We start from the raw sequence: 72,089 nt of genomic DNA, 5'->3' as shown, positions 1-72,089 counted from the left end.
TTTTGGCAACTTAGCACAAGTCAAGCAATCAACCTACACATGCAATTCTAAGAGTATAGCAGCGGAATGTAAATCATTGCATATGAAGGTAAAGGGGAGGAGTTTGGAAGGAGCAAACGCAATGTTGACACGGAGATTTTTGGCATGGTTCTGATAGGTGGTGCTATCGTACATCCACGTTGATGGAGACTTCAACCCACGAATGGTAACGGTTGCGCGAGTCCACGGAGGGCTCCACCCACGAAGGGTCCACGAAGAAGCAACCTTGTCTATCCCACCATGGCCATCGCCCAGCAAGGACTTGCCTCACTAGGGTAGATCTTCACGAAGTAGGCGATCTCCTTGCCCGTACAAACTCATTGGTTCAACTCCACAATCTTGACGGAGGCTCCCAAGTGACACCTAACCAATCTAGGAGACACCACTCTCCAAAAGGTAATAGATGGTGTGTTGATGATGAACTCCTTACTCTTGTGCTTCAAATAATAGTCTCCCCAACACTCAACTCTCTCTCATAGGATTGGATTTGGTGGGAAGATGATGTGAGTGGAAAGAAACTTGGGGAAGGCTAGAGATCAAGATTCATATGGTAGGATTGGAATATCTTGGCCTCAACACATGAGTAGGTGGTTCTCTCTTAGAAAATAAATGCTAGAAGTGTATGCATGTTCTGATGGCTTTCCTCATGAATGAGGAGAGGGTGGAGGGGTATATATAGCCTCCACACAAAATCTAACCGTTACACACAATTTACCAAACTCGATGGGACCGAATCAGAAAACTCGGTCAGACCGATTTAGTTCATAATGTGACCGTTAGGCATTTCAGGGGGACCGACATGTCCACTCGGTGGGACCGATTTCATTAGGGTTTGGGCATAACGTAATCTCGGTGAGACCAATTACACAAACTCGGTGGAACCAACTTTGGTAATAAGCTAACCAGAGAGTTGGTCAAGCAAACTCGGTGGGACCGATTCCCTCATATCTGTGAGACCGAAATGTTACGAAAGGGAAATAGGGAGTTTGCATTGCGAACTCGGTGGGACCAATCGCTCATCCGATTTAGACCGAAACATTATGAAGGGAAACAGAGAGTTTGCAATCCCATCTCGGTGAGACCGAGATCCCTATCGGTGAGACCAAAGTGACTAGGGTTTCTGGCAGTGGCTATGTCAAATGAACTCGGTGGCGCCAGATAGATCAAATCGGTGGGGCCGAGTTTGACTTTTGGTTTGGGACATATGTGGATATGAGAAAGTGGTTGAGGGTTTTTGGAGCATATCACTAAGCATTCTGAGCAACCAAGCCATTAAGCAACACCTCATCCCCTTTTAATATTATTGGCTTTCCTATGGACTCAATGTGATCTTGGATCACTTAAAAGTAGAATGTAGAATCTTGAGCTTTTAGAGCTTGAGCTAATCCTTTGTCCTTAGCATTTTGAGGGGTCCACATTCCTAATCCATGTCATGCCAATCATTGAACTTTCCTGAAATATTCATCTTGAAATAGCATTAGTTCAATGAGCTATATGTTGTTAATCATTACCAAAACCACCCACGGATAGTTGCACTTTCACATGCTTTAGCAAATTCCCGGTTCCCATCATCAAAGAGTTGTTGGACGAGCTGCATGGAGCAGCTTAGTTCACCAAGCTCGACCCATGAGCAAGCTACCATCAGATCAGACTCGCAGTGGGTGAAGAATTCAAAATGGCATTTCAAACACACACAGGGAATTATGAATTCAAAGTGTTGTCATTTGGATTGGCGGGTGGACCAGCAACCTTCTTGGGGGCTATGACCAACATGCTTCATCCTTTGCTACAAAACTATGTGCTCGTCTTCTTAGACAACATCCTCATCTTCGGCAAGACTTGGGAAGATCACCTGGACCACTTGCGGTAAGTCCTCCAACTCCTTCGCAGGGATCAGTGGAAAGTGAAGATCACCAAATGTGAGTTTGGGCAACAACAACTTTCGTACATCGGCCATGTGATCAGCGACAAGCGTGTCTCTACAGAACCCAGCAAGGTCCAGGTGGTTCAATCATGGCCCACGCTGCAAGACGCCATGGAGGTCCGCTGTTTCTTGGGGCTAGCAGGCTACTACCGCAGGTTCGTTTGTGGATTTGGTGTCATCGCTCAACCCCTTTTCAATCTCTTGAAAAGGGGGGCTCCATTTGTCTGGACGGACAACACAGCGCAAGAATTCGAGTTGTTGAAGCAGCAGCTCACCTCAGCCCCAATCCTAGCCCTGTCAAATTTCACCAAAGCCTTCATGATTGAGACAGACGCTTGTGACAAAGGCATTGGCGCCATGTTGCAGCAAGATGGCCATCCCATCACCTTTATGAGCAAGAGTTTGAGCCCGTGGTACCAAGGCCTCTCCACATACAAGAAAGAATACCTTGCCATAATAGTTGCAGTGGACCAATCGCGCCCATACCTGAGTTCATCATCTACACAGACAAGAAAAGCTTGATCCACCTCGAGGAGCAGCAATTGACAACATCCTGGCAACAACGAGCATTCACAAAACTCCTTGGCCTGTGTTACATCATCATCTACAAGAAAGGCGCCGAGAACACAGCAGTTGACACCCTTTCATGCTCCAACCCGCTGCAACATCATTCACTGTCACTTCCTGCCAGCCGAGTTAGCTCGAAGATGTTTTGTCCAGTTATAACTGCAACCCACAGGCGCAGAAATTGCTCGAGCAGCTGGCCATCAGGGAGGACCCGAAAGGTCGTTTCACCCTTCAGAACATCGTCCTACGATTCCGCTGGCGCATCTGGCTCGGGGGATCCACTGAACTCCAACAGAAGATCATGGCAGCATTTCATGACAACCCATTGGGGGCACTCTGGATTTCCTGCCACCTTCAAGTGCATTTGCCGCCTGTTCATGTGGCCCAAAAGGAGGATTCAAGTTCTCCACTATGTGCGCTGTTGTCCTACTTGTCAACAAGCCAAGCCCGATAGAGCGGCGTCCCTGAGACTCTTGGAACCATTACCAATTCCTCAACAACCATGGGAGATGATCACCATGGACTTCGTCGATGGGCTCCCACAATCCGGTAAATTCAACTGTCTGTGGGTTGTGGTCGACAAGTGCACCAAGTTTGCCCATTTCCTTCCTCGTATACTGCGTCCAAGGTAGCTCTGCTCTACATGATCCACGGATTCTCAGGAGCTATCATATCAGACCGTGACCCGGTGTTCACCAGCATGTTTTGGCGCGAGCTGTTCAAGTATGCAGGCACTGAATTGCAGATGAGCACATCCAATCATCCACAGATGGATGGACAGACCAAGCGCGTCAACCAATGTATCGAGACGTACCTACGGTGTTTTGTGCATGCCTGCCCGTGCTGATGGAGCTACTGGATCCCCCTCGCCCAATTTTGGTACAATTCTTCTCACCATTCAAGTATTGGCATGTCTCCCTTCTAGGCCATGTTCGGGCACGAGACACGACATTGGGGCATCAATCCACCATGGAGTGTACTATGCCTGCCTTACAAACCTGGCTAGACAAGCACGCTGTGGTCCAGGACCTTCTTTAGCAACATCTTCATCGAGCCCGGCAGTGCATGAAAACCCAGGCGGACAAACGCAGATCGCACCGTGCATTCGAGGTTGGCGACTCTGTGTACTTGAAGCTGCAATCGTACATCCAAACATCAGTTGCATGGCACACCAATCACAAGTTGTCCTTCAAATATTACGGGCCATTCAACATCATCGCCAAGATCAATGAAGTTGCGTACAAACTATACCTCCCGGCGTAGTCTCAAGTGCACCCAGTCTTCCATGTCTCCCAGCTGCACCACTGCCTTATTCCGGGTATGACTTCATCTTTCGAACTCCCAGTTCATATTGATGTTCCTGCAGTCCCTGTCGCAGTGCTTCAAAATTGTTGGCACAAGAAGAATGGTTCCATGGCCGAACAGGTGCTCATCCAGTGGTCGAATCAAGCAAACATTACTGACACTTAAGACAAAGTCACCCTGCAAGCCCGCTTCTCGGTGGCAGAGGCTTGGGGGCAAGCCTCCTCGCAAGGGGAGGGGATGTCAACACCCCTGGTCTCCACGCCCAGGCTGACAAGGAGGACCCACCGACCCGGGGCTCGCCCTCCGCTCCAAGGCCTGCCAGGGACAGGAAGCCCAACTCGCGAGTGACTGGGCTAGCATGGGTGCACTGAAGCCCAACCACCAGGCCACTACTTAGGGCGCTACCACCAGAGGGATCGGGCATCCAGAGGATCAAGGGAACAGCTGCGACTACCCAAACCCTAACCCCCCTTTCTCCTGTTATCCGTCTTTGTACTCGTCTGTTGTAATCAAACCCCACAAATCGGGCTAGTGAGACTGAATCGATCGCCATTACCACCACCACCCCATCTTCCCTCTTACAATCTTGGAGTACAAGGCAAGGTAGAATAAATACTGCGCCATCCTACGTGTACTAAATAACAATGATACTCAACAGGTATCATTGAATCCTTTTCTGTTCAGGGAACTCAATCCATTTTATAAGACCCCAGCTGATTTTTAGATATATTTCTCACCATGTGCACACATGGTGCATTAACATACTTGTGGGTTTCCAATCCTCAAAACCAACCCCACCAACTTTGTCTCTGGTTCAATTCATTTTATTATGAGTAACGACCTGGACGAACGCCATGTATGGAGGAGAACGATTTGGGTGAGTATGACAGACTAGCAGTTGAGTTGAGCTTCTCAGTAGTCCTCTGTTTGACGATACATAGTGTAACGGTTTCTTCATGGGCCTTGCGCCTTCTCAGTGATGCTGGTACAGGTTGTGCGTGCACCACATATTCCTAATTTGTTGTTTGAGTAATTTCTCGGGTGTTAAAGGGAATCTCATAAAGAGCTGCCAAGAAGATAGTTGTGCGCATATCTGACATCTGCATGTCGATATCAACGAACCACAAAACCCGTATGAAAATGACTGGCTTTGTCAATATTTTCGAAAGCAGTCCACACAATTTGTGTCTGGTGTTGCTTGGAGGTTACACTATCAGTGTCTTTGTTCAATGGGACTTGAACTAAATAATTTAGCATCTCAGGCTCAGGTTGTTGCCTTTGTTTGCTCTTCTTTTGATGATTATTGCATGACGACTAGGTAGTGCCACATAGCCTACAAGCACCAGGTGCAGAAAGGGAGTGAATTTTTTTTGAGATTGACTTGTTATTAGATTGGTTTATTTGGAAATTTAATGTAGTTCAATCATGCCACTCATTGGTCGAACTAGACAAATAGCCCCTGTCAGTCCTTCATTTTTCAAACATTTTCCAAGTTTTCTTTAAGACAACACATGGTGCTGCGGGGAATGGTTGGTGCTGACACAACCATAGCTTGATGATACTGTGAGGGGACCGAACCCAAACATATAGAGAACTTCAAGAAGAAAATGAAAAACAGCGCATGGTGCTGTGAGGACTAGTTGGTGCTGACACTGTTTGGAACTGGGACCCTTAAATGGGATGCTCACATCAATGACATGTCCATGCAACCACAAAATTTTAGTTTTATCAAGTCTTTTGCTTATGGAATCATAGCAGACTGTGTGAATTAGCACCTTCCTTAGATCTTCAGTTATGAGAAATCACAAGTTATAAAAGTGAAAGGAGGGAGTATTAGATAGGCAGTCACAATCCTGGAACACTATATGCCAAATGTGATTATCTTTGGCAGCATTCTAGAAAACAAGATTTATCTTTTCAGGATTCTTACGAGCCTGAAATTACCAGGTATCAACAAGCTTGTGACCTCAACTGTTGGGAAATCGACAAACATTCTTTGGTATGACTGTCCAATAGGGGCAGTTTGAGAGGCAGAAATTGCTAAACCAGAAGGGTTGTGTTGTGTGGATAACGGGGTTAAGTGGTTCAGGTATTTACGAGCTGATCAAGTCATCATATTCATACACTAAACTGTGAAGCCTCTAATATCTTTGTAAGATCTCAATGTTATACTTCAGGCAAAAGCACACTAGCATGCACAGTAGGTCGCGAGCTGCACTCCATAGGTCATCTGACCGACATTCTAGACGGTGACAATCTGAGGCACGGGTTGAATCGAGACCTCTATTTCGAAGCAAAGGATTGTGCTGAAAATATACGCAGAGTAGGTATGTTTGGTCTATTGAGAAATATCAATATTGTGATCGTTTTTTGCCTTGCAATTATACCATTTCTAAATTTGTTTATGTCCAATTTTTTAGGAGAAGTAGCAAAACTATTTGTAGATGCAGGTCTGATCTGCATTGCTTGCTTGATATCACCCTATAGAAGTGAACGAAGTGCTTGTCGTAAATTACTGCACAATTCTACATTCATTGAGGTATATTTACACACACTGTACAACTCCTTCGAACCATCTGGTCAATCTTATTATTAAGGTAATCGGCATAGTAATGATGAGATCATAAATAATGCAAATCAATTAGGAGTTTCAGTAGGTAGTAATGATAGTGAAATTTCTAACTCTGTAAATGATATCCTGGATTTGGAAGCGGAACGCGCTTTAGAAATGCTTCGAAACTTAGCAGCGGTTAAACCCATGAATGATTCTGACATCGATGCATTGGGAGTCAGGGTGCTAGATAGATTTTGTGCGGATCTTGCACCATCCCTTCCTAAGACAGAGGAAGAGGATGATACTTTCGAGGCTGAGGTTGTTAGGTCCATGGAGCCCGGTTGTGAGGACAGGGTGGAGGATCAAAACAAACCTAAACGCAAGTGGAAGCGGAAGATTTACCCTGCTTCCGCGGTGTGAAGTGCTAGGATCCGTACCAATAAAAAATTCCATGACGAAATATGAGAGGAATCTTTTGGAATAGCCGAGGTTTGAAAGACTTGGCTAAAAGAAGGTTTCTTGAGGATGCTTCTATCGAGCATAGGTTGGATTTCATTGCTCTCTCGGAAATTGGTAGAGATATTTTTTCTCCACAGTTTCTCGGTACTCTATCGGGGGGGGGGGGCGATTTTGATTGGCATTGCCTCCCTCCGAGAGGAAGATCGGGTGGGATCTTACTTGGAGTTAGATGTGAATCGCTGGAAGTATGAAGCGTAGTGATGGGAGATTTCACTGTTAAGTTTCGGGTTAGATCGAAGGCTGATGGTTTTAATTGAGCATTGGTGGCAGTATATGGTGCCGCACAGCCCGAACTCAAACCAGAGTTCCTGGCAGATCTTGTTTGAATTTTCGGTTCCGAGCAGCTCCCAATCTTGGTTGGGGGCGATTTCAACATTATTAGAAGAAGAGAGGAAAAGAACAATAATGATTTCGATGACAGGTAGTCGTTCATGTTTAATACCATTATTGAAAGCTTGGATCTGAGAGAGATAGAGCTTTCGGGTAGAAAATTCACCTTGGCTAATACCTTGCCAAACCCGACGTTTGAAAAGCTGGATCGAGTCCTCGCGAGCATTGAATGGGAACAGAAATTTCCCTTGGTAACAGTCCAGGCATTGTCGTGTGGAATATCTGATCACACACCTTTACTGGTTGACTCTGGTGAGGCAACCCACATGGGGAACAAAAATTCCTTTTCGTTTGAATTGGCATGGTTTGAAAGAGAAGGCTTCTTGGATCTGATAGCCAGGAAATGGGCTAAGGATGCAGGAGGTAGGACTCCGGTTGAGCGATGGCAGAATAAGATAAGGCACTTGAGAAGTTTCTTGTGTGGGTGGGCTAAGCAACTTAGTGGGATTTATAAGGTTGAAAAGGAAAGGCTCCTTACACTTATTCAGTCCCTAGATTTAAAAGCCGAGTCCACACTTCTAGAGACCACGGAGCTTCATGCTAAAATTTATGCAGAGATGAGATTGAAAGAACTTCTCCTTGAAGAGGAATTGAAGTGGGCACTGCGAGCTAAGGTTCACAAAGTTGTCCAGGGGGACACGAACACTCAATTCTTTCGCATGATCGCTAATGGCAAGCACAGAAAGAAAAGAATCTTTCAGCTTGAGCAAGATGAAGGAACGATTTTAGGACAGGAAAACCTAAAATTATACATAACCGAATACTACAAGCAGCTATTTGGGCCGAGGATGTTCCTCAACTTACTGCAGATGAGAACGATATTTTGACTGCCCCATTTTCGGAGAAAGAGGTGTTTGAAGCTATTTCACATGTGAAGAATAATAAGGCTCTAGGGCCGGATGGATTTCCGGTGGAGTTTTATAAAAAAAGTGCTAGCATATTATTAAGGGGGATTTGATACCAATGTTTCATGAAATATTCTCTGGACAACTTCAGTTGTTTCACTTGAGTTTTGGAACGATAACTTTGCTTCCTAAGAAAACAAGGGCTGTGAGAATTGAGCAGTTCAGGCCCATCTGTCTTCTTAACGTTAGTTTCAAAATTTTCACCAAGGTAGGGACTAATAGGCTCACACAGATTGCGCATTCTGTGGTGCAGCAGTCTCAAACTGCTTTCATGCCGGACAAAAACATCCTAGAAGGAGTTGTGGTCCTTCATGAAATGCTCCATGAAATTCACACGAGAAAACTCGATGGAGTTGTCTTCAAGGTGGATTTCGAGAAAGCGTATGATAAATTCAAATGGCCTTTTCTTCAACAGGCATTGCATATGAAAGGTTTTGGACCAACCTGGCATCGCCAGGTAGAATCTTTCACGCAAAAAGGGAGTGTTGGAATTAAAGTGAATGATGACATAGGTCATTATTTCCAGACACATAAGGGCCTGAGACAAGGTGATCCGATGTCTCCTATATTGTTCAACATTGTAGTCGATATGTTGGCGATTCTAAGAGGAAGGGCTAAGGAGGCTGGTCAGGTAGGTGACTGGTGCATCATCTAGTTGATGGAGGTGTGTCTATCCTACAATTCACTGATGATACTATCATCTTTATGGAACATGACTTGGCAAAAGCGAGAAACATGAAGCTGGTGTTATGCTTATTTGAACAATTGACTGGATTAATGATTAACTTTCATAAAAGCGAGTTGTTCTGCTTTGGAAGGGCCAATAAGGAACAAGAGGCTTATAGGCAATTGTTTGGGTGCGAATTGGGGGCTTTACCTTTTACGTATTTAGGTATACCCATTCATCATCGTAAGCTGACAAACAGAGAATGGAAGTGCATTGAGGATCGATTTGAGAAGAAACTGAGCTGCTGGAAGGGCAAGCTCATGTCATAGAGGCCAGTTAATTCTTATTAATTCGGTTCTCACGAGTATGCCTATGTTTCTCTTGTCGTTTTTCGAGGTTCCGGTTGGAGTTAGAAAAAGGCTGGACTTCTATCGATCCCGATTTTTCTGGCGGAATGATGAACTAAAACGAAAACATAGACTCGCCAAATGGGATATTATTTGTAAACCAAAAGACCAAGGGGGTCTTGGCATTGAAAATATTGAGGTCAAGAACAGATGTCTTCTCAGCAAGTGGCTATCTAAGTTATCTGTTGAGACAGAGGCCACATGGGTGCAGATTCTCCTCAGTAAGTACCTCCACTCCAAAACTTTGTCCCAGGTGACTCGCCTTTTTGGAAAGGGCTAATGAGAGTTAAATCAGTTTTTTTCAATAAGACAAAGTTTATAATCGGAAATGGCACTACCACGCGATTCTGGGAGGATACTTGGCTAGGGGAAACACCCCTTGCGCTTCAACATTCGTCTCTCTATAGAATTGTTCAATGAAGAGACGCTTATGTTGTAACAGTACTTCAGGCCATCCCTCTCAATATCCAATTCAGGAGGACGCTTGTCGGAAATTGTTGGGAAGCTTGGCTCCATTTAGTGAGTAGACTGATATAGGTCCAGCTGTCTCAATAGCCCGATCAGCTGCACTAGAAGCTTACTAGAACTGGAGAGTTCACAGTTAAATCGGTGTATCTCGATGTTATCAATTCTAACTCCATTCCTAGTTCCAAATATGTTTGAAAAGTCAAAGTTCCTTTGAAAGTTAAGGTGTTTATGTGGTTTGTACATAAACAAGTCATTTTAACTAAGGAGAATCTGATAAAGCGTAACTGGACATGACCTACTAGATGCAGTTTTTGTGATCGGGATGAAACTATCAAACACCTTTTTCTTGACTGCCCGTTGGCAAAAGCTCTATGGCGTACGGTACATATAACCTTTAACATTACTCCTCCGAATTCTGTCAGCACATTATTTGGGACGTGGCTTAACGAGATAGAGTCCGAAACATCAGGACACATTCGAGCAGGAGCATGTGCTTTATTGTGGGCAGTCTGGAACTGTAGAAATGATTTGGTTTTTAACAGAACAACAAATATTCATTTTTTGCAGGTTATCTTTCAAGCCACTGTGTTGATCCGTATGTGGTCGCTACTCACTCCGACGGAGGCCAGTGAGCGATTGGTTACTGGATCTATCCGGTGGGAGATGGTAGCACGGGATATTTTCAACCGGTTTGGATGGCGATCATGTAATAGGATAGGCAATTAGTTTTCCTATCTTTCTTATACCAGCCGGTTGTGGCTCTATGTCTACTTTTATTTGGCTCTCTGTAAGCTTTTCTTTGCTTTCGCTGAGACTTTAAGACCTTTGTTAAATCTATTTGATATTCAATTAAGTTGGCCGTATGCATCGTTCTAATGCAGAGGCCGAGGTGACCCCCCTTTTCAATAAAAAGGTAACCGGCATAGAGAAGTGTATTTTTGTAGGTGTTTTTGAATGTCTCACTTGAAGTATGTGAAGCTAGGGATCCAAAAGGCTTGTACAAGCTTGCCCGTGCTGGAAAAATCAAAGGTAAAAGAACCAACAGACTACCCTTTTTGCTTATGTTTCGCAAATCTTACTTTGTAAATCATCCGCAGGGTTCACTGGAATTGATGATCCTTATGGTGACTAAACACGTTTAGCGCTAATCAATCCTTTTTATTCTCTGCTTGATCCCCTTCCTTACATGTATACCCTTCGCAGGAAAGGAACCGTCGCATCGCATCGACCCTCCGCTCCTTCGCTGCCCCGCCGCCCCACGCCGCGCCCCCATCCGCCCCACGCCGCCGTTCGAGCAGGGACGCTGCCGCCGCCGCCTTCCCGGCCACATGTACAACAGGGCCGTCGCCGCCGCCGCCGCCGCCCCATGCCGCGCCCCCATCCGCCCCACGCCGCCGTTCAAGCAGGGACGCTGTCGCCGCCGCCTTCTCGGCCGCTGCCGTCACAGTTCAAACAATCTACCTCCATATCAAGTTCCCTAAACTTCATATGCCTCCCAAGGCTTGGGATATTCCTCAACTTGTGACCCTATTTTTTCTCTTAAAGAGAGATTTTGCTATTCATTCTTGTGACAGTAGGAGCAGTCTCTATTATGGTTCTCACTAATTGGGCAATTTGTTTCTTTCTTGCATAGGATTGTTTGAACCATTCCATTTAGGTGATAATGCCAATGTCGATGACCTGATGCAGGTAAATTTAGTTGCAAGAGCTCAAGTTTTTGTCCTTAGTTGGATCAGTTGGGATCTAATTTATGTGATGGTATTATGAAAATAACAAATGGCGGTTCATATTGCAAGTGGGAAGAGGAGTACGCATTAATTTGATTCTTATAATGCTGGTCTTGCTAGCTTTCAAAGTAGTCTGCTTATATGTTTTTCACAACAAATACTCATGGAGCTGATATATGGTAGTGCTTAATGTGTTCATAATATTGTAGCCTGCCATATGGACTGAGCTCGAGCCTGACTCCAGCGAGCTTTCTTTAGTTGGTTGTGCTACAGTTTTGGATTTGGTTTCAGATTTTTCAACTTGACATATGTATGTAGCCCTCCCTATTTCCTCATTCTCTGATTCTTTGGGTCATTTGGAACTTCTGATAGGTTAATTTATTTGCAGTACAATGTCGATAATGCTCTATGACTAGCAGAAAAACTCTTTTAATGTGCATAGTGCACCTTCTCTCTGAATCTAATATACCTTTTTATTTTCTTACATAGTGTTGCCGCCAACCCTGTTAACGCCGTCGCCATCCTCCGTAACACCCATACAACAATACGCCCAACAACCTAAGTCCCCTCCTACTCCGCCAGGTATATGTGCATTCCTCCCCTCTCTCTATTTATCTTTCACTGAGGTATATGTGCACCCAACGTCCAACAACCTGCACTGTGTCTGAAATAGAAGCTAACAAAAAAGATTAAGCTATCTGCAAGGATTTGAAATATCTGCCAAAAGAACTCCAAGATCTCATTCATACTTCATTCTTTATTGAGTTAACTTCTAACCCAGATAAGTTCAAGAAAAAAAAACTTCTACGCCCAAATTTTCTAAAACAGAGGATGGATTTCCGGTGAATATTTTCAACAAGATAAAAAAAGGGTTTTCCTTTTTATTTTAATTTGCATACAGAACAGTGCACAATATGTTTACTACTACATGTATTGCGTGAAGGAAACTAGGTTATTCTAATAAGGGCGGCCGTGCTATTTAACTCTTGAACAATTTCATTTGTTGTCCACTATAGAAATAAATACTTTACCGATTTAGTCACATTCGCAGAGCTTATGTTGATACAGTTAACAAATTTTGATCCAACATATCTCAACCGTTCGATCGCGTTAATCCAATAACCCTTATGCTGAAATACTTGCTCTCCAAGATGGGGTACGTCTTGCGAAGGGGGGGGGGGGAATGGCCTGATGTTGCCTTCAAATCTGATTGTCAGGCACTGGTGGACATGTGGAACTCAAGAAAACAAAACAGATAAGAGATTATGGGCCTCCTGTGTGAAATTGAGGAGTTGGGCCAGGATTTTTGTTCGGTACTGTCTTTTCTTTGCAGAGCCTAATTTCTATGCACCACTGTGTGCAAAGCTACCCTTGCAAGTTACTGACCCGAGGCTGTGGCGTAATGCCACTCTGGACGATCTTGCCTTTTTTTCAAACTGAGTAATCTTGAGCAATATAGGTGAGTCCTTTGATTGTAAAAGAAAGAACTCCTTCAAATCAGTTGGTGTTAAGATTTTACTTCAGACCATTGGTTCAATGCCATTGATATTTTTATCTGGGATATATCTTTTTCATTTTAGTAGTCATCAAGCTGAGTTCTTGAGTATTTGCAACATGTAATCAAGTTCCAGAAATTTCATGCCATTTCGAGATTTACATAAACATTTTGTTAGTAATCTCATATCGATGGATCTAACTTTATCCTAGAACTTTTCTCATATTTTGGTTATCAATCGCTTACACCATGATATTAATATCTTTTTCTAAGATTAGGTATCAATTGCTCACACCATGATATTAAGACCAAAGGATTGCATCTCCATGTACTAAACACAGCGCAAGGCTATTCTCCAATTGTAACCACAATTTTTTTTATCTTTTACAGCCTATTAAGCACTCGGTATTAAACAATATATCATTGTCTCCATGCAACAACATCATCACAATTAGTCTCTCTTCTAAGAAATAACCTCTGTGAACTCACAACATTGTGTATCCATTTAATCCATATATTTTAGAACACCTTTTATTTTATTTTATACTTATGTGATTTCACTTTCCAACGATTAAGACGTGTGTTGCACGTGCAAACTTACTAGTCTAAAAAGTGGATTCTTATCATTTGATCATCCTCTTCATATGTGACTAATTCTATAAAAAAAATGTGCTCTATATTTGGTACTCCCTCCGTAAATAAATATAAGAGCGTTTAGATCACCAGTACCTAGCAGTGATTTCTATAGGTATGCTCATGAGGATACCAAGAATTGACAGAGCCCTTGTAGTGTAAACAAAGAAAATTGTAGATTAAGATCTTTCATCGCATTTACTCAACCTTAGGATCTTTGAGGGACCACGGTCTGCTTGAAATATTAATGAAATACTCTATAATATGGAGATACCTTGGGAATGAGTAGCATCGGGAAAAAATAATTTCAACCATCAACCCATATAAAAGCACGAAAGGGCGAAGAACCAAATCATCTCAACCATTGAACCATGCTAATCTGATCATTGAAGTTATACCACACCATCAAATCAAACGTGTTTGACAGTGTAATTACCCATCACTGCCATTAGTTATAACATGTTTAGCTCTTATAGAAGGAAAAAAGGACGCCTATAGCAGAACTCCCGATCCCCTCCCCAACGTCACGCCCACCCACGATCTCCCGTTCCTCTCCAAGTCTCAAACCACCCACCCCCACCAGCCCCGCCCGCACCTCCCACAAGGTTTCATGGCCGCCGCCTGGCCCGCCTCTGGCCGGCGCTCTACGGTTACACGCCCCCCAAGGTCCCCACCGCCGCCTCCGGGGAGGAGGGGCACATCGAGAGGCAGAGGGCAGTCCACCGCTGTCGAGGCCCTCGCTTCCCCTCGCTGTTCATCCTCTCCTGGTGCCATCGGCATCTAATTCCTCTGCCTCGCGGCCAAAAATCAATCCCCACCTTTCTCCCATACAATAGAAGGTCGAGAACCTTGAACCGAGGCGAGCAGCCGGCCTGGGTGCCGTCGCTGTCGTCCTCGACGGAGAAAGAGAGCACACAGGCCTTATCCAATCCCCCGCCGTGCCTCCCACGCGCTCCCACGCCGTCTCTTCCCACGCGCTGCATCCCAGGCGCCACACTGGTGGCCTCCCCACGTCTCCACGTGCCCAGCCGGGCCAGCGACATTCCAGCACTCCGATTCGTCTTCCATCCATCTCCATCGGATGCGGCCGCCTAGGCGCACGAATTGCCTTGCCCCGACGCCGCCACCGCCCTGCCGTCTACACACTGCAGTTCGATTCAGAAGAATAATTTATGTGATCTGATTTGATTTGTACAAAGATTTGCTCGAGGCTAACCTGCGTACAGGTAATTTACACTTTGCAAGTTTATTTGAGTATAACTCATCCCTGGCCAGTTTCGTGTGTAATATTTAAGTCAATGACATGTCATGCTTAATTATTTAATGTTCAACCCAGAAGACTACTATTTCTTACTTAAGCGTGAAATACTCCAGAAACTCTGCTAAAAATGAAGGCTCTTCTTTTAAATGATAGCAACCGGCAACTGCCATGGTTCCAAGACCAAGAACTTCCTACTCAACCAATAATGCACTTCTTTCAGTTCATTCTAACTTCTAAGACGTTAACCACCAAGAAAAGGAACTTCTCAAGCTTCTGTTTGAGCCAAGTTAAGCATGGCTGCTTACAGTTAATTGCAGTTTAGGTATTGTTCAATTTTCCAGAGATAGGCAGTAGGATATCTACCATTTTCATACGACGTGCTATGAATATGATTACACTCTACTGACTATAGCAATCTGTTGACACGAGGTTCAGAAAAAAGTGAGAAATTGATGTGTAAGCATTTTTTATTGAGATATAAACTTTCTGGGTAGTTTGCAAGATTTAACCTGGGATTATAGTTTGAATTTTTTAGATATACAACCAGCAATCTGAGATCAATGCTTCTGCACAGACAATCTAGATGGGCCAACAAAATTTCTTTGCAAGCTCATACAGAAGCTTAAAGACATGCCTGCTAATTTGGGATGTTGTGATGTTACATGACTTAAATCTTGCTTGATATATCATAATCATATAATCTGATAAGGTGGTTGACCAAACCCGAAGAATTTTGGAACAGAAAAAGTTGTGCCAGCAAGTAAAATTACTTCAATGCAAGATTTGAGAAGGCATGTCACGAGGTGCTGCAGTGCTTGGTCGCCTACCAGACTTAGAGCCAAAGTTGTTTGAGCGCTTTTTGTTCTCTACGGTTTTCCGAATACGTCAGATTTTTATGTTTTTTTTTGTAGCCTGAACCTTGGAGACAATTTCTTGGGTGTATATAGCTGCACATTTTTCGTGTCCTATGACGGTAACACATGAAAAATTCAGCAAGGTCAAAGCAGCATCTTGGACACATCCAGTGCATACTATTGGCTTCTGAGGGAGATAATATATGTTAGGTTGAATTTTCACCTTCTTATCTGTTTTTTCATATTTTGCTATTCTCCATTAACACTCGGTGTCTATTATTTCAGATTTCCAATTATGGGGCACATGGTCATCCTTACGCATTTACTGATGCCGCATGGCCGCAAGTTTGCACAAGTGAGTTTGGATTAGTAGTTGTTGGATTGCTATTATTAGAACTCATCTTATAGATTTTCGGTTAAATTTGGTTGTGTAGTGGATAGCTAATATTGTCATATTGATATGTTGCACATTATTCAAGCCCATTGATATATTGCACATTATTCGAGCCATTGATATATTGCAGCCATATTTCCTACTTCTCGGTGAATCTGGGTTTCAATTGATATCTTAGTCGCAAGAGTTCAAGTCCAGCGAGATATGTACTTCAATTGATGGTTGTCATAGCATGCAGAGCCACTAAGCATCTTTTTTTTTAGATAAAGCCACTAAGACTTTTCGAACTGTTCTAGGACGACTAAGACTTTTACTATGAAGACATGTTTTTATTTTAGGCCTTATACTGTTTTATCGACATCAGCTTTTTGCTTCAAGGTTTCTTTTAGATAATCATCTTTGGTCCTGGTAACCTCTTTGAGCTTATCATCCTTCAGCTTGCTATTACATGGAAAATATATTGCACAAAAAACCAAAGGCTTAAGAAATCAGAGCAATGATATATAAACCAGAGCATCCCAATGTTGATATTACTTGGATTCTTATTTGTCTATTTACCTTTTAAAATCTTCTGCCTGTTCTGTCAATAATAAAATCCGGTAAACTACGGAATGTACATGTACGTGTGAGTTCACTAATATAATGTGCTGGCAATGTTGGCATCGTAATTGTCTGCCTTTGTCATCTATGAAATCATGACAGGCATTTTTGTAAATGTCAACACATGTTAAGATATCTTCACTAAGAAGATTGAGTCTACATATTAGTTCATGCATCTTGATTGTCTGATTATTGGAGCATTATACATGACATTGTCTGGTTGTATCCCGTGAGAGCTGAAGAGGCACAATCAACTATGAACCATGCCAAGTGGAAGGTGCAAGTTGTTGTCTTACGGACATATGGTGGTTATCCCGGGGCAAGTAGTTTGTTTCGGTAGAAGAACTAAGGGATATAAGGGTCCATCTGAGAAGCTTGAAGCAGTTGGTTCGCATTACTGGGGTAATATCAAAGATTTAGCAGGAAAGGAAGTTTAGCCTGTTATCTACATGTTGTCTAGCTATTCATGTTGGATGTTGACTTCTCATTCACCATCCTACTTGTTATTCTCATTCATCAGATGTAGATGTAATAGTAATCACATAATGACTCTTCAAATGTTTGCAGCAGGTGGCCGCTTTCATGGTTGGCGGGAGCATCTTGGCCTGGTACCATGCGCGACAGTCCCACGGAATGTACCATCGCCTTAATGGTGCCAGAGCCGGTGTAGTGTGGCGAAGGTACCTTCCCACGGGATCTCTACCATCGCCTTTATGGTGCCAGAGCCGGTGTAGTGTGGCTAAGGTGCCATCAATGACAGGACACAGATGGTGAGCGATGATAAAGAGAAGGAAGATTGTCGTCGCGGTTGTTGTGCAGGAGTGCTCTGATTACTGCTAACATTAGGAACTGCATGCACATGAAGCTGAATTATAACATAGAAGACTTTGATGAAGATATACATTTTATATTTAGAAAAGATATGTAAGAAGTCCTATGTTCCCTCAGTAGTTATTCATTGTAATAAATTTTATGAAATTTCAATTGATCAAGAGGGCATTGGTCTAATTTAAAAAGAAGATTAGTAGCTTACTTTGTTCACGTATATTTAGAAGGGGACGGAGCTAAGCTTATAATGTGTGTTGCACGTGCGAACTTCTGTCATTAAAACTATAACTATATGTGTTTTTAGTTGGGACTAGATGTATCCCTGTGACATGAAACTATTTTTGATCTTCGAACCGAACATATGCAAGCTTACTAATTGATATTAGTAAGAATGGTATTTTACATCAAGATCTGCTGGCCCTCTACTGTCACCTCACACCGTGTGGAAATTAATCTATTACTGTGGCTCTCTTGGTCTAGGGATCAAACTCGCAATCTTTGTCTTTCCAGCTGCCGTCGGCAGAGAAACGCGTAGTGCACGACAGCATGCACCAGCGCGGCCCAAGCGCTACTACGGCCCAGAGTGGGCGAGCCAACCCGTTAGCGCAGTCCAGTACTTAGAGGCGCGGCAACGGCAGCATGGCTCTCCCCTCCCGAGTTTCAAAAAAAAAAAAAAAAAAACTCTTTCCCCTCCCGCAAGAACTCTGTTTCATTCATGTAATCCTTGTAATCGCTACCTGTAATTGCGATTGGATAGTGTACATCGAGTATTTGTGCTACCTAGCTATCCCTATCTTATTATCTAGTATCAGAGACCAACCCACCCCTCTTCACCGGCCCCAATCTAGCGCAAATTCATGGAGACGCGGAGTCTGCTACAAGCGCGTGCATCTAGAGGCCATGGATCCGGCAGTTAAGGTCTTCCTTGACAAGCTGCAAACGATCCTCTACACCAACACCAAGGCCCAGCTCCAGTCGCTGCAGCAAGACGGAGCGGAAGATCTATTTTCAAATCCTTTTTGCAACACACAACGACTAATTTTTTGTCTTGCCTTGTAGCCTCCTTGAAGCTTTTTTAAAAGGGTTGAAACTGCTGAACAAAGTGACCGAAAATACAAAAGTGAACATGGATGCGCGCGCACCCATGTAATGGTACATTCATAAAAAATACTAGAAAAAATTAAAAATAAAATAAAATTTCACGGTATGAAACTTAGTAGATCATTCTACTCACGTGTAAAGTTTCATGATGTATTGACACCCATGGTATTCTTCTACTACCATTATAAAAGAAAGAGAGGGGCAGATCCAAACAATCTAACCCATTCATCTATCAAATCTAATGATCCATAATCCTTCCATGTTTAACACTATAAGCCACGCATTAAGCCACCAGCCCACCGCTAATCCATGCATCGCTAAGCCCGCCGTTCCAAAAAGAAAAAAAAATTGCCACAACGCACGCACGCACGCACGCCCGCCCGCCCGCCCCCCTCCTCCCGTCGCGCCGCGCCGCACGCCGCCTCCTGCTCCTCCCACGCCGCGCCGCGCCGCGCCGCACGCCGCCTCCTGCTCCTCCCGCGCCGCTGCCCCGCCGGCGCCCAGTCCTCCCGCAGCCCGGGTCGCTCTTATCCCTCAAGCAGCGCCGACGGCGCGGGACCCAGTGGGCTGGGCCTGCGTCGGCAGTGCCGGTGTCCATCTCCTCCGTCGAGCGGCGGCGGCGCAGCGGGACGCAGTGGGCCTGACTTGCATCGGCAGCAAAGGGGTCTCTCCTCCGTCAAGCAGCGGCGGCAGCGCGGGACCCAGCGGGCTCGGCCTGCGTTGGCGGCGGCGGGGTCCATCTCCACCGTCGAGCAGCGGCGGCAAGGTCCATCTCCTCCCTCAAGCTGCGGCGGGCTTGAGACACAGCGGGCTCGGCCACGAAGATGGATTTCTCCGACGGGGCATTCGATTCCTGGCCTCTGTTCCTCGACCTCGCGTCAGGCACATATGCCCCAGCGGTCGTTCCTCCTCGTGGTCAGTGACGCAGATGCCGCCGCTGTCATTCCTTGCACAACCAAGGATGCGGAACTCCTCTACGGTGAGATGCATTGTGTAGCCTCTGCCCTCCAGCACCATGGCAGCATGCCGATGCCCACCAAATGTTCGATGAGTTCCCCTAATTGACCTCTCTATATAGCTAGCCCTCTCTATTTCAGTCTCTCACAGCTCTCCGTGTCATCCATATATGATCTTATTTTGTTTCAGTTTTTTGCTAGATTTAACACTGACATTTGTTTAAATCCTATCCATGTTGAATATTTGAAAGGGAGCACACAAAGCTGCAGAGGCAACAACTCCAAAGGAATCAGCACGGTGATGCGTTTCTATATGTTCAGTGTGACTAGAAACCAACATGCTGACTACTAAACCATATGCACAGGATCGTAGAAAATTATTATTCTATATGCACATGATCGTAGAACATTATTATTAATGTCTACATTGGAAAGGATCCAAACTCTAAACAAGTGATTCGTGAACAATTTTTTATCTAGGTTCAGAAGTTGATAATCCATTACAGTTCTTTCATTGTGCAAGCAACCTCAGGTACGACGAAACGGCTTTGATTTGCTTCTGTCGTCACATTGCTGAATACGACTTTGAATCTCAACTGCACTTGACTGCACCTTCTATCTTGATCTGCTTGACAACTTATAATTTGCACAAACATTCCCCTACATAGTTTGTCCTTGGTCTGAAAGAACAATTCCTGATGATATATTCCAAATCAGGTTGTTGCCTGGATCCTATGAACAACATGTACAGTCATGCTGTCGTTATCCGTTTACCATCAAGTAAGTTTTCACTACGTTTTGTTTCAGTTCCATTTCAGAATCCCTAAACCATATAGATTGCAGAGCAAAGCTAGATGATGGACATCTTCACTAATAAGCAGGTCTGCTTACCACATTCCTCTTGTTTTCTACAGTTGACGATTTCAAATTATTCAAGAATGCACGACGCACAAGGCTGTAAGGTTTCCGCACTTGCATCCGTAGAAATCTGGGTGTTGGTAAATTCTGTTTTGGATGGATTTTGAAGGGAACTTTGTTTTTATCGAGGATCAGACAATACTAAGAGACTAACAAGAATACAGTAAATTACTGGATCATTCATAGTTCCCTGGCGTAGAATAGAACCCATTGTGGTAACTATCTTGGGGCTCTAGAAATAATTCCTCTGAAACTGAATCATTCAGTCATACCTTCACTTTAGTAAATAATGGCTCTGGATACTGGGATCTCTCATCTTGGTTATTTTTTATATACTGCATTGCAAAACCAGAAGCTCAAGCTAGGTTAGGCTAAGGCTAGGCTCACAAAATAATGATGATGATTACTTAGCTAAAATTGTTCTGGAACTTTATCCGTGATCTAACATTTTTTTCCCGAGGCTGAATTAATGGGTATGGAATTCTATTTGGTCGAGTTGCTTATCTGAATGCAACCTTTGAATAGTTAATGAAATTGCTGGGATTTGGTGTTGCCCGATTGTTCATGTGAACGTGGCAGAAGCCTTCATTTGTGGCCTAACATTTTTTTACCAGTTATTATCTTCTTATGTAACAGTTGTAAATTTGCAGTCTAGATTAGCACATATAGTGACCACTCATGCTTGTCATCACTGTACCTAAATGATGTCTTCCTTGCGTACTTGTCATCACTACACCTTCAATCGACACTGTTATTTATGCTGAATGTCAAGACCTTCAGTATTGTACACCATTTTTACGAATGCTTAGCCTAAACGTCATGGTTGTTTATGTCATCTTGCTTTATAAGTCAGAATGATGGGCCAAGAGCTTCCGTTTCTTTTGGGTTGGGTTTTATTTACTACGAATATATCTAGCGATAGAAAGAGCACATGAGTTATTCCTACAATATTTTTAGTGTTCAGATAGAGTTAAGAAAATTATGATGTTACCAAATCTATTTAGTTCATGATTTTTGGTAATTAATATTCTAGCCTGGTGATGGATTAGGTTGATGGGTCAACATCTTCTGTCATCTTCAGTTTGCAAGTTGAACTATTAATGCTTAGTTTTGTTGTAGAGGGGCTTACTTCAGTTTGCAGAACTACCATGATAAACAGACAAACTGTTTATTGATAGAGGGGATTTGTTTTTATGCATTCATAGTTATTCCTGTTATAGGCTGGTCCTCTTTTGAGGCTACTGATTGCATTAGGAAGAGGATGTTTTCTTTCGAAAAGGTTAGAAAGAGGATGTTGAACTAAACTTCCCTTAGTTCATTTCTTATATTTTTCTCATGTTTCCTCGCAATGGAAGGAGCACGATAGCTTGCAGATGGTGCTATGGTGCAAACATGTAGTGGACTTGGAGGCCAGGATTTTAGCTACAGGAAAAGAATGAGGCTACAACTGGTGGACAAGTGACATGACCACGATAAGGTTAGCTTCATGCTGGGGTATTATTTTTATTGTATCATGGTAGAATTATTATGTGCATCAAATTATGATCATCTATCTCATTATGCATTGATCATAAATTCACAAGAACTAAGGAAAGTGGAAAGAACCGAGGCTTTTGGAGTGATGATGATGAAAAATAGTTAATTGGCTTAGTCTTGGTACAGTTTGTCTGTCATATGGTTTTACGGTTTTCAAAACTTCTATTTTCACATGAATACTTGCAATTCTTTTTATTTTTGAGCAGGATTGCATTGACATAGATTATTGTGTCTTCATAAATTATCTCGCAAGATTTTAGAACTAAGCTCTCCAAATCTCTATGTTCACTTATTTCCCTCATATTTTCTTTTTAGTTTCCTCCATACAGGGTTTGAGTTGCTTTTAATTATTTCGATCGGATCAAGTTTCTATAGTGTACCGTGATCTTGCATGGTTCATCTGCCCATAATTCACATTCTTGTTCTCATTTGAGAATTCAAGCTGAATCTTTACGTATGAGTTGGATCTTGACTAGGCATAATTAGATGACCAAAACATCTCGCTCCCCCCGTGTCGCTCCCGCATCGAGCGACTCGGGCAGGCCGCTACCCTAGCCGCGCCACTGAGCCCTGATCTACTCCCTTCTCTCCTCCCATCGCCGCCGCGTGACGCTGCCGGCTAAGCCCGGGGGCAGATGGGGGTGACGGGGGTCTCCTTCTCTCCCGTGGCTTGGGGTGGGATGGGGCCCCCAACGTGTGGAGGCGCGACTGGTCGGGTCTTGCGGCACGGCGGCCAGCCCTGACTCGCAGAGGCGGTGGGCGGCTCTACTGCCAGTCGGATCTCGAATTGGCAGCGGCATGGAGGGCCGGGTGGATGGAACGACTATATGTGTGGTTTGGCCTCCAGTCAGATCAGATCTGGCCTGTGCGGCCTGCTCCATGCGCGGCGGCGGTGATGGTGGTCCCGTGCACACAACGCTGGATGGAGGTTCCTCGAGCGGATCCGGGTGAAAACCCTAATCTTCGCTCGTTGCCAAAGCCAACGATGGCGGCGTTTTCTGCGTCGTCCCTTTCTTGAAAGCATCATAGTGGAGAAGCTCTAGACCCCTATCCACCACCTCCGAGGGAAACCATAGATCGGTCGATAGGATGACGTCAACACTCTTGTGCCATATCCCTCTTGGGGACGTCAATCTTGGAGGTATGCATAGGCTCGAGGGACCAGTGGACGACATCTGCGGTGGAGTGGTGTTCCATGTGACACATCGACGACGTGGAGTCTCGGTGGCGTGGCGTGGCAGGGTCTCGGCGACGGACGTGTGATGATGGATGCGTGTAGGGAGGAGGTTTTCTCTGGCGCCATGTTGGTGTCAACAGCAGGCCTGGCAAGGTCGATGCGTCAGTATCACCTTTGAAGATGGATAGATGGAAGACGGCGGCGACGACCTATGAGTGCGTCGGACCGGTTTGTGCCCCAGACCTGGTATGTGGCTTAGTTGGGGCCTCCAGCTTTAGATGTTAGGCTTAGGTGAGAGGTCTAGGTACTCGGCCCATACTTTCTGCACCCCTTCATCAATGGATAGGAGTAGCGACGGATGTTGCCAAGATGACGGCTTCAAACATATTGATGTATTACTTCGTAAGTTCTCTGTGAATAGTTAATAAAGTGGTTGCATGCATCTCCTAGATGCAGGCCGGGGGTCATCCTCCTTTTCTAAAAAAGGCATAATTAGATGTTTTGTGGTTATTTTCTTAGGCATAGTACAAGGCGTGCCATCGATACTGGCTGCACAAATCCATCAAGCTATATTAGCTACAAAATCACTGTGTTTCTAAGTGAATTGGTTGAAATGCCTAATCTCATGGTCTTCTAAAACTTTTTGTTATATAGAAAAATGCTACAGGTGCACATGAGCAGTCTTGGTGAGATTAGTGGCTGAAGCTGGCTGGCAAATATCTGAAGGTATATGCTCTTTTGCCATATTTTACATATTGTGTAATTGACCAGATTTAGTTAGACTGAACTGGTAGCGTAGCTGCATAAGAGATACTCCCTTACTCCCTCTGTGTCAAAATGTAAGATGTTTTATAGTGTTAAAAAACGTCTTACATTTTAAGATGGAGGGAGTATAAAAGAAAAGATGCCAGGGTATAAGTTGTATTATTTGAGGACCCAGTGGCCCTGTGAAGATGAAGTAATTGTTGTGTTTGCTCTTCAGGAATCCAATAGACTTTTTTTTGCGGGAAGGAATCCAATATACTTCCTGTGTAGTGAAAATGACCAATATGGACATGAAAAAAGATGGATCACCCTGAGGTCAGCTTGCCAATGTTGTAATGTTGTTCGTCCTTAACCATCTGACATTGCAAACACTTTGGATGATGATAATAATAGGTTTCTCTTTTTTCATCAGAAAAAATGATACAGTTGTTGTATTATCTATAATTTGCCGCTTCACTACAGTTGTCCATAGAGCCGAACAAGATTCAAGTGTTTTTTATGATGAAGATTTAATTGTTCTGAAGATTGATCCCTTGTGATATTGATTTCTTTTATTTGTCTACCAGGTTTGCAATGTAAATCTTATGGAAGGTGACACTATTTGATCAAGAGATGAACACTTGGCAACTTTGGATTGTTCCCATTATTGGAGTTTGATGTTTGCATTTTGACACGGAGCTATGTTGTTTCACCACATGCAACAATTTAAATTTTGGTGTTCAAAATAGTTTGACTAAATATATATGGAGTATTAGTTAGTACGTGCATTGCACGTGTAAGTTTACTAGTAGTGAAGAAAATACCAATGTGACCATACTATTCATTAAACAATGTTTTTTAATATTAGCTTCAATTTGTTATTTTTGCCAGATCATCACGGTTGTGATTTCTTCATGAAACTTCATATGCAAGTGTACTGGTTGTCTATGTATATTACAAAAATAAATTCAGATTTTTTTTTAATTTTTCTAGTATTTTCTTGAATTTACTATTTATAAAGGGTGCGCGTGCACCCATGTTCACCAAATCCGCGTCCCCGAATCTCACCACATAACCATGTCCCAGGTCCAATAATAATTTGAAACATGCCTACAATCCTTTAATACTCCTCTGTTCATTTTTGTAAGTCATTTAAGACAACAGAAATTGAACTGCTTTAGGTGCTGTCTTAAAAGTCTTTACAAAAGTGAACAGAGGACCCACATGCAGCAAGGGGGAAGATACCAGCACTGATCATGTTTGGGTACAGTAGGCAAGGGCAGCAGCGGTACATGTACTTGACAAATAAAATTATACTCCCTCTGTCCCATAATGTAAGACGTTTTTCGACACTATACTAGAGTCAAAAAACTAGAGTCAAAAAACGTTTTACATTATGGGACAGAGGGAGTACCATATATCGAGCAGACGGTTCCACAAACAGATTAAAAAAGGATTCAATTTGAAAACTAAGCAAACGCATGATATGGGTGTCAACCAAGCAGAGGACTTCATCTAATCATCGTAATCTCCATCAGCAAACTTGTTTTCAGGGTAGAACACGGCCACCACCTGGTTCCCGCCAAACTTCCTGCCATGCATCCCGACCTTCGCCTTGGTCGAGCCGTCGATATCTGCATATTCCAGAAACACCTGCAACGCGGACAACAAAGTCCATGGATCAAAATAATTTTGTTCCTGCTCAACGCATCAGTACTGAGTATGATCAAATCAGAACTCACCTTTCCAACTCCAGGAACAGCAGCGCCGCTGGGGTCAGGTCGTGGGATGACAGCTTTAACCAAGTTACCTGTCCAAGTGTTAGTGAGTACATACATAAACAAGAAATACATGATATATGATCAATCATATCCAATTGGAAAAGAATAGTGTGTCTTCTGTAGGTTAAGCCCGATTGCCAATATTGCATGGGGTTGGACTATAAAAGACTCTGCAATGGCATTTATGTGGACTACAAAAAAGACACACAAAAAGACAACACACAAAACAAAACAAGTTCAGTAACTGAACACAATGATAACAGAATGCAAGGGTTCAAAACAAGATGAAGGCAAGTCCATGGATTTCATTTTGTTTACCATATTTGCGCCCTTCTTCCCTCATGTCTTCGAAAATATCCTCGTATTCCTCATCATCTCTCAGTTCATCTGCTGAAACCACCTGGGTCAGGCATACCACCTTTGTCGGTAGAGCCCCTCCAACTTGTAGCACGAGTTTCTGTCAGAAAGCAACGGTCAAAATTTGGAAGGGAAATATAAACTCACTGTCATTTTGTAAAACATATATTTTCAACAGCTGAGTGTACCTGCATCTGCACTTGTTGTTGTGCGTGCAACAGGATGGTTTCTTGCTCTGGCCTTGGTTGAGAAGTGCCTTGATTTGCTCGCCTAACAGTGAGGGTCTTGTCTCCCATCTTGATACCATTCAGGGCAGCACAGGCAATGTCTGTGACATTAAGATCCTGGTATACACAGAAGGCATATCCTTTCGAGTTGCCTGTCTCCCTATCCTTCACAAGATCAAATCCTCGCAACGGTCCAAAGGATTCAAGCAACTCCCGCACTTGAGCCTCGGTGAAGTAGTACGGGAGGCCACCCACAAAGATGCGATCAGGGCCTTCTAAACCTCCAGCTGAGCCAGGTGTCAAGCCAACAGCACCAAGATTTAGATTAGGGTTTGGCTGGCTTGGACCCAGTGCAGCAGCCAGGGAAGGATTATAGTCTGTTGGCCTTCTAACTTTCACCGGTGCTCCCTCAAACATTATACCATCTAAGGCCATTGCATTGCTTGCTTCCTCCACAGACCTCATCTCCACAAAAGCAAATTTCTTGTCATGGTTTATGTATACATTAAGAACAGCATCACCAGGACCAGCTGTGTTTCCTCCAATAGCAGCCATAACTTGATTGAAGTATATAGCAACTGTCTGCAGAAAGAATACAAAATTAATACAAAGCGCAGACCAAAAAAGGATAGGCCGTCAAGAAAACAAACAAGTTAATTAAGTAATTACCTGCTCATTGGCAGTTGGTGGAAGTCCACCAACATAAACACGCCTAGCATGCCGGGTAGCCTAGGATAAGGGTGGTTAGCCATGACGTTATATCACAGAACAAAACTAAAATATGATGGAGACAAGCAATAAGAAAAGTCAAATACCTGTTGTGTCATGGCCTGTGGTTGCATAACTAGAGGATTGAACTGATGCAAATAGAAGAAGAAAAAATTATGAGTAGAAACATATCAAATACTAGAGTTAGGTTCATTCTGTCACCACCAGAAAAGTAACAAAACAGGGTGAATCAGATTGCCTGGTGGTGACAGAACCCAATCTAAAAGGAAAATAGTAGTCACCTGCGTAGGAGCAGTGAAATTAAACATGTTTGGAAGCATCCCAGTAATAAGAGGGGCAACTGCGGGCAGCTGACCTGGAATTCATCAAAAAAGAACAATTCCTTACAGATATACGTGTGACTATCATGGAAATCCACAGTAATCTAGCAAAGATCCATTTCAGATAAAAATACATGGAGAATGGATTGCACATGTTCAAGGAGACAAAGGACTAAAAGCAATAATTATGGAACAGCCATAAGGTAATACTGATTACTAGTTGAAGGCAAACAAGATATCAAACCAGTTGTTTTCTCCTTGTACAATAAGCTACATTAGTCCGCTCTTTCCATTGGTTTATGATGGACAAAGTGGTCCAAGATTGCTTTCCTATCCAATATGGAAACACAACAAACAAACAAACAAAGACACAAAAACCAAGAACAGCAAAAGAAGAGTCACTCAGTTCCATATAAAACGTGGAATCTTTCCCTAATAATAATAAAGCACGGGTTGAGTCTGTCGGGTTCACCGTCGCAGCGTTTTTGCAAAAAAGTCCCTCATTTTTTATGGAATCAACCCGCACTCTGTATTCATTAATCGATTAAGTGAAAAAGAAAACGATTCGATGGACCTTCTCTCTCTCCCGCACGAGATCGCCATACCCCCGGCGCTAGGGTTCCGTCCGCCGCCGCGCCTCATCCCTCCGCTCCCAACAACGCTCCCTACTCTCCCATCCCCTTGCAGTCGCCATCGGAATCTCCCGTCGCCGGTCAATAGCCCTGAAGAAGCCCCGGCAGCCGGCTCCCTGGAGCACACCGCTCGCCGGCAGCCGCGATTGAACGCCGGTGGACGCCATAATTGTGCGAGACCCCGCCGCGGCAACTCAACTCGCCACCGCTGCACCTGTCAATTTACCTTGTCACCGCTGCGCCTCCCCAAGCGTCTCCGCCACCGTGCGCAAGGATACCGCTGCCTCTCCGTGGCACCTCTGTCTCCACTTCCCCGTGGCGCTGCTCGCCGGCTTCCCAACCATGTCCTCTCCAATCCAGTGAGGCTCACGAACTGCTACGGAGACGATGCTTGCCGGATCCCATGCAGGCCCTCCTTGCGGACAACCTCCAGCCCACACCAGTTCCCCTGTTCTGGCTGTGCCACCTCCCATGGCTGAGCAGAGCAAGGAGATTGAGAGAGAAAATACTCAATTGATTTTACAGGGCATGGAGATTGTTTTTGATCTTTTTGGTTGTTCGCGGATTCAAGGATAATGGCTCCCACACCTTTCCCCAATGTCTGGGCAAAGGCCAGTCTGTTTTGCAAAATTTTGCAGCTTGACCGGGCTGAAGGAGATGCTATGTAAACCGAGAATGAGCATGACAAGCAAAGCGACGAATCAATTGTGCTGCCGGATGTTCGCTGGGTGATTGATCAATATAGATGGAAGCTTCTTGAGGAAAGCCAAGCAAGCGGCTGGGACTTGATATTTACAGTTTCGGGTGCAGCAGTGTTGCTAGCATCTTTTTTCTTGCATCTATATACTGATGATGTTTTATTTGGTGTTGTTTCCCGTGGCACTACATTATGGCTTTCTTGACAATGATTTCTGCTGATGTGCATAGTTTATTTTTATTTTTTCACTTTCAGTGTAACGTAAGTGCAAGTAAAACTTCAGTTTCACATTGGCTAAATCAGTCAATGTTGTTTATGCTCCGGCGGCAGTAGAGGAATAGAGCTGACAAGGAAGGGATCTGTTGGTGGAATTAACAGGGAAAGTAATTCATGAAGTGCCTGGTTGGACCAAGAGGTAATTCACTGTTTTCCGTGTACCATGCAGACCTCCCTGTTTTCCGTGTACCATGCAGTAGTTGATGCAGACTATTTTTGCGCCCAAATACCAACATGGATTTGGCGTTAGTAGCTTCTGAATTGTAGTGTAGAAAACATTGTGTGGCTTATTGCGGTAGCATTTTTTATGGACCAATTTTGTGTTTGAGGCCGAGGATCGGGGTGCAACTCCTGACAGGGCACCATGCCCTACGAAGGTACAAGTGGCTCACGAGTTCATGGCATGGTTGGCGCTGGAATGACAAAGAAGATTAATGGGGTTGATGGTGAGCATGCTACAACTGAATGGCAAGTAGATAGTCCTACGATTTCTGATGGGAGGGTGTGGTCACTGGTTTCTGTATTTTTTTGTTCGAGCAAGGACAGCGGAAGGAGCTGTTGTCCAATAGGAAAACCTAAGCGACAATACTGAATCTTGAGATAGAATACACGAGCTTGCAATGGTTGTGTTTGAGTGCCTGGCCACGGTGGAATTTAGTACGGGCTCTCCTCTATGCCCTAGAGTCTTCTTTCTATTTATTTAATTGAATATGAGAATCCTAATTTAGTACGGGCTCTCCTCTACGCCCTAGAGTCTTCTTTCTATTTATTTAATTGAATATGAGAATCCACCCAGGGAACCAACATCCATCTTCTGATCTTTGTCTTGCCTTGAGTGCAATTTCAGCTTGTCCGGTAGTGCTCACGACAAATATCTACAATGAAGAACGAAACACTTGAAGATAGGCTACCAATTCGGTAAGAATAATAGAATATAGATGTCATGGATCTGCTTTTAACTATTTTACTGTGCTTAGATTTGATCACCCGTTTTTGGGCTGTACTGCAGCCTAAATGTGCTCCTGCTTGCTGTTGCTAAACATTTATATTTCCTGATAGATTATGATCCCCCTCCCCTCTTTACTCAGTATGGGCCTGCTTGAGCGGATGCATACTAAATTGTAAAAGAAGAGAAAGTGAATAACTGAATATGATGGCAGGTGTTGGACTCAGGTTTAGACACTGGGGCACGTGATGTGTCAATCAAACATACTATAGCCCTCATATAACGGATGATGCTGTTTGCATATTAAGAATTGAATGATGCAAAGAGATTCATGATGTAGAAGAACTTACAAGGTAGTCTTCCAACCCCTTTCATTGGAATTTGATGAAATTCCCAACCACATAGGTCACACACAATTTAAGCCTCTATGGTATTAAAATTGCCATGTCTGCCGGTCCTCTGTTTAGAGGTGTTTTGGTCACATATTCTTATGTAATTACGGTATGACAAAAATAGCACTTAGGTCCTTATCAAACATATTTCTCCTTTGTTTTGGTCTTCTCTTAATTTGTTTGTTTGCTTCAGGATGCCCCTATATAATCTGCTCCACATTGGCTTGAAGAGATGCAAATGTTGCAACTTCGCCGGAGGTTCTATGTTGGAAGTTGTGTGGGTGGGTGGTTAAAGGTTCTTTCTCATATCCTATTTTTCTCTCTGCAGTTTTTGTGTAATGTATGATTTCTTCTTTCTAGAAGTTGTATGGTAATGAGCGAGCCTAACCTGAAAATTATTAGACTGACGAGTGCTTTAGTTTGTTAGATGGACGTGTTGTAGTCGTAGGAGACACATGCCTTATGTTCATGTCATTGTTTTTTTTAATTTACAATTTACAGATTTTACATTCCACAGTATCCTCCGCTGCCATTGCGAAATGCCTATATGGTTATAAATCCTCTATGATTACAGAGTGCTAACTACCTTTCAGACGTGGAAGCTTAGGAAAAAGCATGTAAACTGAAGCCTGAAAAAATACAATATGAAAAATGCCTTGATTTTAAGTAGCAGTAGTGAGAGCATGTTGTATATAATTGAAAACAGCTAAAGGAATAAAATGACCAGAGCATTTTTGTGTAGGCGTATAACGAGTTGTCCTTTCTGGTGTTGTTTGTTGTCAAAATTTAAAGTACAGTTGCATATAATTTTCCCATGTGCTAAAAGATCCAGATACCAAATAAGCAAGTGAATAATTCTGCTGCAGATCCAGAGGTTAGCTATTCCTTGCAGCTTATATCATGGAACAGGACACCAAGTCATTGCCAGAGTCTCATAATACCATATCCTCTTGGGGTCGTCCTATACTGGGTCCACACTATTGTCGCTTATGCCGTCCCGGTAAATATATAGACAAGGGAGGTACATGGTTTGCTTCTTTCAAGACAATAAGCAAGTTATATGAACAAATTGCATTGACATGTACTCCCTCCGCTCCTAAACACTTGGATTCCATTTCTTGCATGAATTCTTCAAACAAAAAATCTGCAGTGTGTATAGCGGACGAGGATCATCCAGCATGCTGCTGGCCATTTGATCCTGTGACGTGCTAGATGCAACCACCTCGACAAGCTGCTTGCTGGATGAGAGGGCGACTTAGGACATGATCAAGTTTGCCCATATCGTTTGGTTGCAATTTTATCATACTAGCAAATTTGTTTGAGTTGAAACTGAATGGAATTCATGAGAAAACTGTAGGATGTTGAGTGTGAGGCGACCGAAGAGACCAAATTGTTGAGGCGAAACGGGTCAAAGCGGAGGAGCAGGGCAGCTGGAGTTCATAACCGGACAGAGAGGATGAGATCAGAATCAGATGCTACCCGTGTCGTAATGTTACAATTGAGCAAGGGGGCTTGTTCTTGGATTGTTTCTTTCTTTGGTAGGACAAGGTAGTTCTCTAGATTATAAGCATAATAATTACTTGCAAGTTCTCAAGAAATATTTGTTTTGCAACTATAAGATGATCAGACCGACTCAAGGGTATAGCTTGTAATATGACAGTTCTTGAATTAGTTGTGTCATGCCATTTGAAATGTTTTACGTAACACATTGGACAGTATACTTAAATGGTTGGTTTCATTCGTTACCTTATCATAAAATTTAAATTCCATCTTTCATATGTAGCTTGCTCGGTTCAACTAAGCAATATTTTCTCATAGATGAAACATCTTGATTTATTATCAACATGTTGTTTGATGCGTACAAGGATCTTATGTTTGACAAGATTGATGTTTAACAATTAGAATATTTGTATCTTTGTTTTGACGCACAAACAATTATACTATACATGGTGATAATAACATTACTTTCACAATGTCACTAGAGATGTACGTAGTTGGCATGTGGAGCAGATTCTGCAATTTTTTCCCGTTGCAACGCACGGAAATATGTACTAGTAAAATGCAAATTTACAAGCCTTCTCTGTAAGAAAATATCATTCCCACAACAATCATTACCAAGCCTTCCAAAGCATCCACTGCTACTAAACTGTAGGGCCCCAGTTCTCAGAATGGGCCAATTCCCATAGCTCAGTCAATTTCTGGTGACAAGCCAAAGAGGAAAGTTGCCAGACTTATCGTAGACAATCGCAAGCAAAAGCTAAATCTTCAAAAATTTGTTCGATTGTGAACCAACAATATTTATGAACTGGAACGTGCAACCATTTCTGAAATAAATGATGATCCGTATTTATAGGAACAATAATTTGCATTCTGGCTGTTTAGTACAAGTTCGCGGCAAAGCATGTGGATAGGTATTGCAGTGAAAATGAACGGATGTACATAGTCATTCCAGAAGCTGCTATTATTATTGCAAATATATAATTGTGCATAACAGCTGATTAGCAGTTCCTTAACAGATCATCTTTTTTAGTCCTAATCATAGAAACATATGTGTAAAAATGCAAAACTAGAAACATCAGTATTGTTTGCCACATACCTGGGGTCGCGCCAGGAGTGACCATAGGAATGGCTTGCGATGGTCCCTGGTCAAATCCGCTCACCCGCTTGCTGTTTCAGGGCGGCAGGCAGTTATATAAGTAGTTCAACAAGCAGGAAATAGCAGACTAGAGAAACACAATAGAACCAGCATAAGGTATATAACAAATAACATATCACGCAGGAAAGATCTGCATCAGATAAACAATGTATTAGCAGTTGACATCCAAACAGAAAGCACGAAACCAATGCATGGATTTTTAAGCGCAAACAATGAAAGAACAGCATACACGAATAGTATCTGTGACGGATCTCGAAAGGAATGCTGATTTGTCTTCCTCAGACTGCTGACATGTTAAACGTAGATAGTAAACCTTTGGAAGAGATTCAAGTTTCAACACATACCTCTTTGAACGAGAACGCGAACGAGATCTGGATCTGCGTTCACGACCCTTAGAACGGGAGCGGGAGCGATGCCTGCGATGGCCATCCTTGTCACGGTCTCTTCTGCATTACCAGTTTATCTCAGAATACGCCAGATTTCATAGAATCAGTAGCCCAGGTTTTTTGTATAGAAGATGATGTTATCAAGATAGGATGAGTATATGGAGGATACTAGATTAGCATTCTACTGTGATAACAAAACATTCTCCAGAAAACATGACTTGGCTATTTCTGTCCCAAAAAGAACAATTGATTAACAGAGCCTTCATTTTAGCAAAGGAAAACAGATTTTACAAAATTTAACACCATCCACACAAAGGTTACAATAAACCTTCAGCAAGTAACCACCCACAAAGGAACAACATTAAAAGCGAACCTCGCACCAAGTTAAGCATATTCCCTAGAGTACTTTGAAAGATGTCAATTTGGACTTCACTCCAAAACGCTACTCTACAACTCATTTCTATCGTGAAATTTTATAGAACCCGGCAAGATTATGTATTATGAGTAAGTTCTTTTTTAGACAAATTTGAACATGTGTCGTGAACCTGTAATCACAATGGGATAACTACTGCGCTGAAGATAGCCAGACAGCATGGCTGCGAGAGGTTTAGATGGACATAGACTAGATGAGAGGATATTTGGGAGACAATAGATTGGTTCTTTCTTACTTCTCCCAAACAAAGGTGACATAACATCTATATAATATACTGCAGAACCTTACATAACAAAATAAGAATTCTAAAGTATTAGCCCTATCAACATAATCTTATATAGACAAAACCCATAAGTCATTAAACAGCCATTTTGCTGTGCATGCGAGCATGCACATCAGCAAAATTGTTGTAGCTGCTGGATTTGCTAGATTGGTCCACGTCTGATCTGGACATGAGAGCATCTCTAACGCAACGTACATTAATTCATGCACCCTTAAGTGAGTTCTGAATCTTAATGTATTAATTTTGACATGTTCAACTTTTCATGTTAAGGTTTTTATTTTTCTAATTCTGCAGAAATTCCCATAGTTCAAATCTTAAGGAATGAATTTATATTCTATACAATATTTAGAAATCAAATCTCAAAAATAATTTTGCGGCAATGTGCAGAGTATTGTTAGTGTTTGGTTGGTGTCCAAAAACCAACAAACATTAACAATTTTCTGTCATAGCCAAAACTGTGGTCTTTATTTGGATGGTTGCCAAACTTTTGGCGTGCCCATGCCAACTATTATCCATTTTTCTAGCCAATATTGGACAAAACATAAACAAGCAAACCCTTGACCAAATACTTGGTAGGATGAACTTGGGCTCAAGCAAAGCATACCCAGAGGCCTGGACACCTATAATGCTAGAATTCCTATGTACACCATAGACCATAATCAAAAAGTATCTTTAAAACAAACACCAGAAAGGGCGACACGAGGGCAAGCAAATTTTACATCATGGAATACTTCAGAAGATTAAAAGCCTTGTGAGTAACAGAGATGGATGGTTTTCAACGTAGTTACCTAGAGCTCAGAAATAGGCATGGTGGAACTAACATAACTAAATCCATGGAAGTTTAGACATGGTACCTTTCAATATCACGGTCACGGCTGCGATGACGATCATGGTCATCAGAATGGCCACAGTGCTCCCTTTTTTCACTTCTTTCACGGTGCTCCCTATGGTGGCGGTCGCGTTCCCGGTCCCGGTCACCCCGGTCCCTCTCCCTGTCCTTATCACGGCCCCTTTCTCTATCTCTTCCATGTTCTCTATCACGCTCCTTGTCCTTGTCCTTCTCTCGTCCTCTGTCCCTCTCTCTAGATTTTGAGGACCTTCCCTCATGTGGCTGTACCTCCTGCTGGGGACAAAAGGAAGATATTAGTTAGATTTCTTGTAGAATATAAGAATGTTATCAGTTTTGCTAAAGCACATCTAGATGTGCCATAAGTATTGCACATCTAAGTCCTATGTCATTGGTCTTACATCGAGATTTGTGTGGGTATTTTCTTTTTCTTCTTTGTTTTCCTCTTTGTGCTTGATTCACTCACTTAGATGTACAATAATTAGGGCACATCTAGATGTGCCCTAGACACACCTGAATGATATTCTTTCATCAACGACGATATGATCACCATACATGAAGGAACATATGCAAAATGCTTGCTATTTAGAGCCATCAATGGACCGCTTGAAGACATTATTCAAACAAGCAACAGAGGAATACACCCACAAATTATCTTAAGGCAGAATCCAGAACTTGTACATAGATCTTCACAGCTAATAAGATAATAAAGTTTAACAAAGCATGTGATTATCAGTTCAATGCATCAAGGAATGATATACAAGTAGCTTAACAAAAACAATTTGAGGGAAGCAACAGAATAAAATGCAGCAAGACGTATACATTAGAAACGTAATCTCACATCAATAGTGAGCCGCGGCAGTTTCAAAAAGTAGCCGCTCCCACAAGGCCACGAATATGATACCAATCAAAACAAAACCGACCCTAACAACCGAGAATCCCCGCGCCCAGATAGGCGCGCACACATCTCCGCAGATCAACACATCTGCGCAGCTAAACAAGCACTAGTCTGCCTGTACCTCGCACAAGCTGGACATGACCCACGGTTCAGCTAGACCGCTACTCGGATCAAGTGGATCAGAGGAATGCACCTGGGAGCGACCGTCGGGTTGGTCGGAGAAACCGGAGGGCTTGGTCGGCGGGGAACCTCCGGTGACGGCGGCGGCGGCGGCGGCGGGGTCGCCGTTGCCCTCGTAGCCCTCCTCGTACTCGGCCATGCGGCGCGACAGCTGCAGCTGCAGCGGCTGCGGCGAGTCCGTGGGGTGGCGATGGCCTGCTCGGTCGGTTTGTTCTAGGGTTTGGCTGGGTCGCCGGTTGGAGGAAAACCAGGTCGGGACAGGTTGAGCACGGGACGGGAGAAGCGGGTATCTTTTATATATTGCCCTGTGTTGGCTGACATGCGGGGCCAATGTTCTTTTTTCTTTGAGGTTGGGGCCAAGATTCAGATGGCTGTTTTGATCGAAGGGCCCGGAGTCCCATGGATTAGGTTGGTATATATATCCCATTGTTAGAGTCCAGAACAAAATGAAGCCCTCCCGTGCGTTTGGATTATGGGTCATCGGATTGCGTTTCTAAAATGATCTTGTCCGTCGGATCTGCAGATGAAACGATCTAGGCCGTTGGATCTCAAAGGGAACGATATGGGCCGTCGGATCTAGGCCCGACACTGTTGTGCGTCCTCTGGTGTGCCACCGCCTGTTATTTCGGTGCCCCCCAATGGGCATTTTGGTCTTTTCACATTTAGGTCAACACACCTTGACTGCTAGTGAGGGAGAGCGACAGCCCTGCTCCTTGTTCCCATTCCTCCCTCGCGGGAACCCTAGCCGCCGCCCTCTCCCACTCGTCCTCCTCCCCCGCTCCCCTTCCTGGCGGCGCCCCCGACAGCTGCGAGACGTCTTCTCCTCCCCATCGTCGAACTCAGGCCACCGCTCCGTCACGTTTCCTCACGCAGGTAGGCCACCGAGACAGATCCGGCCACTGTTGCTCTTCCCCATCCTCCTCGTCTCGTCCGTCTTCTTGGCCTGGAACATGGGAAGCTGTGGAGAGCATCTGATGGCGGTGTCAAGATGCAGGTGGACGCGGACTTCGTCCACCACGGCCGCAGGTCAGCCGACGGCCATGGCCATGGCGCTGCCCGATCCGCCGGCCGCAGCAGCGCTCCCGGAAGACCAAGCCCGCCTCCTCCCTTTGTGTGGTTTCTGTCGAGCTCCGCAAGATCCACAATCGCACGCCGTAAGAGGTGGATGAGGGGTTCAACTGCTTCCTTTGTCGGGTGATGACTGCCTGGCCGTCCGGTGGGTGGGCTTTGATGCCGGTCTTCCTCCCTCCTCAGCTCCGACGCCACCATGGATCTCTTCAAGGTCTGCTCCCCTCTCCTCCTCCACGTGCCTCGAACCATTTGCTTTCTTCCCTTCCCTAACGAACGAAGTTTCCTCACGCTGGCAGGCCACCGAAACAGATCCAACTACTGTTGCTCTTTCCCATCCTCCTCATCTCATCTGTCTTCTTGGCCTGGAACAACGAAAGCGGCAGAGAACAGCTGATGGTGGCGCTGCTAGAGTCCCTAGAGGCGACCTCTGATCTGCTTTTAGTTGCCTGGTTGGTTCAATGGCGAGACTGGGAGGGTTGATAGACGTCATTTTGGCTTCCTGGTTAGTTCAATTCCATTCACTCTTCCCAAATTGATAACTCTACATATGCCCGGGGATTCTCAAGGGCGAGTCACACTACAGTCCTATCTTTTACTCTCGCTATCTCTGTAAGCTTCATTACTTGGAGTGAATTCACGGCAACTTTTTTGATTTTTGCAGAGATCTGTAAATGAAAAATTGAAACACATATGCAATAACAGTAGCCTTCTTCAGGGTATAGATCTGCAGTATTTATACCATGCGTGGCGATGATGCTGACGCTGTGGCCCGACCCGACCGGGCCTTTGGCTTTCACACAAAGAATCGGATCCGAGGGTGTGCATGGGATGGACTCCACGATGGTTCTCACGGTCTCACGAGCCAGAACTTGCGGGCATCACCTCTTTGCATTTCTATTTGTTTTTTTTTTTTACTTTTTGCCATCACTGGATTCGTCACGGGCACAGAGAAGGGGTGAACATAGTACTTCTCTCCACAGCCAACTCATAGGCCAGGAAACATTGCCTACAGTGTATATTGTATCGGATAGTCAGATTTAAAAATAACGTTTTGCCATGGTCGTACAATCAGGTACATGGAGTACATTAGTTGCTTAGGTTTCGTAATACACGGTTCCCATGATGTATGCCAACAGAGCTCCCGATTGACTGACGATGTTCAAATATATAAGAGTACTCTCATATGATGGTTACCTGCAACTCTAACTATGAAAACTAGAAGTGAGTTGTTTCCATCGTTTTCCTATAAAATTATTAATGTGATTGCTTTCCTCTCTATTTTTTTTGTGGAAGACATATAGGGTTGTGCCATAATTATATTATAGGCATGAACAAAATAAGTGTTTCTCGAAGACATGAACAAAATAAGTTATATTTGCTCCAAACTTGCAAATTTGTTATTGGAGTTTTATATTCGTTCCAGTTGACACTAAAACATACTTGCATTAGTTATGCCATTTTTATGAGGTTGTATGCAGCAAACAACATGTTGCAGTCATTTTTCTATATCCAGTCTGCATAGAAACACACGATATGCACTCTCTTTACAAGCGGGCAATGCAGGATCTCACTGTTAGTATAAGAAGCCAATTCACTATTCTAACTTTGTTTTTTTACTGCAGTTACATACTTTGTTCATAAGATTGCTGTTATATTCTGAGCACAATCTTTGATGTTTTTTGTTTCCCTTGTGCTTAGGCTCACAATCTGGGCACACATATTTTCATCTAGTATATTTTTTCATTGTTAACTATTGCATGTGATTTTTCGTAGGGCTAAGGTGACAAAAAATTCTTTGGTGGAAGCTGGAATATTCTCTTGAGTCGTGTAAGTTCAGTAGGTATCTTTCCAACTCACTGACTAAATAAAATGATGTCCACAAGTTGTTTTTCTATTTCTTGGAGTTGCTTCCCTTGATTTGAGAAATAGTTATCTGTCCGCTCGGGATCGGGAAGGGATAGTGTGTCGATGGCTTAGCTCCCTTTCTCTATAGTCCTTGGAGCCCAGATATGGAGGAGTTTAGAGGATATGTAATCAAGCCTTGCTGCCCCTTTGCCTTTTGTTTTGTTTGATTTGAGAATAGAATCATCGGTGATATGTATTTTAGATTTAGCCCATTGCAAAGAGTATGGGATGCGTGAGGCATGAAGTTTCAAAGCTTTTTAGGGCTATCCTCTTCTCCTATTGTAAATTATCTGACTTTCTTGTCCTATCTTAACTTTATTTGAATTATGCTTTGTAAGAAATTATATGAAATGTGAAACTTATTTGGTGTGTTCATGATTCCTGTTATGAATATTTATTTTTCAAAAATTCTCCACTTTTATATGCCGGCAGATAATCTATTCTGCATGCCCATTTCAATCTCTGTTTTAACTACTCTTATGTACACATATAAATTGTGAAAAACTGGGAGAAGTTTGATTATTCTAGGTTGAGTCATGGTTTTTGAGTCGCGACTCATGCGAGTCGCTTTGGGGCAGCGACTCGGAAGAAGTCGAGCCTGCGTTGTGACTAGTCGCGACTCTGAGTCGCGAGTCGACACTAAGCTGAGTCGACCATATTTTTGCGACTCATAGACTAGTCGTCGACTAGTCGCGACTAGTCGAGCGACTCGAAATCCATGGGTTGAGTACATGGTCTAATCATATGCACAGGCTTGACTTTCTGTCATGAATCTGAGAGGGTACTGATGGTGTGCACCGGAGGCAACTAAAGGTAAATCAGTACTTCCAATTCTATGTACACATGCAAAAGGATTGTGTTTGTTATGAAAAGAAGACCTGAGTTTCATTGTATGATGACAAGATGATTAAGAAGTCTTTTGTTTTGTTGCATTTTTATTATACTCTTTTGAGCATCCTTCTATGTTTTATTTTCATTTTTTCAAGCCCCAATTCAGTATCTTTGTTATCCATGTGCTTACTGCCTTTTGTGTGTTTGTATTTTGTCTCACAGACAATGATGCAGAACTGAACACTACAAGTATTGGGCCACTCTCACGTGAGTTAGTTTTCTCTTCTCAATCTGATTACTCTATTAGATTGCAAGTTCATAGTTCAAACTGAATAAGTTGCATCCCAAAACGTTATAGCTAACATTGTTGGTTATATACTTAAATTGATAGCTTCAACCTCAAATTGGTTTTCCTTTTCCCTTGGATTGTAGTCTTTTATCTTTTGTACATTGCTCTGAAACATTTTGTGCTTATGATACCATGATTGTTCTGATCAGAAACGTTGCATGTTTATTGAATACTTTTTGTCTCTTTTGCAAATATATTGATTTAGTTTATTATGCATTAAGAAAAATGGTGAATACCTTGATCTGAATGCTTACGGGCTCTGAATGAAGATATGGGTATAGCTTGGTTTAGTGGGATAGGAAGGGTGTCTTGCCACAAACAATTATAGTTTGAGAAGTACTTATAAGAAAGTGGAGTGAGAGGTGCATCTACATGATTTGCTATTTTGCAGTGCCTATGATAAATTGATTAATTCCACAACGCTGGTGGAGGCCTCCTCGAGCTTTGTAATAAAGTCAGTGGTAAAACAACACTTAATACAGTACTTGCACGTGATTTTTGATCTTTTTATACCATGTGAGAATTGATGTGGAGGTGAAAGCATGTAATTCATTAGAGTTTAATGGACAAGTGGAATTTGTTTTGGGTTTTCAGATCTTAAATGTGCTCATACTATAGCTATTTCTTTTGAAATTTAGATAGGCCCTCTGATGTTCTAATATCCACCGGTTTTACTGATGTCACTACCACTGAAATCTATAAGTTTGCAATCAGAGGGATTGTGATATATTTATTTGTGTGGCACCGTCTTCTGCTATGTTAGGTATGCATCCTTAGACAGAGGAGCTTCCCCTGCTCCTTTGTAAGTGATAGGAAAGTATATCCTAATGATTGATGTCGTAGAGCAAATTTTCACCTTTGAAGAGAGATTTACTTGAGTTTACATTAACTCTTTCCAGAAAGTGTTTTTTGGCACAGTTTGACATGTATGTGGTATCACCATAGGTTTGACATGTATGCATGTGTTGTTTGCATGATTAGGTCACTAAACAATTGTAGGGCAGTCAATATTTTCTCTATCCATGCCTCTCATGGATGCGTCCCTTGCTAGCTCCTTGATGCTTGGCCTACCCCAGTAAGATATGTGTCATGAGTATTCTTGAATGCACATATTGATATTTCTTGGGTAATCGCGCATTCAGGATTATTGCTATGGATTGTGGTATGCTTGGAGCACAAACATGATTATGTTGTGTGTCGAGTACTGAAACTTATATTGTTCTGTTCATTCCCATTTTCTTATAAGATAGGTTATTCATAAGTAGGTATACACATGTTTACCTTCTTCTACTAAATGCACTGTATTCTTAAAGGGAAGGATGCTATCAAGGTCATCCCAAAGGCCATTCTCAATGTTGTTCTTGCTCAGATGGGTTTGCTCGATGCAAAGTAAATGACTTGCATGTGCCATCGTGTTTAAGGGTGCTACTGTCTACTTGTGGCATTCATTGGAACTGATAAAAAATTATGGCGGAGACCAGCTACTGATGTTAATGAGGCCATGCAAAGTGCTGCTACTGAGTGTCTGAGATGTCTTGTGGGCATGATGAGAGATTGAGTTTGATATCCCCAAGTGAAAAAGATGAAGGATGAGATGGGACCCCTCCCATGCAATATCGATGGCATGATGAGAGATTGAGTTATTGCCATGCTTTCTGAGTTGGTGCAAATATGCATCTGTTCTGCCCCTATTGTAGATTATGTGTGTTCTGGATGGGTCATATCAGGCAGTCAATGTCTATATAAAAATGCCACCCCTTGCCTATTGTAGTCTAAATATATGTGTATCCTACATCGGTGCTACCAGACAGACTGGATGTTATTCTGTATCATGCACACACCCCACTGTTATTATTGGTAAAAACATATGTACCACATTTATCTCTTTTCTTGCAAACTATGCTTAATACCAATGTACAACGGTCCTTTCCTTCATAATGTACTCCTGGTCTATTTTATCATTCAACAATTAAGACTATAGAAGGTATCATGCCTTGCTTTGAGTTATTTTCATTCTGCTTTAAATATTTAGTAGATTGTTGCTTATTTTCACTTTCAATTATATTGTTACCGGGTTACTAATGGTAACATGCCCAATTAACCTAATAGATTATTTTACCCTTTTCAATGAATGTAGCTCTATGCCATCTGTGTTACCATCAAGAGAAGGTATATGCTCGAAGAAGCTATCAAACTGATCGACGGTACAATTCATGCATTCGAACTTGCTGGTGCTGATGATGCCATAGTAATGGCATCAGTGAAAATCGATCTCTGCCCCCACAACAAAAGCATATTACCGACTCAACATGAATATTATGGAGAATCAACTCAGCTTGCCAGCGGTGCTATTGAGTCAACATGTTCTGCTGCTTTAGCCTATCTACTGACCATGGGCATAATTACAAGAGATGATCCCAACTTGGTGGAGCTCAAGAAATGACAAAGACAACTCAAAGCTAAGTAGGTCATCAGTGTTATATGGTCGTGCGCAATCCTTTCAGAATCAGCTCGCCTCTTTGACCATGAGAACACTCCAGCAACTAAAAGTGTCAACAAATTAGAGGTAATCACAGTATTGGTCAGCTTTTCACTTGCATTACTTGCATACAAATGAACATTAACCTCTAGGATGGCCTTACCGAAACTGCGGGCTCACAGCCACCAAACGAGTAACATACCCTCCCTCCCACTCTTCAGACTTTTACAACTATATACATTACTCATGTTTGTTGCTTTCCCAGTGAAACAGACCACAGGTCCAAAACAAAGTCCCAGCCTACTACCCGCAGGACTTTAGTCTTTAAAGACTAAATGCACGGATCGCATGTAAGCCAGTTTTTAAAATAGTTTGCTATGGCAGCTATAGAATATATCAGTATTTAAGTAGAATATGTGCTCTTCTCTGCAGCTATCGACTATCACTGTGAATCTCAAAAGACACGCTTCATTCTTATGCCTCTTATAAGCCCGTTGCCATATGCACACGCTTCATTCTTATGCCTCTTATAAGCCCGTTGCCATATGCACTTCGCCTTTATTTGGACTAGGTAACACTATCTGTCCTGGTAAAATTATCTTCTCTATAGGTACAAGCCTGAATTTGTGGTCTCTTTTGGTAGACGCGGTATGTAATGACGAATCACGTCGACCTCCGTCTAAATGCATGGAACTTGCCACTGAATTATCTGAACTGCTGCCCAGGATTCAATTCATACTTTATTTACCTATAATATGGTATGTAATGACAAGGAAGTCGAGGACCTTTTGTAGTTGCGTGAACCAACTGCTACGTACTAAATATGTATATAGCTTACTTTTGGATTGAAACCTTTTGTTTTTTGCTGGACCAATTGCTATGTATTGAGTGTGTATGTATCGATGCAATGTTTCTGATCTAAACTTGATATATTAGATTGATAAACACAACTACATTATCCTATTTTCTATATTCGCAATGCTTCAATGATTGTATTACCAAATTGTATATAATTATACCCGGCAGCACCGCACTTCCTACCTAGTTCTTAGGAAATGTTCGTATACGGTCGAGCGTTCGGCCCGTCGCGCCGGTCGCGCCGGTCGTGCCGCTTGCTCGTTGCTGAGGCCCACTTGTTGTACGTGAGAGTTACACATCAGTAGGGCGATGCGTCGCTTTTATCTCTGGAATTCTTATCATCACAACAAAGTTTTGTTGTCACGTGTTCCCTACGGGCCAAGGCCACCCACGAGCTACGACCGGCGAAAGGGAGAGATGGCGGCGTTGTAGTGTGAAGCAGGCGAGCGGTGTTGCAAGAAATCTCCGGCATGCGTGGTGAGGCTATGGGGGGCGCTGCTGAAGGAAATATGCCCTAGAGGCAATAATAAAGTTCATTTATTTCCTTATATCATGATAAATGTATTATTCATGCTAGAATTGTATTAACCGGAAACATAATACATGTGTGAATACATAGACAAACATAATGTCATTAGTATGCATCTACTTGACTAGCTTATTAATCAAAGATGATTATGTTTCCTGACCATAGACATGAGTTGTCATTTGATTAACGAGATCACATCATTAGGAGAATGATGTGATTGACTTGACCCATTCCGTTAACTTAGCACTTGATCGTTTAGTATGTTGCTATTGCTTTCTTCATGGCTTATACATGTTCCTACAACTATGAGATTATGCAACTCCTGTTTACCAGAGAAACACTTTGTGTGCTACCAAATGTCACAACGTAACTGGGTGATTATAAAGGAGCTCTACAGGTGTCTTCAAAGGTACATGTTGAGTTGGTGTATTTCGAGATTAGGTTTCGTCACTCCGATTGTCAGAGAGGTATCTCTGGGCCCTCTCGGTAATGCACATCACTATAAGCCTTGCAAGCAATGTAGCTAATGAGTTAGTTACGGAATGATGCATTACATAACGAGTAAAAAGACTTGCCGGTAACGAGATTGAACTAGGTATTGGGATACTGACAATCGAATCTCGGGCAAGTAACATACCGAGGACAAAGGGAACAACGTATCTTGTTATGTGGTTTGACCGATAAAGATCTTCGTAGAATATGTAGGAGCCAATATGAGCATCCAGGTTCCACTATTGGTTATTGACCGGAGACATGTCTCGGTCATGTCTACATAGTTCTCGAACCCGTAGGGTCCACACGCTTAAAGTTTCAATGACGGTTATATTATGAGTTTATGAGTTCTGATGTACCGAAGGTTGTTCGGAGTCCCGGATGTGATCACGGACATGACGAGGAGTCTCGAAATGGTCGAGACATGAAGGTTGATATATTGGAAGCCTATATTTGGATATCGGAAGTGTTCCGGGTGAAATCGGGATTTTACCGGAGTACCGAGGGGTTACCGGAACTCCCCGGGGGCTTAATGGGCCATAGTGGGCCTTAGTGGAGAAGAGGTGAGGCGGCCAGGGCAGGGCCGCGCGCCCCTCCCCCCTAGTCCGAATAGGACAAGGAGAGGGGGGCGGCGCCCCCTTTCCTTCATCTCTCTCCCTCCTCTTTCCCCCTTCTCCTAATCCAACAAGGAAGGGAGGGAGTCCTACTCCCGGTGGGAGTAGGACTCCTCCAGACGCGCCTCCTCTTGGTCGGCCGCCCCTCCCCCTTGCTCCTTTATATACGGGGGCAGGGGGGCACCTCTAGACACAACAACAACAGATCATTGATCTTTTAGCCGTGTGCGGTGCCCCCCTCCACCATAGTCCTCCTCGATAATACTGTAGCAGTGCTTAGGCGAAGCCCTGCGACGGTAGAACATCATCATCGTCACCACGCCGTCGTGCTGACGAAACTCTCCCTCGACACTCGGCTAGATCGGAGTTCGAGGGACGTCATCGAGCTGAACGTGTGCTAGAACTCGGAGGTGCCGTACTTTTGGTGCTTGATCGGTCGAGCCGTGAAGACGTACGACTACATCAACCGCGTTGTTCTAACGCTTCCGCTTTCGGTCTATGAGGGTATGTGGACAACACTCTCCCCTCTCGTTGCTATGCATCACCATGATCTTGCGTGTGCGTAGGATTTTCTTTTGGAATTACTACGTTTCCCAACAGTGGCATCCGAGCCAGGTTTTATGCGTAGATGTTATATGCACGAGTAGAACACAAGTGAGTTGTGGGCGATACAAGTCATACTGCTTACCAGCATGTCATACATTGGTTCGGCGGTATTGTTGGATGAAGCGGCCCGAACCGACATTACGCGTACGCTTACGCGAGACTGGTTCTACCGACGTGCTTTGCACACAGGTGGCTAGCGGGTGTCAGTTTCTCCAACTTTAGTTGAACCGAGTGTGGCTACACCCGGTCCTTGAGAAGGTTAAAACAACACTAACTTGACGAATTATCATTGTGGTTTTGATGCATAGGTAAGAACGGTTTTGCTTAGCCCGTAGCAGCCACGTAAAATTTGCAACAACAAAGTAGAGGACGTCTAACTTGTTTTTGCAGGGCATGTTGTGATGTGATATGGTCAAGACGTGATGCTATATTTTATTGTATGAGATGATCATGTTTTGTAACTGAGTTATCGGCAACTGGCAGGAGCCATATGATTGTCGCTTTATTGTATGCAATGCAATCGCCCTGTAATTGCTTTTCTTTATCACTAAGCGGTAGCGATAGTCGTAGAAGCAATAGGTGGCGAAACGACAACGATGCTACGATGGAGATCAAGGTGTCGCGCCAGTGACGATGGTGATCATGACGGTGCTTCGAAGATGGAGATCACAAGCACAAGATGATGATGGCCATATCATATCACTTATATCGATTGCATGTGATGTTTATCCTTTATGCATCTTATTTTGCTTTGATTGACGGTAGTATTACAAGATGATCTCTCACTAAATTTCAAGGTATAGGTGTCCTCCCTGAGTATGCACCGTTGCGAAAGTTCTTCATGCCGAGACACCATGTGATGATCGGGTGTGATAGGCTCTACGTTCAAATACAACGGGTGCAAAACAGTTGCACACACGGAATACTCAGGTTAAACTTGACGAGCCTAGCATATACAGATATGACCTCAGAACACTGAGACCGAAAGGTCGAGCGTGAATCATATAGTAGATATGATCAATATAGTGATGTTCACCATTGAAAACTACTCCATCTCACGTGATGATCGGACATGGTTTAGTTGATTTGGATCACGTGATCACTTAGACGATTAGAGGGATGTCTGTCTAAGTGGGAGTTCTTTAGTAATATGATTAATTGAACTTAAATTTATCATGAACTTAGTACCTGATAGTATTTTGCTTGTTTATGTTTGTTGTAGATAGATGGCTTGTGCTGTTGTTCCGTTGAATTTTAATGTGTTCCTTGAGAAAGCTAAGTTGAAAGATGATGGTAGCAATTACACATACTAGGTCCGTAACTTGAGGATTATCCTCATTGCTGCACAGAAGAATTACGTCCTGGAAGCACCGCTGGGTGCTAGGCCTGCTGCAGATGCAACTGACGATGTTAAGAACGTCTGGCAGAGCAAAGCTGATGACTACTCGATAGTTCAGTGTGCCATGCTTTACGGCTTAGAACCGGGACTTCAACGATGTTTTGAACGTCATGGAGCATATGAGATGTTCTAGGAGTTCAAGTCAATATTTCAAGCAAATGCCAGGATTGAGAGATATGAAGTCTCCAATAAGTTCTATAGCTGCAAGATGGAAGAGAATAGTTCTGTCAGTGAACATATACTCAAAATGTCTGGGTATAATAATCACTTGATTCAACTGGGAGTTAATATTCCTGATGATAGTGTCATTGACAGAATTCTTCAATCACCGCCACCAAGCTACAAGAGCTTCGTGATGAACTATAATGTGCAAGGGATGGACAAGACTATTCCCGAGCTCTTCGCAATGCTAAAGGCTGCGGAGGTAGAAATCAAGAAGGAGCATCAAGTGTTGATGGTCAATAAGACCACCAGTTTCAAGAAAAAAGGTAAAGGGAAGAAGAAGGGGAACTTCAAGAAGAACAACAAACAAGTTGCTGCTCAAGAGAAGAAACCCAAATCTGGACCTAAGCCTGAGACTGAGTGCTTCTACTGCAAACAGACTGGTCACTGGAAGCGGAACTGCCCCAAGTATTTGGCGGATAAGAAGGATGGCAAGGTGAACAAAGTTATATGTGATATATATGTTATTGATGTGTACCTTACTAATGCTCGCAGTAGCACCTGGGTATTTGATATTGGTTCTGTTGCTAATATTTGCAACTCGAAACATGGACTACAGATTAAGTGAAGATTGGCTAAGGACGAGGTGACGATGCGCGTGGGAAATGGTTCCAAAGTCGATGTGATTGCGGTCGGCACACTACCTCTACATCTACCTTCGGGATTAGTTTTAGACCTGAATAATTGTTATTTGGTGCCAGCGTTGAGCATGAACATTATATCTGGATCTTGTTTGATGCAAGACGGTTATTCATTTAAATCAAAGAATAATGGTTGTTCTATTTATATGAGTAATATATTTTATGGTCATGCACCCTTGAAGAGTGGTCTATTTTTATTAAATCATGATAGTAGTGATACACATATTCATAATGTTGAAGCCAAAAGATGCATAGTTGATAATGATAGTGCAACTTATTTGTGGCACTGCTGTTTGGGTCATATTGGTGCAAAGCGCATGAAGAAACTCCATACTGATGGACTTCTGGAATCACTTGGTACTTGCGAACCATGCCTCATGGGCAAGATGACTAAAACGCCGCTCTCCGGAACTATGGAGCGAGCAACTGATTTGTTGGAAATCATACATATTGATGTGTGTGGACTAATGAATATTGAGGCTCGCGGCGGGTATCGTTATTTTCTCACCTTCACAGATGATTTGAGCAGATATGGGTATATCTACTTAATGAAACACAAGTCTGAAACATTTGAAAAGTTCAAAGAATTTCAGAGTGAAGTGGAGAATCATCATAACAAGAAAATAAAGTTTCTACGATCTGATCATGGAGGAGAATATTTGAGTTACGAGTTTGGCCTTCATATAAAACAATGTGGAATAGTTTCACAGCCCACGCCACATGGAACACCACAATGTAATGGTGTGTCCGAACATCATAACCGCACTTTATTGGATATGGTGCGATCTATGATGTATCTTACCGATTTACCACTACCATTTTGGGGTTATGCATTAGAGATAGTTGCATTCACTTTAAATAGGGCACCATCAAAATCCGTTTGGGACGACGCCTTATGAACTGTGGTTTGGCAAGAAACCAAAGTTGTCGTTTCTTAAAGTTTGGGACTACGATGCTTATGTGAAAAAGTTTCAACCTGATAAGCTCGAACCCAAATCGGAGAAGTGCGTCTTCATAGAATACCCAAAGGAAACTATTGGGTACACCTTCTATCACAGATCCGAAAGCAAGATATTTATTGCTAAGATGGATCCTTTCTAGAGGAGTTTCTCTCGAAAGAAGTGAGTGGGAGAAAAGTAGAACTTGATAAGGTAATAGTACCTTCTCCTGAATTGGAAAATAGTTCATCACTGAAATCAGTTCCAGTGATTCCTACACCAATTAGTGAGAAAGCTAATGATGATGATCATGAAACTTCAGATCAAGTTATTACAGAACCTTGTAGGTCTTCCAGAGTACGGTCCGCACCAGAGTGGTACGGTAATCCTGTTCTGGAAGTCATGTTACTAGACCATGATGAACCTACGAACTATGAGGAAGCGATGATGAGCCCAGATTCCGCGAAATGGCTGGAGGCCATGAAATCTGAGATAGGATCCATGTATGAGAACAAAGTGTGGACTTTGGTGGACTTGCCCGATGATCGGCAATCCATAGAAAATAAATGGATCTTCAAGAGGAAAACGGACGTTGATAGTAGTGTTTGGGGCTGTGATGCTTATGTGAAGAAACTTCAACCAGATAAGCTCGAACCCAAATCGGAGAAATGTGTCTTCATAGGATACCCAAAGGAGACTATTGGGTACACCTTCTATCACAGATCTGAAGGCAGGACTTTTGTTGCTAAGTTCGGATCCTTTCTAGAGAAGTAATTTCTCTCGAAAGAAGTGAGTGGGAGGAAAGTAGAACTTGATGAGGTAACTGTACCTGCTCCCTTATTGGAAAATAGTTCATCACAGAAACCGGTTCCTGCGACAACTACACCAATCAGTGAGGAAGCTACTGGTATTGATCATGAAACTTTAGATCAAGTTACTACCGAACCTCGTAGCTCAACTAGAGTAAGATCCACACCAGAGTGGTACGGTAATCCTATTATGGAGGTCATGTTACTTGACCATGGCGAACCTACGAACTATGAGGAAGCGATGATGAGCCTAGATTCTGCAAAATGGCTAGAGGCCATGAAATCTGAGATGGGATCCATGTATGAGAACAAAGTATGGACTTTGGTTGACTTGCCCGATGATCGGCAAGCCATCGAGAATAAATGGATCTTCAAATGCTGATGGTAATGTAACTGTCTACAAAGCTTGACTTGTTACAAAAGGTTTTCGACAAGTTCAAGGAGTTGACTACGATGAGACTTTCTCACCCGTAGCGATGCTTAAGTCTGTCCGAATCATGTTAGCAATTGCCGCATTTTATGATTATGAAATATGGCAAATGGATGTCAAAACTGCATTCCTGAATGGATTTCTGGAAGAAGAGTTGTATATGATGCAACCAGAAGGTTTTGTCGATCCAAAAGGTGCTAACAAAGTGTGCAAGCTCCGGCAATCCATTTATGGACTGGTGCAAGCCTCTCGGAGTTGGAATAAACGCTTTGATAGTGTGATCAAAGCATATGGTTTTATACAGACTTTTGGAGAAGCCTGTATTTACAAGAAAGTGAGCGGGAGCTCTGTAGCATTTCTGATATTATATGTAGATGACATATTGTTAATTGAAAATGATATAGAATTTCTGGATAGCATAAAAGGATACTTGAATAAAAGTTTTTCAATGAAATACCTCGGTGAAGCTGCTTACATATTAGGCATCAAGATCTATAGAGATAGATCAAGACGCTTAATTGGACTTTCACAAAGCACATACCTTGATAAAGTTTTGAAAAAGTTCAAAATGGATCAAGCAAAGAAAGGGTTCTTGCCTGTATTACAAGGTGTGAAGTTGAGTCAGACTCAATGCTCGACCACAGCAGAAGATAGAGAGAAAATGAAAGATGTTCCCTATGCTTCAGCCATAGGCCCTATCATGTATGCAATGCTGTGTACCAAACCTGATGTATGCTTAGCAATAAGTTTAGCAGGGAGGTACCAAAGTAATCCAGGAGTGGATCACTGGACAACGGTCAAGAATATCCTGAAATACCTGAAAAGGACTAAGGATATGTTTCTCGTTTATGGAGGTGACAAAGAGCTAGTCGTAAATGGTTACATCGATGCAAGCTTTGACACTGATCCGGAAGATTCTAAATCACAAATCGGATACGTGTTTATATTGAACGGTGGAGCTGTCAGTTGGTGCAGTTCTAAACAAAGCGTCGTGGCAGGATCTACATGCGAAGCGGAGTACATAGCTGCTTCGGAAGCAGCAAATGAAGGAGTCTGGATGAAGGAGTTCATATTCGATCTTGGTGTCATACCTAGTGCATCGGGACCAATGAAGATCTTCTGTGACAATACTGGTGTAATTGCCTTTGCAAAGGAATCCAGATTTCACAAGAGGACCAAGCACATCAAGAGACGCTTCAATTCCATTCGGGACCAAGTCCAGGTGGGAGACATAGAGATTTGCAAGATACATACGGATCTGAATGTTGCAGACCCGCTGACTATGCCTCTTCAACGAGCAAAACATGATCAGCACCAAGGCTCCATGGGTGTTAGAATCATTACTGTGTAATCAAGATTATTAACTCTAGTGCAAGTGGGAGACTGAAGGAAATATGCCCTAGAGGCAATAATAAATTTATCATTTATTTCCTTATATCATGATAAATGTTTATTATTCATGCTAGAATTGTATTAACCGGAAACATAATACATGTGTGAATACATAGACAACATAATGTCACTAGTATGCCTCTACTTGACTAGCTCATTAATCAAAGATGGTTATGTTTCCCGACCATAGACATGAGTTGTCATTTGATTAACGGGATCACATCATTAGGAGAATGATGTGATTGACTTGACCCATTCCGTTAGCTTAGCACTTGATCGTTTAGTATGTTGCGATTGCTTTCTTGTGACTTATACATGTTCCTACAGCTATGAGCTTATGCAACTCCTGTTTACCAGAGGAACACTTTGTGTGCTACCAAACGTCACAACGTAACTTGGTGATTATAAAGGAGCTCTATAGGTGTCTCCAAAGGTACATGTTGAGTTGGCGTATTTTGAGATTAGGTTTTGTCACTTCGATTGTCAGAGAGGTATCTCTGGGCCCTCTCGGTAATGCACATCACTATAAGCCTTGCAAGCAATGTAGCTAATGAGTTAGTTACGGAATGATGCATTACATAACGAGTAAAGAGACTTGCCGGTAACGAGATTGAACTAGGTATTGGGATACCGACGATCGAATCTCGGGCAAGTAACATACCGATGACAAAGGGAACAACGTATGTTGTTATGCGTTTTGACCAATAAAGATCTTTGTAGAATATGTAGGAGCCAATATGAGCATCCAGGTTCCGCTATTGGTTATTAACCGGAGACGTGTCTCGGTCATGTCTACATAGTTCTCGAACCCGTAGGGTCCGCACGCTTAAAGTTTCAATGACGGTTATATTATGAGTTTATGAGTTTTGATGTACTGAAGGTTGTTCGGAGTCCCGGATGTGATCAAGGACATGACGAGGAGTCTCGAAATGGTCGAGACACGAAGATTGATATATTGGAAGCCTATATTTGGATATCGGAAGTGTTCCGGGTGAAATCGGGATTTTACCGGAGTACCGAGGGGTTACCGGAACCCCCCGGAGGCTTAATGGGCCATAGTGGGCCTTAGTGGAGAAGAGGAGAGGCGGCTAGGGCAGGGCCGCGCGCCCCTCCCCCCTAGTCTGAATAGGATAAGGAGAGGGGGCAGCGCCCCCCTTTCCTTCCTTTCTCTCCCTCCTCTTTCCCCTCTTCTCCTAATCCAACAAGGAAGGGAGGGAGTCCTACTCCCGGTGGGAGTAGGACTCCTCCAGGCGCGCCTCCTCCTGGCCGGCCGCCACCTCCCTCCTTGCTCCTTTATATACGGGGGCGGGGGGGGGGGGGCACCTCTAGACACAACAACAACAAATCATTGATCTCTTAGCCGTGTGCGGTGCCACCCTCTACCATAGTCCTCCTCGATAATATTGTAGCACTGCTTAGGCGAAGCCCTACGACGGTAGAACATCATCATCGTCACCACGCCGTCGTGCTGACGGAACTCTCCCTTGACACTCGGTTGGATCAGAGTTCAAGGGACGTCATCGAGCTGAACGTGTGCTAGAACTCGGAGGTGCCGTACTTTCGGTGCTTGTTCGGCCGGGCCGTGAAGACGTACAACTACATCAACCGCGTTGTTCTAACACTTCCGCTTTCGGTCTACGAGGGTACGTGGACAACACTCTCCCCTCTCGTTGCTATGCATCACCATGATCTTGCGTGTGCATAGGATTTTTTTTGAAATTACTACGTTCCCAATAGCTTCTATGCCCCGTCCTAGCCATGAGAGTTGCTTCGAGCGGCACAACACCTCTACTACAACCAGTTCGCGTGATGTTGTAACCAGCATAGCCCCCAGCTACAACTGGTGCCATCGTTGTGGAGTTATCCGAGGCCGACCATGGTGACCTTCCATGTTGAAAGCTGCAACCACCTCTACATAGCTGGAACCCGCGGCGCCGTAAGTTGCCACCACTGTCGGGGAAAGCTGCAACCACCACCCAATCTTGCATTTTTTGCTACCATCGTTTTTTTGCTGGAACCAGCACAACTTTTTGCTACCACCGGTTTTTGGGTATGCTGAAACCAACCCCAATTTTTGTATTTTTTTGCTACGACCAGCGTTTTAGTTTGCTAGAACAAACTTCATTTTTTGCTACCACTGGCGTTTTTTGTTTTGCTGGTTTTTTGCTACCACCGTTTTTTTGGTTGCTAGAACCAGTGCCATGTTTTGCTACCACCGTCATTTTGGGTGCAAAGCATGGCGTTGTCGGTGTGAAAACCGGCAAACCTCGCGGTAGGGGTCCCGAGCTGTGGATATCGGACAAATGGTAACAGGAAGAAGGAGACGATGTTTACCCAGGTTCGGGCCCTCTTGATGGAGGTAAAACCCTACGTCCTGCTCTTGTTTATATTGATGGAGATGTATCAAATACAGAGTTGATCTACCTTGAGATCGTCAGATGTGTTCTAACTCTATGGCTAGGTGAACGAGATTGTGTTGATGTTGCCTCTAGAGGCTAAACCCTTTGGCTTATATAGACGCCATGTAGGGCTCCTAGGGTTACAAAGTCGGTATTTTGGCGTGGAGGCGGCAGGAGAAATCTTGGAGTACACGTCAAGTCTTCGGTCGATGCAGTCTTGATCTCGCCTCGAGCGTGCAACTTCCGGAGTCCATCTTGAGAGGAATGAAGGCCCATTGGCCCAGCCCAAAGAATGCAGACTGGCTAGGTTGGCACTCCCTAGTCTAGGACACCATCAGTAGCCCCTGAACGAGCCTTCGATGCCGAGGATGACACTCTTGGACTTCTTCAAGTAGTCTTTGGAAGTTTGATAGCTCTGCCGGGCGGGCTCAGCTCTCCTTCACGTTTTTACGGGGAAGCAAGTTGCTTTATGGCGAAATGTCGAAGCAACGGCCTCTCCTTCTTTTTATTTATGAGCCAGGCGTGCGGATTTACCATACACCCCAACCCCTCTTTCCAAGCAAATCACGCAAGCGCTCCCCTCCTCCCAAGTCCAACCTCGAGAGTTTCTCATGGTGAGAAATGCAGGCTCTTTGAGGTGCCCTCACGTCCCTATTATAGGCGACTAGGCTGTTGTGTTGTCTCGTGCATCCGACTGGAACGCCTGGCCAAGTAAGGACATTTGCCTGATTCAGATCTGTCAGCGACCCGCTCAGGATTGACATCCATGAACGGGCAAGTGCATGCAGAGAATCACCCTTCTCCTCAAGAGGGAGAAAGGGTATGCTTCGTCTCCTTCTTGCTGCGTGCCTAGGGTTTCCCATTCATCCCTTCCTTCGGGGTCTATTGGAGTTTGTTTGGCTGCAACTTCACCATTTCACCCCAACTAGATTTTACATATTGCGGGGTACGTCGCCCTTTGCGAGATGCACCTCGAGTGTGAGGCATGCTTCGGGCTACGGAGGAAGTATTTATACGTATTTCCCTACTCCCCTGCCAAGAAGTTATGAGGTTGGGGTTGCCGAATCGAGGGGACCGAATACCCATTAGGCACTCCTCGAGTGGACACCGACGTCTGTCCAACCGAGTGGTTTATATAAACGATGTTCCCCTCCTCGACCCAGTTCGGCCGGGACTCCCCTGGTTCTCCAAGGAACCCCCGAAGAGGCGTTATAGTTGGAGGCTGCAGGGCCCCGCCCAGGAGGAAAGTGCCAAGGTAACCAAGCTGGCATCTCGGATGAAGCAGTTAACGAGCACTGGCCTTACTATAATAGATGTAATGGCCACTGCGATAAACCGAAGAGTCCAGCCACTTCGGCAGCGCCCTCATCTGTTGTGCGTGTTCAACGGGATCAAAGACTCTTCGCGAACAATTCAGGAGAGCTTCTTTGACCAGGCAACCTTTGGGACAATATTGGTGAAGGAAATATGCCCTAGAGGCAATAATAAAGTTATTATTTATTTCCTTATTTCATGATAAATGTTTATTATTCATGCTTGATACGTCTCTAACGTATCTACTTTTCCAAACACTTTTGCCCCTGTTTTGGACTCTAACTTGCATGATTTGAATGAAACTAACCCGGACTGACGCCGTTTTCAGCAGAACTGCCATGATGTTGTTTTATGTCTAGAAAAGAAAAGTTCTCAGAATGTCCTGAAAATCCACAGAGGTACTTTATGGAATTAATAAGAATTTCTGGGCGAAAGAAATACACCAGGGGGCCCAGGGCCTGTCCACGAGACAGGGGCGCGCCCCCACTAGAGCGCGCCCTCCTATCTCGTGGGCCCCCTGGACCTCCACCGACCTCAACTCCAACTCCATATATTCACGTTCGGGGAGAAAAAAAATCAGAGAGAAAGTTTCATCGCATTTTACAACACGGTGCCGCCGCCAAGCCCTAAGCTCTCTCGGGAGGGCTGATCTGGAGTCCGTTCGGGGCTCCGGAGAGGGGGATTCATCGCCGTCGTCATCATCAACCATCCTCCATCACCAATTTCATGATGCTCACCACCGTGCGTGAGTAATTCCATCGTAGGCTTGCTGGACGGTGATGGGTTGGATGAGATTTACCATGTAATCAAGTTAGTTTTGTTAGGGTTTGATCCCTAGTATCCACTATGTTCTGAGATTGATGTTGCTATGACTTTGGTATGCTTAATGCTTGTCACTAGGGCCCGAGTGCCATGATTTCAGATCTAAACCTATTATGTTTTTCATGAATATATGTGTGTTCTTGATCCTATCTTGCAAGTCTATAGTCACCTATTATGTGTTATGATCCGACAACCCCGAAGTGACAATAATCGGGATACTTCTCGGTGATGACCGTAGTTTGAGGAGTTCATGTATTCACTATGTGCTAATGCTTTGTTCCGGTTCTCTATTAAAAGGAGGCCTTAATATCCCTTAGTTTCCGCTAGGACCCCGCTACCACGGGAGGGTAGGACAAAAGATGTCATGCAAGTTCTTTTCCATAAGCACGTATAACTATTTACGGAATACATGCCTACATTACATTGATGAACTGGAGCTAGTTCTGTGTCACCCTATGTTATAACTATTGCATGAGGAATCACATCCGGCATAATTATCCATCACTGATCCATTGCCTACGAGCTTTTCATATATTGTTCTTCGCTTATTTACTTTTCCGGTGCTACTGTTACAACTACTACAAAAACCCAAAAACTATTATCTTTACTTTTGCTACCGTTACTTTTATTATCATACCACTTTTGCTACTAAATACTTTGCTGTAGATACTAAGTTATCCAGGTGTGGTGAATTGACAACTCAACTGCTAATACTCAAGAATATTCTTTGGCTCCCCTTGTGTCGAATCAATAAATTTGGGTTGAATACTTTACCCTCGAAAGTTGTTGTGACCCCTACACTTGTGGGTTATCAAGACTAATTTATGGCGCCATTGCCGGGGAGCATAGCTATATTCTCTGAGTCACTTGGGATTTATATCTGTTAATCACTATGAAGAACTTGAAAGATGACAGAACTACTATTTTGCCCTCAACTACGAGGGGAGGTAAGGAACTGCCATCTAGCTCTGCACTATATTCTCCTTCCGTTATTAGTAGGCTTGCGACACCTAAACCTGCTACTGCTATGAATTCTGATATGTTGCATGTTATTGATGATGCCACTTCTGCTATGCATGATGAAACTACTTCTGTGCTTGATACTACTTTGCCATTAGGTGAATTTCTTGATGAACAACTTGCTAGAGTTAGGGAGAATGAAAATATTGAAGATGCTATTATAGATGATAGTGATGATGAAGGTTCTCCCAATGATTATGTATTACCTGTTGTTCCTGAGGGTTATGTTATGAATGAAGAAGCTGCTAGGGAAATCTTTGCTTGCAATGATAGATATGATCTTAAGAAATTATTAGCTAAATGGAAGCAGCAGTCTCTTAATGCTAGAATGAAACCTGACCCTGCTTTTGCTACTTCACCTATCTGTGTTACTGATAAGTATTATGAATTCTCTGTTGATCCTAAAATTATTACTTTAGTTGAATATGATCCTTTTTATGGCCTTGAATCTGAAACTGTTGTGGCACATCTTACCAAGTTAAATGATATAGCTACCCTGATTACTCATGATGAGAAGTCTCTCTATTATTATATTCTTAAGATAATTCCGTTCTCATTAAAGGGTGATGCTAAGACTTGGTATAATTCTCTTGCTCCTGGTTGTGTGCGTAGTCCCCAGGATATGATTTATTACTTCTCTGCTAAATATTTCCCTGCTCATAAGAAAAAGCTGCCTTGTGGGAAATATATAATTTTGTGCAAATCAAAGAAGAGAGTCTCCCACAAGCTTGGGGGAGGCTTCTCCGGTTACTTAATGCTTTGCCTGATCATCCTCTCAAGAAAAATGAAATACTTGATATCTTTTATAATGGACTAACCGATGTTTCCAAGGACTACTTGGATAGTTGTGCTGGTTGTGTTTTCAGGGAAAGAACAGTCGACGAAGCTGAAATATTATTGAATAATATGTTGACTAATGAAAATAATTGGACTCTTCCTGAGCCAATTCCTGAAGCAATTCCTGAACCAATTGAGCCAACTCATGAGCCTATTCCTAAACCCACTCCAAAGAAGAGAGGTGTTTTATTTCTCAGTCCTGAAGATATGCAAGAGGCAAAGAAATCAAGGAAAGAAAAAGGTGTTAAAGCTGAAGATGTTAAGAATTTACCTCCTATTGAAAAAATACATGGTCTTAATATACCGCCTGTTGAAGAACCACATTGTCTTGATAACCCGACACAGGTAGTAAAGGTAAATTCTCTCTATAGATATGATATGATAAAGTTGAAATCCCCTCTACTAAATTTCATAGCCCATGCTTCGATAAATTTGATGACTTTATGGCTAAACAAGAAAGTTTTAATGCTTATGTTGGTAGAGAGTTAAAGAATAATGCTTTCGAGATAGGACGCATAAGCGATAATCTGGCTAGAGTTAAAGATGAACTCAAACTCGTTAGCAAATATGCTTCTATGGTTGCTACTCAAGCTGAGCAAGTACTTAAAGCTCAAAATGATTTGCTTGATGAATTAAATAATAAAAATGACTTTGTTGTGAGAGTGGCTACTAGAACTGGTAGAATGACTCAAGGACCTTTGTATCCTAAAGTACACCCTAAGAGAATCGAGCAAGATTCTTAGAGAAACAATTTAGAGGCACCTAGTTCTTCTAAAAAGAAGAAAAAGAAAAACGATAGAACTTTGCATGCTTCTAGTGAACCTACTGTAGACACACCTGAGAATCCCAATGATATTTCTATTTCTGATGCTGAAACACAATCAGGTGATGAACACGAACCTAGTGATAATGTTAATGATAATGTTCATGTTGATGCTCAATCTAGCAAAAACAATGATGTAGAGATTGAACCTGCTGTTGATCTTGATAACCCTCAATCAAAGAATCAACGTTATGATAAGAGAGATTTTGTTGCTAGGAAGCACGGTAAAGAAAGAGAACCATGGGTTCAGAAACCCATGCCCTTTCCTCCTAAACCATCCTAGTCAAAGGATGATGAGGATTTTGAGCGCTTTGCTGAAATGATTAGACCTATTTTCTTACGTATGCGCTTAACTGATATGCTGAAAGTAAATCCTTATGCTAAGTATATGAAGGATATCATCACAAATAAAAGAAAGATACTGGAAGCTGAAATTTCCACCATGCTTGCTAATTACACTTTTAAGGGTGGAATACCAAAGAAACTTGGAGATCTGGGTGTACCAACTATACCATGCCCCATTAAAAGAAATTATGTTAGAACTGCTTTATGTGATCTTGGAGCCGGTGTTAGTGTTATGCCTCTCTCTTTATATCGTAGACTTGAATTGAATAAGTTGACACCTACTGAAATATCTTTGCAAATGGCTGATAAATCAACTGCTATACCTGTCGGTATTTGTGATGATGTGCCTATTGTGGTTGCAAATGTCACTATCTTAACGGACTTTGTTATTCTTGATATTCCTGAGGACGATAGTATGTCTATTATCCTTGGTAGACCTTTTCTTAATACTGCAGGGGCTGTTATTGATTGTAACAAAGGCAATGTCACTTTTCATGTTAATGGTAATGAGCATACGGAACACTTTCCGAGGAAACAACCTCAAGTTCATAGCATGAATTCTATTGGAAAAGTTCCAACTATTATTATTGGAGGTTTTGAATTTCCTCTCCCTACTGTCAAGAAAAAGTATGATATTCTTATTGTTGGGGATTTTCGTATCCCCGTTGAGGTAACTTAGTGTTATTCGAAATTTCTCCGGTTTCGTGTTATTCGGAATGAGTTTGTTAACAAGACTTGATCAACCTTGTTAGTGGATTCATTTTGATGATCATGAGATGGATGAAACTAGAAGGCACAACCTTATGTACCCTCTTTTTACTTTCTGTTATTTAGAATAAATAAAGCAAAAATAGTATTATTTGTCTGTTTTCTGAATTATCCATGCAATAAAAAATAATCCAAAAATAAAAGTGCTCCAAATGCCCTGCAAATTTAGTATGATTTTTTCTGGAATATTTGAGGATTTTAGGCACTGAAATCACTGCAAGAGGGGCAAGCACCAAGCCATGAGAGTGGAGGGCGCCCCCCCTATAGGGCGCGCCCCCCTGTCTCGTGGGCCCCTGGTGGCCCCCCCACTTATGCCAGCACCCACACACTTCATCTTCTACCGAAAAAATCCCCATCCAGGTCAAGCACGAGTTCTAGCTCATTTTGCTGCGATTTTCGATCTCCTTGCTCAAAGCTCCATTCACAAAACTGCTTTGGGAGATTGTTGCTTGGTATGTGACTCCTCCATTAGTCCAATTAGTTTTTGTTCTAGTGCTTTATTCATTGAAATTTTTTGCTGCATAGGTGACCATGTTCTTGAGCTTGCATGTTAAATTTATAAGGTACCAAGCAATTCCAATGCATGATATAGGCTCTAGGCACTTGTAGGAGTTGTTGCTACCAATCTTTTTTAGTTTTATTCACTTTTATTTTGAAGTTACTAAAATTTCAGAAATTTTCAGAAAATGTTAAGGAAGCTTTTGAGGGGCTCTTCTAGCCAAAGTTCTCAGGAAAAACAAGCCAAAGAGAAGGAAAATGCCAAGTACAATCTTCCCCGCTTAGCAGAAGTACGGTCGTGTGAATGGCCATGTGAGAATTTCTTGAAAGAAGCTGGAATTCATGAAGATTTTTATTCTTTGATTGATACTGCAGGCCTCACCGGTTTCATGAACGACCGAATCGATCAGTATCTCTTACTCACCAATACTTTTGTGCAAAACTTTTATTATTATCCTAAGAAGTCACCGCCTGCAGTATCATTTCATTTATATGATGAATTCAGAGAAATGTCTTTATGTAATTTTTGCGCGGTGTGTAGGATACCTTATGAGGGAGAATTAGAGGAACCCCATTGTGAAGATGTGGGTGGCTTTGTTAATACTATAGCTGTAGAGGAGCCAAAGAAGGGCTCTGAGGCAAAAGTCTCTAGCATACACTATCCTGTTTTACGCTACTTTGCCATATTTGCTAGTAGATGCTTGATTGGTCGTGGAAATAGGGGAAACTTGAGCGTTCCTGATATTATCATTCTTTAACATGCTTTGCTTGGAGACAATACTTTTAGTATGGGTGCCGTTGTTGCTAAACGGCTAGCCCTGAATCGTACAAAAGGCCTCATATTTGGAGGTATCTATGCTGCACGTCTTGCTAGACATTTTCAGATAGCCATTAGGCACCATGAGAAGGAGGAAATAAAATTGCCTCCTCACATTTTAGATTACAAGAGCATGGTAGCACACAAGTTTATTGTTGACAACGAAGATAGGACGATCTTGTATAAACTTAGATTTAATAAGAAACACTTTGAGATTATTATTTTGCTTGCGCCTCTGTTGTTTGATTTGCTTGCAGAAAATCTTCTTGTCACACTGGAAGCGGTGAACAATCATCGAGCCCAAGCTTTTACTCCTGAACCTGAGCCGGAACCTGAACTGGACCCTTATCGTGCATCATCTGTCCAGTGGGATCTGGAGATGACCAGCCAGTGGTATCCTGATTACACCTCCCAGTACAATGGGGAAAGTAGCGGCGGTCCTTGGTACTAGACCAACTTAGGCCAAAAGCCTAAGCTTGGGGGAGTACGTATTTCTCACCGACTTTACATTCATGTTCACACACTAGTCGTTGGTGCTCATACTCTTTCATTGTATTATCCTTGCTAGTTTAAATTTCTTTTTCTAGTTTTCTTCTTGTGTGTTTGATAAACCTTAAGGAAAAACCAAAAAAAATTAGTTAGTTTAATTTCCATGCTTGTAGTACAATTAAAATGAAATCCCAAAAAGATTTCCCGTTCTTCTTTTACTTGTTGGGAGCTTTCCCGTGTAAATAGTTTTATTTTCTTTTCTTTCCTTTGGGGGTCGAGAAGACCATATTGAAAATGCTTAGTGGCTCTTATATGCATGGTTGTTTATTTAACTTAGAGCCCATATTACTTGTCTTCTCTCTTGAGTTGAATGCTTGCAGATTCCGGCTTAGTCCAATGCATGTGCACTATTATTATTATACACATCGTTCGGTCGTGCAAGTGAAAGGCAATAATGACGATATATGATGGACTTATTGGGATGAGAAAAGCTGGTTTGAACTCGACCTCTCTTGTTTTTGTAAATATGATGAGTTCATCATTTCTGAGTCAGCTTATTATGAATTAAACATATTTGCAATGACATTTAGAGATTATAGTTGCTTGTGCCATGCTTGATTAGCTATGAGTTATAATGGTTTACCTTGCGTGCCAGCATGCTATTAGAATGATTATGATGTGGTATGATGAGATGGTATCCTCCTTTGAATGAATTGAGTGACTCGACTTGGTACATGTTCATGCATGTAGTTGAATCAAATCAACATAGCCTTCATGATATTTATGTTCATGATGGATTATATCCTACTCATGCTTGTACTCGGTGTGAATTAATTTTAATGCATGTTTATGACTGTTGTCGCTCTCTCAGTTGGTCGCTTCCCAGTCCTTTGCTAGCCTTCACCTGTACTAAGCGGGAATACTGCTTGTGCATCCAAACTCCTTAAACCCCAAAGTTGTTCCATATGAGTCCACTATACCTTCCTATATGCGGCATTTACCTGCCGTTCCAAGTAAATTTGTATGTGCCAAACTCCAAACCTTCAAATGAAATTCTGTTTTGTATGCTCGAGCAGCTCATGTTACAACTAGGGCTGCCTATATCTTCCATGCTAGGTGGGTTATTATCAAGAGTAGTGGACTCCGCTCCTCATTCACGAGAAAGGGCCGGTAACCGGGATGCCTAGTCCCATTGATCCAAAAAGATCAAAGCAAATCAAAATAATTAAACAAAACTCCCCCAAGGATATTGTTAGTTGGAGGCACTCGTTGTTTCGAGCAAGCCTTGGATTGATGCTTGTTGGTGGTTGGGGGAGTATAAACCTTTACCATTCTGTTTGGGAACTGCCTATAATGCATGTAGTATGGAAGATACAACCATCTCATAGTTGTTGTGTTGACAGCGAAAGTATGCCGCTCAAAATGTTATTCTATCTCTATTTTAAAATCGAGCTCTGGCACCTCTACAAATCCCTGCTTCCCTCTGCGAAGGGCCTATCTATTGACTTTTATGTTGAGTCATCACCCTTCTTATTAAAAGCACCTGCTGGAGAGCACACTGTCATTTTCATTCATTACTTTTGGTTTATATTGGGTATGACTTGACTGGATCTCTTTTACCATGAATTACAATGTTTAGTCAGTCCTTGATCTTTAAAGGTGCTCTGCATTTATGTTTTGCGGTCTCAAAAAGGGCTAGCGAGATACCATTTTATTATATCATGTTATGATTATTTTGAGAAAGTGTTGTCATCCGAGTTTTATTATTATGGCTCGCTAGCTGATTATGCTATTGATATGAGTAATTGTGAGACCTAAGTGTTATTGTGAGTATGGTTAGTTCATAATATTTGCCGAAACTTGAATGCTGGCTTTTCATGTTACAACAACAAGAGCAAACAGAGTTTGTAAAAGTTTTTCTTTATCACTTTCTGTTTATCAACTGAATTGCTTGAGGACAAGCAACGGTTTAAGCTTGGGGGAGTTGATACGTCTCCAACGTATCTACTTTTCCAAACACTTTTGCCCTTGTTTTGGACTCAAACTTGCATGATTTGAATGAAACTAACCCGGACTGACGCTGTTTTCAGCAGAACTGCCATGATGTTGTTTTATGTGTAGAAAAGAAAAGTTCTCGGAATGTCCTAAAAATCCACGGAGGTACTTTTTGGAATTAATAAGAATTTCTGGGCGAAAGAAATACACCAGGGGGCCCAGGGCCTGTCCACGAGATAGGGGGGCACCCCCCTAGGGCGCGCCCTCCTATATCGTGGGCCCCCTGGACGTCCACCGACCTCAACTCCAACTCCATATATTCACGTTCGGGGAGAAAAATTCAGAGAGAAAGTTTCATCGCGTTTTACGACACGGAGCTGCCGCCAAGCCCTAATCTCTCTCGGGAGGGCAGATCTGGAGTCCGTTCGGGGCTCCGGAGAGGGTGATTCGTCGCCGTCATCATCATCAACCATCCTCCATCACCAATTTCATGATGCTCACCGCCATGCGTGAGTAATTCCATCGTAGGCTTGCTGGACGGGATGGGTTGGATGAGATTTACCATGTAATCAAGTTAGTTTTGTTAGGGTTTGATCCCTAGTATCAACTATATTCTAAGATTGATGTTGCTATGACTTTGGTATGCTTAATGCTTGTCACTAGGGACCGAGTGCCATGATTTCAGATCTGAACCTATTATGTTTTCATGAATATATGTGTGTTCTTGATCCTATCTTGCAAGTCTATAGTCACCTATTATGTGTTATGATCCGACAACCCCAAAGTGACAATAATCGGGATACTTCTCGGTGATGACCGTAGTTTGAGGAGTTCATGTATTCACTATGTGCTAATGCTTTGTTCTGGTTCTCTATTAAAAGGAGGCCTTAATATCCCTTAGTTTCCGCTAGGACCCCGCTGCCACGGGAGGCTAGGACAAAAGATGTCATGCAAGTTCTTTTCCATAAGCATGTATGACTATTTACGGAATGCATGCCTACATTACATTGATGAACTGGAGCTAGTTCTGTCTCACCCTATGTTATAACTATTGCATGAGGAAACACATCCGGCATAATTATCCATCACCGATCCATTGCCTACGAGCTTTTCATATATTGTTCTTCGCTTATTTACTTTTCCGTTGCTACTGTTACAACTACTACAAAAACCCAAAAACTATTATCTTTACTTTTGCTACCGTTACTTTTATTATCAGACCACTTTTGCTACTAAATACTTTGCTGCAGATACTAAGTTATCCAGGTGTGGTTGAATTGACAACTCAGCTGCTAATACTCAAGAATATTCTTTGGCTCCCCTTGTGTCGAATTAATAAATTTGGGTTGAATACCTTACCCTCGAAAGCTGTTGCGATCCCCTACACTTGTGGGTTATCAATGCTAGAATTGTATTAACTGGAAACTTAGTACATGTGTGAATACATAGACAAAACATATTGTCCCTAGTATGCCTCTACTTGACTAGCTCGTTAATCAAAGATGGTTATGTTTCCTAACCATAGACATGTGTTGTCATTTGATGAACGGGATCACATCATTAGGAGAATGATGTGATGGACATGACCCATCCGTTAGCTTAGCATTATGACCGTGACAGTTTCATTGCTACTACTTTCTTCATGACTTATACAAGTTCCTCAGACTATGAGATTATGCAACTCCTGAATATCAAAGGAACACTTTGTGTGCTACCAAACGTCACAACATAAATGGGTGATTATAAAGGTGCTATACAGGTGTCTCTGAAGGTGTTTGTTGGGTTGGCATTGATCGAGATTAGGATTTGTCACTCCATGTTTTGGAGAGGTATCTCTGGGCCCTCTCGATAATACTCATCACTATAAGCCTTACAAGCATTGTGACTAATGAGTTAGTTGCGGGATGAAGTATTACAGAACGAGTAAAGAGACTTGTCGGTAACGAGATTGAACTAGGTATGATGATACCGACGATCGAATCTCGGGCAAGTAACATACCGATGACAAAGGGAACAACGTATGTTGTTATGCGGTTTGACTGATAAAGAACTTCGTAGAATATGTAGGAACCAATATGAGCATCCAGGTTCCGCTATTGGTTATTGACCGGAGATGTGTCTCGATCATGTCTACATAGTTCTCGAACCCGCAGGGTCCGCACGTTTAACGTTCGATGACGATTGGTATTATGAGTTCATGTGATATGATGTACCTAAGGTTGTTCGGAGTCCCGGATGAGATCACGGACATGACGAGGAGTCTCGAAATGGTTGAGACATAAAGATTGATATATTGGACAGCTATGTTCGGACACCCGAAGTGTTCCAGAGAAGTTTTGGATAAAACCGGAGTACCTGGGCGTTACCGAGGCCCCCCCTGGGGGTCAATGGGCCTTCATGGGCCTTAGTGGAAGAGAGGAGAAGGCTTCCAAGTGGTGGGGCACGACCCCCCAAGCCCAATCCGCATTGGGGAGGACCCCCCCTTTCCTTCTTCCCTTCTTCCCTTCCTTCCCCCTACTAGTTGGACCAGGAAAGGGGGGAAACTTACTCCTAGTAGGAGTAGGAATCCCCCCTTGGGGCACACCCCATGAGACCGCCCGGCCCCCTCCTCCACTCCTTTATATACGGGGGAGGGGGGCACCCCATAGAGACAAAAGTTCATCTTTTAGCCGTGTGCGGTGCCCCCTCCACAGATTTCCACCTCGGTCATATCGTCGTAGTGCTTAGGCGAAGCCCTGCGTCGGTAACTTCATCATAACCGTCACCACGCCGTCGTGTTGACGGAACTCTCCCTCGGCCTCAGCTGGATCTAGAGTTCGAGGGACGTCACCGAGCTGAATGTGTGCAGAATCGCGGAGGTGCTGTGCGTTTGGTACTTGATCGGTTGGATCGCGAAGACGTTCAACTACATCAACTGCGTTACTTAACGCGTCCGCTTTCGGTCTACGAGGGCACATGGACACACTCCCCCCTCGTTGCTATGCATCACCTAGATACATCTTGCATGATCGTAGGATTTTTTTGAAATTACTGCGTTCCCCAATAATTGCATCCGAGCCAGGTCTATGCGTAGATGTTATATGCACGAGTAGAACACAAACAGTTATGGGCGATAATATTCATACTGCTTACCATCATGTCATACTTTGATTCGTCGGTATTGTTGGATGAAGCGGCCTGGACCGACATTACATGACCGCGTTCATGAGACTGGTTCTACCGACGTGCTTATGCACGTAGGTGGCTGGCGGGTGTCTGTTTCTCCAACTTTAGTTGAATCGAGTGTGGCTAAGCCTGGTCCTTGTTGAAGGTTAAAACAGCACACTTGACGAAAAATCGTTGTGGTTTTGATGCGTAGGTAAGAACTGTTCTTGCTAGAAGCCCGTAGCAGCCATGTACAACTTGCAACAACAAAGTAGAGGACGTCTAACTTGTTTTTGCAGGGCTTGCTGTGATGTGATATGGTCAATACATGATGTGATATAAATTGTTGTATGAGATGATCATGTTTTGTAACAAAGTTATCGGCAACTGGCAGGAGCCATATGGTTGGCGCTTTCTTGTATGCAATGCAGTCGCCATGTAATTGTTTTACTTTATCACTAAGCGATAGTGATAGTCGTAGTAACAATAGTTGGCGAGATGACAATGATGCTATGATAGAGATCAAGGTGTCGCGCCGGTGACGATGGAGATCATGACGATGCTTTGGTGATGGAGATCATGAGCACAAGATGTTGATGGCCATATCATGTCACATATCTTGATTCCATGTGATGTTTATTCTTTATGCATCTTATTTTGCTTAGTACGGTAGTAGCATTATAAGATGATCCCTTACTAAATTTTAAGGTATAAGTGTTCTCCCTGAGTATGCACCGTTGCTACAGTTCGTCGTGCCGAGACACCACGTGATGATCGGGTGTGATAAGCTCTACGTTCACATACAATGGGTGCAAGCCAGTTTTGCGCACGCAGAATACTCGGGTTAAACTTGACGAGCCTAGCATATGCAGATATGGCCTCGGAACACTGAGACCGAAAGGTCGAACGTGAATCATATAGTAGATATGATCAACATAGTGATGTTCACCATTGAAAACTACTCCATCTCACATGATGATCGGACATGGTTTAGTTGATTTGGATCACGTGATCACTTAGATGATTAGAGGGATGTCTATCTAAGTGGGAGTTCTTAAGCAATATGACTAATTGAACTTTAATTTATCATGAACTTAGTACATGATAGTACCTGTAGAGAATCTTTATAATCACCCAGTTACATTGTGACCTTTGATAGCACACAAGGCATTCCTCTCGTATCCGGGAGTTGCATAATCTCATAGTCGAAGGAATATGTATTTGACATGAAGAAAGCAATAGCAATAAAACTGAATGATCATTATGCTAAGCTAACGGATGGGTCTTCTCCATCACGTCATTCTCCTAATGATGTGATCCCATTATCAAATGACAACTCATGTCCATGGTTAGGAAACTAAAAGGATCGAGAAGAGGTGTCTAGAGGGGGGTGAATAGACTCTAAGTAAGAAAATTTGCAGTTTTTAATCTCTTTTAGTTGAAGTGGAGTTTGGCACAAGTTTTAACATTCACAATACATATCAAGCAAGCACGACAAGAGTATATGAGCAGCGGAAAGTAAAGCATGCGAATTACAAGAATGTAAAGGGATGGGATTGGAGTGTGCAAACGCAATTTGGAGACACAGAGATTTTTTATCCGTGGTTCCAATAGGTGGTGCTATCGTTCATCCATGTTGATGGAGACTTAAACCCACGAAGGGTAATGGTTGCGCGAGTCCACGAAGGGCTCCACCCACAAAGGGTCCACAAAGAAGCAACCTTGTCTATCCCACCATGGCTGTCGCCCACGAAGGACTTGCCTCACTCGGGTAGATCTTCACGAAGTAGGAAATCTCCTTGCCCTTACAAACTCCTTGGTTCAACTCCACAATCTTGACGGAGGCTCCCAAGTGGCACCTAACCAATCTAGGAGACACCACTCTCCAAGAGGTAATAGATGGTGTGTTGATGATGAACTCCTTGCTCTTGTGCTTCAAATGATAGTCTCCCCAACACTCAACTCTCTCTCACAGGATTTGGATTTGGTGGAACGAAGATTTGAGTGGAAAGCAACTTGGGGAAGGCTAGAGATCAAGATTTATGTGGTAGGAATGGAATATCTTGACCTCAACACAAGTGTAGGTGGTTCTCTGTCAGAAAATGTATGTCGGAAGTGTAGGCATGTTCTGATGGCTCTCTCCACGAATGAAGAGTGGTATGAATTTGTACAACTAAGCTTGTTTAGCTCGATGGGTGGAGCAGTGCTATTATGACACGAACTACGTAGGCTGATTGTGGTCATCATAAAATGGGGAAAACATAAGCATGATGAGTACAGTATTGACCGTGGCAGTGGGATGGCAGATCTGTAGCTGCAAACCGCGCAAAGGGTAGTTAGCAACCGATGTTTGCTTTGAAATAACAACTAAGATTTGGTATGGACAAGAAAGTACGGTCAACAAGTGACAAATAAATGCAATTATGCTGTCTCTCTATATGTCGCGACATGCATTTGGAAACTCAAGTGGGACCTTTAGCTAACCAATTAAATGTGTTAGTTAACTAATATCAGTATCATATCACAATCATATTTGAACAACTAAGCTTTCAAATTCTAAGTGTTGTGTTGTTTAGCTTGAAGGGTGGAGTAATGCCAGTACGACAGAAAGCACCTACGCATATCATAGTAGAGTAGATAAAAGGGGAAAACCCTAAGCATCAAGAGAAAAATCAGGAAAGTGAAACTAGCTGGACCAGTGGGTGGCGCACATGCTTTTCGAAACGAATATAGGAACATTAGGTGACCAATTAAACATTCTCTGTTTTAGTGATATGCGCATCATATCATATTCGTATTTCAACACGTAAGCTTTGGGTTGAGGTCTTGAGGAGCAGTGCTAGCACGACACGAAGCACCTACGATGATGGTAGTGAATATAAAGGGGGGAAACCATAAGCTTTATGAGTATAGTGCCCGTGCCATGGCGGATCTGAAGGTGCAAACCGGACAAAGCTACTTCGCAACCAATGTTTGCTTTCAACTAGCCACTACAATTTGGTATGGACAAGAAAAGTACAGTAAACAAATCACGATCTATTTTCCGGGTGAGATCAATAACTTAAGCACATATGGAAGAGTACCACCTCTCTTGCAACACCGTGTAGGCCTATGCTGATACGTTGAGGGTGCTGCGGGTGCGATGGCTGTCGGCGGCGGGGAAGAAGACTTTAGACGGCAGACGGCCGGGTCGGGGGATATATCCTGTTGCCGTGGACGAGGCGGTCGTAGGAGCGGCAACGACAAGGTGGACGACAGCGTCGATGAAGCGAGAGGAGGCAATGAAAGGATCCTGGTCCAGCGCCGTGGATGAGAGACGTCCATCTCTTGCAGTGGACGACGGGGTAGGGGTAGCGGCGCCGACAAGGTGGAGGATGGGGTGGCGGACGGAGGAGGCTGGCCGCAGTGCGGAGGTTGTCGTGATGCCGACGGTGTATGAATGGGGAAATGGAGGGGAAGGGGGGGGATCTCAAACTTTGGGACGCGCTTCTCTGAAATGGGGGAAAGTTACGAACTTATCCCCCGTTTAAAATTTCGGACATCGCGTCAGTTGGGGATAGGACGGTAATCTCACATCTCCCAAATATTTGCCAGTAACTATTTCGGGCGAGGAGAGGGTGTTTTGCCGCCCACGGTTGGCGCCCATGGTGTATGAACGGGGCTGACAGGTAGGGCGGTTGTGTCACGTCTGATGGAAGTTACACATCTGCCCCTATTTAAAATATTAGCCTACATCGATTTCAGACGAGGAGAGTTTGTTTTGCCGCCCACCATGTATGAATGGGGAAATGGAGGAAGAGACACATGTCTTTCGGACGAGCTTGAATCAAATGTGTTTTGCCGCCCACATTTGGCGCCCACCGTGTCTGAATGGGCTCAGAGGCCGTCGTGTCACGTCTGATTGAAGTTACTAGTCTACTCCTATCGACAGCAGTGTAAATCCGGTCGATAAGGATGTAAGCGTCAGGGGTAGACAGTAATTTCCATCTCGCAAACACTTGCTTCGGGCAGCCCACAAATTATAGTGGGTGTTTAGCCGCTTCATTCAAAACTTGGGAGAATTAGCATTCACGTTTGCCCTGGGACCTGGCAAACTAAATTCAAATCCAATTTGTATTCGATTACGAATATCCACAGATAATTATACGTTTTGTTATTTATTTCTTCAACACCACAACAAATATTTATTCCACCTTTATATATGATTATGATTTAGAAATGCCGTGATCTTTGAATTCAGTAGGTTGGATACACTCTGATTCAAACAGTTATTTCATCCAATACAATATGCTCACACGAAAAACAGTTCACCTTACGTCAATCATACAAGTACTGAGGATTACCTCGCCTAAATTTTTTGGATCATTACAACACATGGACAACATGGAATTCCAGACAACATAGGGGGTCTTGCAACATAATCCATTCAGAGACATGACACAACATGCAAGTACAATAATCTAATGACAATTTCAACTGGTATCTAAAGAAGAACCGGGATTACTGTTGGGGATATTACCACTGGGCGTGAACCGGCCTACCTGGGCCGGGTTAGCTTCATTAGTAGTTTAAAGGTGATTAAGCAGATGAAGGCCCAAGGCCTGTAGTTGGTTTAGAACCTGTAGCCGTAAACCAGCTTGATATGTAAACTTGCATTGTAAGTTAGGAATAGAGAGAGACCAACCGGGATACGAGTATGAACCGGTGTGGGACTCTGTGGACCGACGGGCGTCACCCGTGTATATAAGGGGACGACCCGGCGGCAGTTCAAGGACAGACAACAACAACTCGAGCCTAGGCAAAGCTTGTTTGCTCCCTAGCCATCGAAACCACATCAATTCCATCACAACTATATGTAGACTTTTACCTTCATCGAAGGGGCCGAACTAGTATAAACCCTTGTGTCTTTGTGGCCGCTTTAACCCCTTCAAGTTAACCCGTAGCGATGGCTCCACGACTAAGTCCTTTCACAAGGACATCTGCCGTGACAAATCCACGACAGTTGGCGCCCACCGTGGGGCTATCGCACGACGGTTTGATGATCTTGGAGGGCAAGCTCAAAGGACTTGAAGGCTATGCTGTGGGCCGGATGACCAAGAGTCGTCGCGACAAGCTCTACATCGATGATGCTGGATGGGGTCCCGAAGCTGGCTCGATCGAGTACGGGTATCGGGTCCCCTTTGGTGGCATACACGTTTTTATCGGCAAGATTGGTGAGCCTGGGCCTGAGTCGGACATCTGCAC

At 43.2% G+C, this 72,089-nt stretch overlaps 1 protein-coding gene and 4 long non-coding RNA genes across 17 annotated transcripts; 4 read left to right on the top strand and 1 right to left on the bottom strand.

The window, feature by feature from the left end:
• Positions 1-14,112: 14,112 nt before the first annotated feature.
• On the top strand, positions 14,113-17,850 carry LOC123091823 (uncharacterized). Of its 3 annotated transcripts, XR_006443573.1 has the most exons (4): positions 14,115-14,826; positions 15,773-15,925; positions 16,001-16,070; positions 17,280-17,850. It is a non-coding gene; the product is annotated as an uncharacterized lncRNA (long non-coding RNA). The 3 variants fall into 3 exon arrangements; XR_006443574.1 differs by having other exon boundaries at positions 14,113-15,925; positions 17,277-17,850; XR_006443575.1 differs by having other exon boundaries at positions 14,115-15,925.
• Positions 17,851-19,028: 1,178 nt separating this feature from the next.
• LOC123091821 (uncharacterized) lies at positions 19,029-24,859 on the top strand. Of its 3 annotated transcripts, none has more exons than XR_006443570.1 (6): positions 19,029-20,126; positions 20,312-20,374; positions 20,509-21,989; positions 23,880-23,951; positions 24,208-24,305; positions 24,557-24,859. It is a non-coding gene; the product is annotated as an uncharacterized lncRNA (long non-coding RNA). The 3 variants fall into 3 exon arrangements; XR_006443571.1 differs by having other exon boundaries at positions 19,029-20,374; positions 20,509-20,551; positions 21,827-21,989; XR_006443569.1 differs by having other exon boundaries at positions 19,029-20,374.
• A 352-nt stretch (positions 24,860-25,211) lies between these two features.
• LOC123091820 (splicing factor U2af large subunit A) lies at positions 25,212-36,294 on the bottom strand. The gene is made up of 11 exons (XM_044513431.1): positions 36,023-36,294; positions 34,939-35,207; positions 33,327-33,428; positions 32,923-32,993; positions 27,345-27,418; positions 27,150-27,191; positions 27,004-27,063; positions 26,296-26,916; positions 26,069-26,207; positions 25,712-25,779; positions 25,212-25,622 (listed from the first exon to the last, which is right to left on the bottom strand). The coding sequence occupies exons 1-11, from the start codon at positions 36,146-36,148 to the stop codon at positions 25,485-25,487; spliced, it is 1,710 nt and encodes a 569-aa protein (XP_044369366.1). The 5' UTR covers positions 36,149-36,294; the 3' UTR covers positions 25,212-25,484.
• LOC123091822 (uncharacterized) lies at positions 28,995-31,605 on the top strand. Its single transcript, XR_006443572.1, has 6 exons — positions 28,995-29,127; positions 29,836-29,906; positions 30,149-30,287; positions 30,520-30,621; positions 31,193-31,347; positions 31,477-31,605. It is a non-coding gene; the product is annotated as an uncharacterized lncRNA (long non-coding RNA).
• Positions 36,295-36,699: 405 nt separating the features above from the next.
• Positions 36,700-43,869, top strand: LOC123091818 (uncharacterized). 9 transcript variants are annotated; one of them, XR_006443564.1, is made up of 7 exons: positions 36,700-36,882; positions 37,004-37,291; positions 37,377-39,798; positions 40,039-40,083; positions 40,557-40,619; positions 41,479-42,994; positions 43,077-43,619. It is a non-coding gene; the product is annotated as an uncharacterized lncRNA (long non-coding RNA). The 9 variants fall into 9 exon arrangements; XR_006443565.1 differs by having other exon boundaries at positions 37,377-40,083; positions 41,479-42,731; positions 42,910-42,994; positions 43,077-43,616; XR_006443563.1 differs by having other exon boundaries at positions 37,377-40,083; positions 43,077-43,215; positions 43,288-43,613.
• Positions 43,870-72,089: the final 28,220 nt, after the last annotated feature.

This window comes from Triticum aestivum, chromosome 4B, assembly GCF_018294505.1.
Source record: "Triticum aestivum cultivar Chinese Spring chromosome 4B, IWGSC CS RefSeq v2.1, whole genome shotgun sequence".
NCBI classification, from domain to species: domain Eukaryota; kingdom Viridiplantae; phylum Streptophyta; class Magnoliopsida; order Poales; family Poaceae; genus Triticum; species Triticum aestivum.
The sequence above is the reverse complement of the archived record's forward strand: the minus strand, read 5'-3'. Positions and strand labels throughout refer to the sequence as shown.

What these genes read in the sequence shown, in the direction of transcription:
- LOC123091820 (XM_044513431.1), bottom strand. Translation starts at nt 36,148, where the DNA reads ATGGCCGAGTACGAGGAGGGCTACGAGGGCAACGGCGACCCCGCCGCC. An exon ending in CACTCCTGGCGCGACCCCAG is followed by an intron (nt 27,419 to 32,922) that starts GTATGTGGCAAA and finishes GATGAATTCCAG; the next exon opens with GTCAGCTGCCCGCAGTTGCC. An exon ending in GGAAGAAGGGCGCAAATATG is followed by an intron (nt 25,780 to 26,068) that starts GTAAACAAAATG and finishes ACACTTGGACAG; the next exon opens with GTAACTTGGTTAAAGCTGTC.